The sequence below is a fragment of the Gavia stellata genome, chromosome 3, assembly GCF_030936135.1.
Source record: "Gavia stellata isolate bGavSte3 chromosome 3, bGavSte3.hap2, whole genome shotgun sequence".
Taxonomy (NCBI): Eukaryota; Metazoa; Chordata; class Aves; order Gaviiformes; family Gaviidae; genus Gavia; species Gavia stellata.
This window is the reverse complement of record NC_082596.1, coordinates 34,452,391-34,524,479: the sequence shown is the minus strand read 5'-3', so window position 1 is coordinate 34,524,479 and position 72,089 is coordinate 34,452,391.

The window sequence follows — 72,089 nt, the reverse complement described above, 5'->3', positions numbered from 1 at the left end:
TTGTAGAATAGACTTTCTGAAGATGCTACTCTATCAAAAATAGAAGGCAAAGTGTATCTCTTGACATCGCTACTTGTTTAAGCAATGTAAAGAGATATATTGGGAAAGAAGAAAACAGGAGAAGCAGAACAACTTCATCTATTAGGCTTTTTTCTTTAACAGAAAGGCAAATTTCCAAGAAAGAGTATCATAAAGTCACTGCTCATTTTGCAGAGAGATTGTTTAAGGCGAGGAGGGGGGGAGGAACATGCATGTGGTTATGTATGGGTAGATGGATGGTGAGATGAACAAATGGGAGAAGTATAGATATCACATATAAAAGAGAAATAATGAATGTAACACCAGGAAGAAAAGGCAAAAAGAAGAGGAGGGAAAGGAGTACTCAATATATCAAAGGAATGTTTGTGTGGTAGGAGATATGTGGAAGAAAAACAAGATAAAGCTGAGAAGAGAGTGAATATAAAACAACTGCTGCTATCCAATGAGTTTCATTGTTAATGGATTTAAGTTAATATTGTTAGAGAAGTGCTGCTATTAAATATATTGCACAATAGGACAACAGATGGTTATGATTGTTTCTTTCTTCTTTTTTGGGCGTGTGTTTGAGTCTTTTTGGGTCCAGTGGCATTGACCATAGTACAAAGGAATATTACGGTGCTGACTTTTCACAGAGATTACTATGTGTAGTCCCTGGACTAGCTGGTGTCTGGTAAATCAAAACAATAACTATCAGTCGCTTTACACAGGCCAAGACCTTCCTTGGGGATATGCAAATTATTAGGAATTATTTGGCCTTCTCCATTTTCACCAATAGGTGGCAATATTAATTTTTCCATTGGCCTCCGTAACGATCTGTTATTCTAAATTTTAAATAATCATCTCTGAGTTCATTATAACATTTTTTTTTTGTTTGTCCTACTGCAAGTGTATTAAATGATAGGAAGTGAAAACATATTCATAAGTTTCCAGATCATTTAATCTTGTTTTAAAGAAGTTAAAATAAAAGGGCAAGGAACATGAGAACTTCTACTAGATCACCAGAAGCCTATCCACTATTCTTTTGTAGCCCAGCACCTCCTTTTTGATTTCCAGTCCAATTTATATTTGTTGTCTTTATGGTAGTGTTTACTTTAATATTGTGTCTGCTCTTCCTTTTTGTGTTTTCCACTTAATTTTCCTTTTCAGCTGCTTAATTAGAAATTGGACATCGTATGTGTAACATGAAAGATCTAAATTCCTGCTTTACAGTTTTTCAATGCTGTTCTTGTTTATATGTGCTCTGTATTCTTAATCATATTATTTGTTGTTCACTATGAGTTTTTCTTAGCATGTTACTATCTTAAGGATCAGAGTTTTCCTGAGGCCATTGTCAATACTTGGTCGTGTTTTTCCTTGAGTTTTAGTCAATTGCCAACACTCGACTTTCTAGAGCAATGTTGATATGGATATAAGACATGACAGAGGTACTGTAGGTGCATCTTCATTTTCAAACTGAATTTATTTCTGTCCTATGTTTTATGAAGGTCTCTCTCCACACCCGTTAAATTTCTTCCACTCACTCAGAAGTTAGAAATCAATATTTTTACATGCAGAGGGCCAACAATCTTGTCATCCTTTTTAGCCAAAACTAACACAGAGTTAATTGGAAGTTCTATCTGGGTAAAGACTAAAGGGTTTGGCTCATGACAAAGATGGTGCATGAAAATGTATTTTCTTAAAAAGACGACTCCATCTGAAACAATACAATAGCATTTTTCAGTAAAATGAACTACTTGAAAGTGATATATTGTAGTGGTTTTCATAGCATTGTCATATCCTTGGACTGATGTATGGTAGCAGTTAAAATGATTGTCAAAACAGGAAATGTACAGTACCAAAAAGTATCTAGACAAAATATGCACAGAGTTTTTATGATTGTTTGGCTTGGCTTTGTTTATGAGCTCTTTTTCATTAGGCAGTTTTCTTTGTGTCTCTTGAAATTCTCTACGGCAGTTCTCATGGATTTGTAGCAGCTCACATTGAAAAGTGTTATGCAAACCTCAGTAATATCAGCACTTTCTTTCACTTCCAGCCTGAAAGTCATGTCAGGTTCATCAAACCTCATCTCACTTGGAATCCATGGTGAATCTAGTGTATGCGGTGGATGATCCACAGAAAAGGTAGTGGGTAGCACTCTATTTATGCTGAAACTGGTCAAGCTCAGAGAGCTCACCCCATCAAAAAAAAAAAAAAGAAAAAAAACCCAAAACATGAGAACTTCTACCAGCAGAAATGACAGCTTTTATAAGTAGAGATGGCACACAGATTCAACTGCTGCTTAGTTCAGATACTTCACTGTCTGTGAGATGTTTCTACTTCTCAGGCTAGCTGGAAGTTTGGAGCTCTTTCTCCCCTGTCTCTAAGAATCAGCCTTGAAAGTCATTTCTTCACTACAGTATCACTTATATCTGGTATGAACAGAGCTGATGTGAAGCACTCCCAGTACAGTTTCTCTGAGATACAAGGTACTGCTGTGCATTAGCCATAACTGAATAGTAGCTTTTTAATGGCCACCATTGCAGCTGAATCAACAAGCAATAAGCTAGCAAAATTAAAGGTATTTAATCTCAGATCCTATGAGTAGTTTTGTTTTTGCCACCCATGATGATGCCAGTAAAGTACAGACACGTGAAACTGAATGTCAAAGCCTCTAGCTGTGACTGTTTAATTAGTACTTCAGTTACTGTTTAATTAGTATTTGACCACAATGTATACAGTGTTTCTGAGGTTAGCTGAAGGGCTCTCACTGGTCTTTTAACTTCAATTTTTAAGCCAGAGCTTCTCTCAGAAGGCAGTGGGGTGCCTTAAATTCAAGCTGATGCCTTATTATATGTTGTGGCTCAGTCCAAATCAGTACTAAAGGCTGGATAGAAAGAGGACTGTAAAGTAACTGCCTCGTAGTGAAAAGGAACTGTACCTCATTTGGGGCAGATTAAAGACAAAAGTGTTCCAAACCCACCACATCTCTGTGTAGTAAAGTCACAACTCAAAACAGGATCAAGAATGACCTATGAAGAACACCTTATGGATGTTCTAAATAATTGAAATATAAAGAGGTTCTGGCATCACACTGAAGAAATGTCTAGGCCATTCTTCTGTCTCCAACGGAGCCGTAGGTGTTTAGGAATACGAGACACAGAGTGTCTCCCTTCCTTGGAAATTCTTCCTAAATAGCAGTGCTTCCCTGACCAAAAAAACACCCATTAAGTTCATTAGCCCCAACAGGTCAAAACGTCCACAGTTGCTCAACTACCCTATATATACACGTGAAATATTGCTTGATGCTCTCAAATAGAAACTTTTTTACCATCAACAGCTGGATGCTGAGCTGAGGATTTGGTGTTCAAGAACTTGCTTTTCCTTCACTTGTTAATACATGGGCATAAGTATTAACTTCCCAGAATCAGAATGAGAATGTGACTTTCCTGCAACTGAAATGCAGACTAAGACTTTGCTAAACCCAAGAGAATCTGAACTCAGGGTCTTGGACTTCCCATAGTTCCACTGGGGACATACACACAGGGCTGGTTTCCCTCTTCCTGGGATACTCGGAGGAAGGGCTGACACACACTCGCATCTCATTCCAGGTCTCCCGGTTTAAAAACTTTCTGGGCAGCTATGCAGATGGTCTAACTGAATTGTCTCCAAAATGACAATGTCTGTCTTTAACTCCCTGCTACCCCCACCAGCCTGGGAGTATTCCAGGACAGCCCAGGACACCAGTTCAGAAGTGGGGCTGGTGGCCACCTCCTCCACTCTAATTTTACATCTGTGACAAGCTGAAATCTCCCCGATTCCCCTTGGTGCCATTAAATTGGGGCCCAGCTTTGTCCAAGCCCAAAGACACCTCTTGAACTCCATTAAAAGAAAATTAAATAAAGGGAATAATGAAAAACTTTTAAAATAATTTCTAATACCTTAAGGTGTGTGTCAGCTACATTCCTAGACTTTTTGAAAGAAATGTATGCCAGTCTTCTATGAATTCAGTGGTCTCTTAATTTGGCCTTTAGTATTTTAGACAATAAACTTTTCCTAAAAATGACGAATCGCCAGCATATGTTTTCTATTACCATAGCGTAGCTTTGTTATAATTCACTAGAATTGGTTTGATTTTTGCCATTTTCAACAACTTTTTAGTGTGTTTATAAAGCTAATAAAAATATTTATCAGGGAGAAAATGTTACTATGCCACATCTCTATTGAAAAATTATTCAGAAGAGTAGGGCACATAGCCTTCTTGAAAAATTATGACAAATATCATTTTTATATAAATAAAGCAGTTTCAAACCCACAGCTTCTTGAAATAACAACTTCTAGCATAATTAAATGTTAAAACAGAATGGAAATCTGGCATTGAAAGAAAGAGGGTAATGTTTCATCTGCAAAGAATGCTGCTTTGAAACTTTGGATTCAGCTGCACATTTAAGCTTGATGCAGTTGCAGAAGTTGTAAAAGATAAAATATACGAGATGGGACATTGGGTTAACTCCTCAGCTTCACTAATATTTAAACTTTTCAGCTTCTACACACAGAAATGGTGACACTAAGCCACTTTTTTTTTCCTCATGGTGGACTGACTGGAAGCTGAAATGATCTGTGCAAGTTAGAGCAATCTTAGCACGAAAGAAAAGAGTCTTAAACTGACCAGAGGACAAGCACTTTCCAGGCTGCTGTTCCAAAGGCATTCAATGCCATTGTTAGGAAGGTTTTCTAAATTGTCAGTATACATTTTCCAGATATTAATAGCATCTCATTACTTATATTTAAACTACAGAACCACTGTCATTATACTAATGGTGTTCTACTCCTTCCTCATTGGTGTTTACTCCCTTCAAATATTTGTAGACTGTTATTTTTCCCTTTTAGTCATCATGACAGCTGGGCAAATACCTCAGAAAATTTTTGCAGATATTTGTGGAGTTCTGAAACGGAGCTCCGTATCCTACTTTTTTAAGCCATGGTGAACTTTGTCTTCTTCATTTAGGAGAAAAGAACTGCTTTTTCAATAACTCTCTCTTCCATTTATGTTAAAGTTATCTGTATTTTCTCCAGTCCTGGGTGTAACATTAACACGTTACTGTGCTTGCTTTTTTCCTTAGAGACTTAACTTTCTCTGTAATCTTTATTTCCTCCCTTTTCTGAGGCTTTTTTAACTTCAGACTTCTGAGAATCTTTTAATGTATACAAATGCCCTCCCTTGAATCAATTGGCAAGGCCGTTGAGTCCCATTTACAGACGGTTTTAGCCCTTCAAATAACTAGTCAATGCATACCTAAAAGCAACATACAGGGTTGCAGCATTTCTGCTCGGAGCTGTGCATTTCTGTGTGCAGGCACGTTTCTTTCCTGCAAAAGAAATCATGAAGTCATGGCACACTGAGTGTGATTACCCAAAACCTGCTAAGCGGTTTTTATTTCTGCACCTATCAGTGATATGATATGATATGATTAACTTGACTGTAAAGTAGTACCTGATTATGAATTTCTACAGTTCAGAATGGGATGCTAAATTATATAAACTGGCTCCAGGCTGCTGGGTTTTTTGCTTTTTTTTTATAATATTTGGTTTGCATGCCTACATGGGGTGAATACTAAGCCCCAGGTGAGATGACTTAATGCAATTCACAAACTAGTGACAAGGCTCTGCATGCCAAGAAATGCTCTGTATTTTATATTAAACAAAATTAAATAAATAAAGTGTGTTTATATGTGTGTGTGTACATAAAGTGGGGGTAGTGCAACATGCCTCCAGCTCTATTGTATTATGTTTAGTTTATTTGCTTTGTGAGGACTCAACATCCCCATAATTTTTTGTACTTTCTTGATTCTAGAACACTACCTATTTCCACCCTAAAGCAAAATCTAGCTACAGTCCAATAGTTTCAGCTCTGAAATGTATTGTGTCATGCTCAACAGTGAGGATCACATCAAGTGCCACTCTCCACAGTGAAGAGAGCAGTAAAACACAGAGCTCCTGGGGCTTATCTTTTTCTCCCAAAAATATTGAATTTCTATCTGTGGCCCACAGCCCTTGTTTTCAAATCCTACTGATGCCTCTGGCAGGAAAATCTGGTAGGAGGAATATAGGCTAAGCAGAGGCTTAGCACAAAACCTGTTCCTCTTTGGCAGGCCGCCATCATTTCTAGGGGGTGAGGAGAATTAAAGGTTCCTAAACTGTTCTTAAAAGTTGAAGGATTGTCTGGCTCAGTCAAATTGACACCAGAACACTGGGAGATTTTCTGTTCTTTTTTTTTTCCCACCGTAAGTAGATCAATGTCCTGGAAAATATTTGCAGTCTTTATACTCCTAATGACGCTGTATTGCTGTTAGGGCATTGTATCAGCATTGTTTTGCCATAAACGATGGAATGATGGTCGCAAGGTATAGATTTCTAGCTATCACAACTTGGCACTTGATATTATGTTAATTGTTTTAGATGAAGTATTTATGTGTAATGTTTAGATTACATCTTTGTGGAATATTTTTGAAAAAGTAAAATACGCTTGTTTTTCTAACTGTTTGGACACACACTCTCATTTTATCATTTTAACCCACTCTCTGCTCCCTCAGGAATACTCCACAACCCAAGTCATTGATGAAACTTTTTACCCAGACACTAGTGGTATGTGCAATGACTTTAAGATACTTGCCCAAGCTACCTCAGCTTCTGCTGGCAACCAGAAGTGGTGCACATGCTCAGCTGATTTCTAGTAGCTCGAAAAGCTATTTGAACCTGTTCAGCTTTAGTCATTACTTAGAACAACTATATGAGCACTCTGTACAGAACCAGTAGTGCGACTATGCCACTGATTCCAGAAATTCAGAAACATAAATATGCTTCTCAGTCCATTTTATTATGTTTTTACCAGGAATGCTGCTGTTGGGCCAGGAAATCTGGGCCTATTCACCTCACCTGGTAGAAATGTCAAATTCCACTCCACTACATCGGTATACACGTGGCATCAGTATTTTCAATGTCTTCTAAAATAGTTTGTTGGATCATATCTCAATTTTTATTAATGCAGTTATTATTTAAAATAAATAAGGAAGGGCATAATAAAATTATTTTATTACCAGAAGTGAAGTTGCTGGTTTAGACAAATGATACATTATGACACTTTAATTTCAAATGTTGTGTGTTACCCAATGCTTCATATTTTTTCATTTGACATTAAATTTGGGATTTAATTTAGACAGCACATCTCTGATGAAGTGCTCTGAATGCAAAAAGAGTCTAAAGCTGATACTTTCACACCAAAAGGCTTTTTTTCCTGGCCTGGGGACAATCCTGGCAAAAGACAATCAACTTCAAAGCAAAGACACACAGGACAGAAAGTTCCCTGAGAATATAATGTCTACATGACTACATATTATCCAAAAGTCTCCTTCATTGATGTGTCACAAAACAGTGGCATGGCTGATAGTAGTGGGTCTTCTGAAATTGTATCTAAATAATTTTGTAATTTTATTTTGAAAGACTCTGTCTGTGTACATGTTCTTTCAGCTTTTTCCAATTCAAAGTAGGACATCTATAAAGCCCAAACCCCTGCCTCTTGATGGAGTGGGTTAATTAACAAAGATCTGTAACAATTAGGTAATCTCACTGCCCAAAAAGGTTTGCTGCTCCTGAGTTTCCTACCAGAAGTCTGCTTAGTTTTTACCTTAGCTTGCCTCTCACAATCTCTCATTTTTACCTTCTCCAAACCGGGTGAGGAGGTATGTATGCATGTGTGTGGGAGGAGAAGACAGCCTTCACGAATAACCAACGCCTGCTTAGCCCTTCAGCAGGTGTGTTGCAAACTGCAGACCCTGCCAGGTACTTCAGGCAAATACCATGCCTTTAAATGCTGGGGTAAGGGGTGGGTGCTCAGAGTGGTGGAGAAAGAGCATCCTTCTGGGACTGTGTGTACTTTCTTTCTGGTTTGGGGTTTGATTATGTGGGTTTTTTTTCCAGAAGAGGAGGATTTGGTGGTGGGATGTTTTCAATCACACAAACCATGTGGCTTTGAATACTGACATCGAAAATCTGTCACCTTTTCTCATGTTAAGCAATGTCTCACTTTGCAAACAGCGCCACAGAAATTATTGTAGAGCAAGTTTCTAATCAAAGGGAGCAAGGATTTCAGAAATCAACTGGGAATGATAGACAATGAAATCATCTGATCAAATATATGAGCGTATATGATAAGTCATCATTCTCCCTCTCCGGATCTGAGATCTGATCTAAGTATCATAACGCAGGAATCTGTTTCTGTTTTGTTTTATTCTGAACATATTTTATGTACTCTGTCTTCCATCTACGTGAACTGAATTTTTTCCCATAGCTCTTCTTTCTGTTATATTGTATTTTTACAACAGAAGATTCTTCTCTGCAGTCAGTTGTTTCCATATAGATTGCTATAATTTTAGGTTATTTTTATTCATGTTAATGATCACATTGTTCCACAGAGTTTGTAGTTCTGTGTTCTTAAGCTTGATGAAGAAAGCCTCAAAAAAAAAAAAAAAAAAAAATCTGTGTAGTATTGATGCTATTTCTGGTTTTGTTTAAAAGTTAAAGGGATTTACATGGAAAAGGGAAGGAAGGGTATGTCATAACTTCTGTGCTAAGTGAAAGGTTTTGTTTGTATAAATCACATACTGTATTCATCATGCTCAAGACAAATGATAAACATTACATTTCACCATTCCCATAAAAATTAGGAATCTGCATCAATAACACTAATTCTACAGTAGGCTGGTTCCTTTTATTTTTCCTTCTTCCTTCCCTGGCATTGTTATGTTGCAGGACTCATGGCTTTATTAGCTGCCATTGCTGCTTTCCCACCCCAGCATTGCTGTCTATCTGGAGTAGCTTGTTCTGGAAAAGCTTGGCCTGTCATTCCTGAGGTCCATTGCTTTTATTCCTTTTCTGCTTTTTCTGTTTTCATTTCCTGATGATGTTGTCATTGTCAGTGGAGTTATGATGAACAAGTTTGGTACTATTTATAGATTCTGGGCTTGTAGCCAGCTATTTTCATGCCTTCAGTGCTATTTAAATCTATTGTTCATTTTTGATTGCAGAGTAGCTTCCTCTCATTTTGCACCTAGATCTGTGAGGTTTCTGAATCTAGCAACAACAAAATGTTGGGTTTAGTCTCTGTTTAACAAGCCCATAAAACGGAAAGAGTAGAGGTTTTTCTTCCTTTGTTTTTGCTGCGGTCTACATGCTATCACTTAATATTAGTTATTAAAGTGGAGCTTGTGCTTCCATTGAAGATATGATATGGCATTTTAAAAGTTTGATTCTTCATTTAGAAGATCGTTCCTCTTTTATTTGATAAACTGCTATGAACATTTTTAATAACAACATACTGTTTAAAAACTCTTGACAAATAGGGATAAATATTCAGCATGCTACATGGACAAGTGCTCCTGAGAATCCTGTATTGTTAATACAAAGCGAATACCTATTTTTTTGTGCACTATACTGAAATACATCCTATTAGATTAAGGGTATGGCTCCTGCTCTTGTTCCCATAGGATCTTAGAGTTCTCCTTTTGTGTCTCCTCACTATTTATCTGATTATGGCTCTCTAAAAAAGAAAAAAGATAGAACGTTTCACAGTATCTTCTCCTTAAATTAAGTCCTTCAGAATACAATGAGGATATCTTGCAAGGCTCTTGCTGATATAATAAAGCTATTTAGTTACCTTGAACTGGTGCACCAACACTCTAAATCTAATAAGTAAGATACAAAAAAAGTTTAATGTTATGTTTGTGACTTAAACTGATACTAAAAAAGAGATTTGGAATTTAGAATGATGCACTGCCTTTAATTTAGTCTGTTGTGTATGCACAGTACGTTCTTAGGCACAGAAGCATGAATAGAGACAAAAGCATATCATATTGCTGGCAAGTTCCTTCCACAGCCTTCTGAAGCTTAGCCTTTTTTATGCAGGTGTAATCTGTGGTTCTGGCTTTGCAACTGCAAGTGAAAGATAATCTCAGGCCTTGCATCACAAACTCCCTGATTTGCAAGTATGCTTAGGTAGCTGCAGAGGTAAATACACTAATGCTTAAGACAAGCTGAAGTTTTGCCAGCCGCTAGTGACATTACTGTTTACTTACCAGAACAAGGTGAGATTGTAATTTTAGAATGTGATTTCTTTGTCACAAACTTAATGCCTTTCCAAAGTGCTAAATGGAATTCCTTATTACTCTAGGAGAGAATGTTTAATCAAAAATTATGCAGCTTGTTGGTTTTGTAGTTAAGTGTTAATATAATAACTTGCATAAACTACCGCAGTATATACATGTTTAATTATTTGTCTAATTTCTAAAGGATGTGCAAAGTTACTCTGGTCTTAATAAAAAGGAATTACGTCTTTCTGCAACTGTTGTCCCCTTTACATTTGAACTGAAGCACAGTCCACACTGTGAGAAAAGCTAAGGTTTCCTTTTACTTTAGAAAATAATTGGAATGGAGGCTACTCCCAGTGTAAAATCTTTTACAAGTTAGGAAGCAGCATGAAAATATTGCCCAGCCATGTCTAAGGAAACTGTCCTGGAATGGAGAGTAGACATTTGCGAATGTTATAAAAAGAGAGGAGGATTATACGGAAAGCGGGACAAGAAAAAAAAAACCAGAGAACTCTACAAAGATTTGTGCTGGTGGCTGAAGGAGGATTAAGCGCTAGGTGTTGAGACTAACTTGACCTTGGTACATGAGTTCTAGGTTTTACTCCCCTAGAAACTCCCTGTCTGAAAGTTTTGAGTAGAGGTCTTAAGCACATAGATTAGTGTTAAGGTGAAATATAAGTATTGATACAATGAAAGGAAGGAAGAATATGTGGGGTACACTCCACCAGCAAGGAAATAGATCTGAATTTTGTAGGAATTAGGAGCTGTGGTCTCCAGAGAGTCAAGATATTCTTTATGTTTCTGATAAATCCACAGTGCTCAGCTTCTGCAGCACTAAAAGACAGGTTGCCTCTCACAATTGGAACCTCATTCACTGACTGCTGTTATCTTGTCTCACTGAAAGGCAGAAGGCAAACAAGGCACAGACACATGAGAGACAAGTTTCAGAAACTGTCATAAACCACCTGGAGACTTGGCTTTTTAGCTAATATAATTATCCTGGGCATGCAGGTTCATTGTATACCTTCAGAAAACTGCAGCCTTCTCAATACTTAAGTTTATTTGGGATTTACAGATGAGGTGTCTGGGGGACTATGTCCCCTTATGACTCAGGTTTATTAGGCGTGGTCTAATGTTTCACCCAGACTTCAACATGAAACAAAAGAATCACAGCTGTTGTCATTCAAAAGCATTTGATGGAGTGCAAGACCTCACCTTCTAAGTAACTAATAATCAGGTTTCAGGTACAAGAAGTGAGTGACATAGGTTCTAGGTCCTCTTCAGCATGGGAAGGCATAAACCATCATCTCTTACCTTCTAAAAGTGACACCATAATAACAAAATAACCTTGAATAGGACCATTTTTCTGTCATTCATTTGAAAAGGAGTCACTTGTGAATAAAAGAAGAAAATGAGTGTGGGACTCAGGGGCCCTGGAAGGGCAAACTCCAGAGGAAGTGCTGTTGCTCCTGTAATTAATAGGACACTGTTTTTGGGAGACCCCGTACTTCCTAGGACTGTTTATGCGTTTTCCATTAAACAGCTGTCAGAAACTATATATTGTTGTTACCTTCACATTTCCCTCCACCTGTGTTTCAAGAGAAAAAGCCTATCATCCATTCACGAAGGGAAAATGTGGATGGTGATGCCTGGTAGAAGGCTTAGGGTTAGGCATCTAGCCAAAGGGCTAAATCCATGCGTGAATTGGGGTTTCAGATTCAGCTCTCCTCAATGTTTTCTATCATTTAGCATGGGCCTGCTCTGGTTGTTTTGAATCCCAGTCCTAATTCAGTGCATAATTTTCTCCAGAGACCATACAGAGATTTTCAGGTGGCTAGAACTGGCGGCCAGACACCTAAAAATTTGTACAATTATAAAGCCAGCAGTACTTGCATACAGGGTATCTGCACAAATCAAAGGGTGAAACCAATATTATTGCCGTGAGTGCACAGCTTATAGCTTAGTGTTTCAGTCAGGTGATACTCAATATACAATTATTTTGAGTTCCATAAAACCTACCGAAAGATAGTTCTGTATTTCAGCTGACAGTCAAAGATGGAGAATGGCAAAAGGCAGATCTGAAGTCTGGGACTGAACTGACAAATCTGAACTGATAAATGTGTGTACAAAGGGAAGGACTACCTTTTTATATTGAGAGTGGGGATTTGGGGAGACTAGTGGATTCTGTTTCAGACTCGAACACAAACTCACCGTGACTTTCCTTAGGTCACTTTGGGTTTGTGTGCTGTGGAAAAGAAAATCTTAAAAGAGCCCTAGCCCTAGATAGATTTTATACAGAGATCCACTTTTTATTCCTTAACTCTTGTGCTTGGGAAAAAAATGTCTATAAGACTCTGGAGTACTTTTACACTATAGTCCCCACTGGTTCTAGCAGCAGTTCATCAAAACCAGTGAAACTCCCAGCAAAGAGGGTTTCTTTGAAATTTCCTTAAACAGACCTAGAATTGTCTGGCTTTTTCTCTGTGTACACAAATATAAAAATAGGTATAAGCTGCCTGCCTCATTAGTACAGTGCATCTTTTGAACCATAATTAATTAATCTTGGAAAGGATGTTTGCAATGCTCAGATGGAAAAAGAAATGTGTTATTATTATGAATAATTAATTTTCAATGGTTGTGTGGGATTTCATGCCATGAGAGTATCATTGATTTTAATGGAAGTCACATGTCTAAGCTCACCCACTGTTGTAAGTCTGCAGTGTTTTGGGATTATAAAAAGAGATCAAAGAATCTCCATGCCAGCTGTAGTAAATTACATGTCCTATTATGAATAAGTGGGGGCAAAAGTGAAATGCCCATTTGAAACAACCAGGTCATGTTTGTCTGACAAGCTGTTGGTACAATCTGCGTTACCCTAGTAAAAAGCTGGACCAATCAGAGGATTACAACAAAACTTTGATGGAAGGGGCTATTTTAATAGACATGCTAACAAAATAATTTTCTGGCAAGTTGTAGTAAAGAAATACCTGAAATTGGATTGGTTTATATTGTCAGTAGCATATTGAGGTCTTAGCAGGTTCTGAAGTACCATGGCAATGATTTTGTAAATGGCTCCTTACTTTAGAGAAGGCTGATAAGGGAGAGATTGCCTCTCTTCCAAGAGGGGAGTGGAAAATATGATGGACTCAACTGGATAGGGAGTACAAGTCAGAAGTTTTGATGCAACGAAAAACATTGTCACTGTAGGAGATGAAATCTTGAGGAACTATCATCCAGCTGCCAGGCAAAGGTATGTTCTGAATGGGCAGAAGTGGAACAGGACATAGGACATGCTCACAGCATGTCCAGCACTTGTGGAGGGCACTGGAAATAACATTTGAGATGCCCTGTAACTTTCCTTACCCACTCTAGTACAGTTGCTGATTTACCCTTTTGCTCTGGTCCAGCCATTTCTACTCACCATAATGAGAGGCACAAGCTACATTGCTCTCACCAGCCTCCAGATGCTGATTGCCTATCCAGCACTTGACTGTTTCAGCCAGTACCATGCGGTACTTTTTACCCAGCAGCAACCATCTTCTGGTAACACTGACTTCCTCAGAACTCATCTGACACTAGTACACTAATCACAAAAGCCTGTAATACTGCCGTAACTTTCCTCAAGCTGCTCAGCCTCCATCAGTGGCTTTATCTATCAATGATTACTTCCCTACCAGTCCTTCCTCTGCAGCACCTTGTCCCTATATGACCCTTAACTTTCCTTTTGGATTAATGTGCCAGTGTTGTAAATGTTATGGAAATGGTACAAATAAACCTCTACCGCATTAAAAATCTTCTCTTTAAAGAACAATTATTTATTTACTTTTGCACAAACTCTAAGGTAATTTTGGAAACAAAGTGCAGATCCTCTCTCAGCAGAACACGGGTGGAACTATAAGTAGCAATGTTGCTTTAAATTGTTTCAGATTGGGTCACAACAGGGAAAAGCATGCTTTTCACTTTTGTCCTAGGTTCTGAAATCCCAGCTCCACTCCTGCCATGTTACTGGAAAAAAACATGCTGTTACTCCATGTGCATCATATGGAGTGATGGGGGCAAAAAATAAAAAAACATCCTTCATCTCCAGCTTCTGTCCATCTTCAAAATGGAAGTAAGCCATTATTTTTGCCCTCACTGCTGTTGCTGGTTTTCATCTTCTCGAAGCTGGATGGGGCCAGAGCTACAAACACAAATACGTTGGGAAGGAGGTTCCATTTGAGATATATCTCATATGGCTAAACAGAATAATCTGTAGGAAATCCATGGGGAGCGGTAGTTGTCTGATGAATCACAGTAAAAGTGCAGGTTAAAGATTCTGAACAAGATTTGGTTTAATTCGGCTTAAAGGGTGCAAGAAACAGAAACCAAACGCTGAAACTCTGACAACTGCCTTTTGCCAATGTGATCGCAGAGGATGGAGGGGAAACGCTCAATGTTAGTCCGCCGGTTGCAACGCAAGACAGGGAACGGCATGCAGTGGAGTCATTCCTACTTCTGCCCGCTCAGCCCTGTTCAACGCTGACTGTGAGAAAAATGAAGATCAAGTTTGAGTAAAGATTGCAGCTTTCAATTCATGTTTGCCTAAACCGATGGCACCTGCAATGGCCTGAAGCACAGTAAATGTAAATTACCTTCATAACAGAGGTTAGCTTAATGAACCTTTTTGAAGTATTGCATATTTTTATATTATAAAACTGCCACTCTGTATGTGATCAGACATAGAATTGGAGACAGTAAAGCAAACCACTTCCATGAATAAATGCTCTGAAATTGGCTGTCTTGCACAGGTGGATTAAACATTTGATATAGCTGGATACACCTGCTGGAAAAATCAGGCTTTCCTGCTGAGTGTTATAGCAACAAGGGGATTGACTAGGTGAACCAGAGCACTTTCTACGTTCTTAAATTTCTATGTGCTTGTAGCGTACATCTAGGCAAAATACCACTTAAAATATTAATCAAATAGACATTCAATAGATCTAGTCCAATGCTGAAGGGATAATACAGCAAAGAATGTCATTGAAAATACCAGTGGATTTTTTCTTCTTATTTTATAGTACGTATCTATTACATAATGCATTTCTTGCACTGCACCTGTTTATTAAAATTTCCAGAAAAGGATACTTTTTTAATATAAATTAGGAACTTTTTAACCAAAATTAATATTTATGTCCCTTCCTTGTGATGTTTTTTAAGTGGCTTATAATTTACAGGTATTGGGACTATTTTATATGTTAATCTCTTTTGGAGAATTGGCAGAAAATCTAACTTTGTTTATTGAAATAAAGCAAAGAATGGTAATGAAACCTTTTAAACACAAACTGTTTCTAATGGATTTCAAACTTACCCTAGCCTTTGTTCTCTGCTTTGTGTCTTTATGCTAAAATATCCTTTTTTTCCTTTTCTATAAAAAACTATCTTTTAAATTAGTTGTACTAGTGACTTCGATGTGAAACTTTGGAACTAAGTGCCATGTGTTTGACAACCTTTATATCAATCTACTTGAATTTTCTGTTTAACTTCCTAAACTTCACGTGATGCCGCTGTCCTTATTTCCTCATTCTTGAATATATTTTAGCTTCACGCAAAGTTGTTTTATAAGGAAAGCAGACTGCTATAATACCAGAAAGATAGTATTTTCTTCCCTCTCCAGTCTTGATATTATTTTTTATATTGACTATCTTGAAAAAACATAGCAAAAAATTACCATCTGAATTCCACCCTTTGGAGTACATAAAGAAAATAAAATGCTTGTTTCACAAGTATTTTGTATCATATAAATTAAAAAGTGATTCAAATACATGAACTCATAAGTCATTGTATTTTATGACCTCTGAGTCATCCTAAATACAATTTGATTGCCTTAGGGTACATTGAGCTGTTGTAAAATACAGGTTGCTTTCACAAAGAGAAAGAAATCATAGAAATGTGTGAAAATTTAATTTTAATGCAATCTAAAATGTAACCTTGCCAATTGCAATATATATGTTTGTCATTTCTTCTTTTGACTTCTACTAAACAGCACTTTGATTATTACACAGGTAAAATATTCAGTGTTATGTTATGGCTACTGCAAGCATTGATTAAACTCTCCAGCGTTCATGAAGGCTGACAGGGATTCAAAGGAGGAAATGTAAAACTTGAAGGTACAGCAGTATAGTGACATTTCACTCTATAAAGCTGCCAATATTTTAATCCTGCACGTAAATCATTTTCATCAGTTCAATTCCATATCTTAATTTGTGTAGCAAACAAAGTATTGGATTGCATTATGTTTAATAATTAAGAATGTGATATCAATTTCCATATATTTTAAGTTCCTGAACAAGAAATAGAGTTAACATTTTTAGCTTCAATTTGTTTGCTTTACAAAATAGGAATGATTAAGGATTAGGTCTAATTTTCATGCTGTGATCAACCAAAGTTTCATTATTTGCTTTTATAGAACCTCTAGTTTCTCTGCTTAAGTGATGTCTTCGTCAATGATCATGTATTCATTTAGAGTGATGATTGATATGGTAATAGATACAGTGTGATTGAAAGCAACCTTTGTCAATAGGAAGGCCAAATACTCAAACAGTGTATTGGTCTGAGTTTGCTCATTATTGGAGACCTTTCATAGTCATATTGACTTGCTGTCCAAATGTTGTTACTTACCTGATGCTTTCATTGTTTAAATGGTATAGACATTGGTATTGAACACGAGTTTTCCCAATATTTGCCCTAAAATACACACATGGCTCAATTATCCACTGAAAATGCTTAAGGTCTATTTTCAAGTTATTAAAATGGTATTTGGGGAATATAAACTAAAATATTGTGGCGGAGAAAAACAGGGTCCTATACTGGTGATGTTAATGCAATGTGTTCTGTACTGTGACATTGTATTTCTTGATTTTAGAAAATGATAGGAAGTTCATTTTTCTGAAATGCTTTCTTCACAGCTGCAGAAGTCCAGAGAATCACCCCTGTTGTGAAAAGAGCATTCCAGGGTCACAGGAAATATTACTGTTCCCTTACATGTGGATTTTGCCATTCAAGAGCTTTTCTATTGTCCCTGGAGAAACGCTTCTGGACTCATTCTGGCCCTAATCATGTATTAGACATGCCTACAAAGTGTGGCCTTGATTTGGATGTTAAGGCATTTTAGGAATATCAGGAAAATGCAGTCCTCTTCCTTCTTCAGACTCATTGTACTTCGAAATTTGCCGAGACCAGGCACCACGAAACTCTAGCAAAAGCTTAGGGGTACAATATAAACCAAGAGACAATTTGTTACACAAATGCAGAAAGCCTTCATGGGTCTTTCGATTTGGATTATGCCTTATAGCTTTCAGCGCACCCCAAAGAGCAGCAGAGAACTAACATCCCTCTGGGAGGACACAGAGTTAAATCACGAGTTAGGAACAAGGTGTTTTAGATGTGATGGATGGCTCTCCCCGTTAACAAGATGGTGTAATTACTACACCAAAAAAATATTATGACTCTATGCTTCCTGTCTTGTCCGTATCTTTCACAAGATATCTTCCATATCTTCCCAAAACTTAAAACTTTCCTTGCTAAATCCTTTGCATGGCTGAAAAGGTCCTCAATAACCTCCTTTTTCCCCCCTCTAATTTGCTCTCAAAAGTGGCTAGTTCTATGGCAGATGAGGTACCTGCTGGGTTTTGAAAACCCACTCAAAAATGAGATGACAACATAAAAGAATTAACCTTTGATACACGAAAGATAGAAAAATGGAGAAAATGCAGAAAAGTTTTTCTCTTTTATCCCATGATTACATTTTCCCTAAATAAAGACACTTGACTGGAAATTTCATTCATAAATTAAAATTTATGAACTACCACAAATGATTGTGAGTAGCAGTGAATCAATCTTTGCTTACATAGTTTTCAATTAAATGTATAGTAAACATTTGCCATTTTCTGAAGTCTCCTGTGATAGTTCCTTAGGAAAAGGTAACGAAAGACTAGTTTGCAAGATTTGCAAGCTAAGGATACTGACACAGCAGATACACATTTAAAAATTACTCTTAAAGATTAAGATTTAGACAGATTTCCTTCCAAGGCCTGAGGAGGTATCTATTGTAGCCATGAAAGTGTCTATATTTGTTTATTGGGATTCGATCAGCACTGTTTTCCTTCTAAATCACCTATTACTCAAAGTACCATCAAGCTATGACTTTTTTGAAGTTTGCCAGTATCAACTGTCATCCTTGCTCTGTCATATCTCTGCCTGTACATAATTCCTGAACTTGTGGCACTAGCCTTCATCATACCACAGCTACCTTAGAAGACTGCCAATAATATGCATGCAGCTATCCCTTGAGCAATTATACCTTTCTGTATTAAGATGTGAGAATGGATGGTGGAGAATAGTTTGAAAAAGGATCTTTCTCTCATGTAAGTGCCATAATGCTTTCCCAAGATCCCTGGAAGTGCATGCAGGTCTGGTGAATGCCCTAGGTAAAGTTTCTTTCATTCGTTTCTGAACTGAGCAACCTCTTCAAATTGAATGTAGACTCTAGAAGGAAATATATATGTCCTTGTTAGGCTGGATGCAAAGATAAATCATTTAATTCAGAGCTCAGAGATGTATTGAGCAATGTCACTCCTAAATTCTTTTTTTTTTTTTTTTTTATGTAAATAATGTAAAATGCTATGTTTGCTTCTTTGGATTTTTACTTCACTTTTGGTATTGTTCCCTTAATTAAAAATAAATAAGAAAATTCAGACCCACAGATATTTATTAAAAATCTCAGGAGAGAAGCCCTCCAGCTTCCTACAGCATTTAATTTATAGGAATTGAATGCTGTGCTGTACTCAGCATATTTATTAAAGAAATATATACTCCCTTCCAGAAAAGAGCAGTAAGTATAAGTTTAGGTATTTGAAGAGGTTTTGCCCTCCCTTCCTTATAATACTAATGAGAAGGCATTTCTGTTTAAACAGGAAAACAAAGTAAACGAATCATCAGCGTCACTGTATTCCTGTCTACAGGTCTCTTGCCTTGCCAGTTTATATTGCACGGAACAGGACCCTTTGTGTTGCCCCCATTCTGATGTCAGTTATGCAAACTTAAATTTTCCCACACGTAAAATCTGAAACTGTCTGAGATTTTAAATGTCCACTGCCAGTGATAAAATAGCATAATCGGTGTTTTGACTCCATGGCGTTATACACACGAACTGAAATTGCCCACTGAGCAACCCAGTAATGCTGGCACAAATTGCAGTGTTTACTGCTAAACTCTTAATATTTATTAAAAGCTGTCATTGAATAGCACCTGAACACCAAGGCATGTCCCGTCTTAAACAAATGAGAAAAGCATGGCATCACACTCTCTGGTCTGTGAGGGGAAGCTAGAAAGAGGGAAAACTTACAGATGCTGGAATATAAAGAAGGAAGATAATATGAACAGCAGACGTTGTGAAAGACACTTCAGCGATGTGGAAAGAAGCCTGGAGAGTGCAATTAGAAACAAAGGAGATGAAAATGTCCTTGATGATAGGCAGGCAATAGACTGAAAATGTTCACTTTTCTTTCTAGAATGATAACAATGTTGCTTTTCTCTGCCCTTTGGGAACATCTACACAGTATTGGTGGGCAGATATGATTCCAGCCGCCTTCTCTTCTGAGCTGTCAGGCACAAAGGTTTCTAAACTGGAAACTATTCAAATTTTTGGGATTTTTCCCCAAAGTTTGAAAACGAGTAGGAAAACAGGAAAATTCAGGTCATAACATCTTTATTCTCCAGTAGCACAAGCCAGCAATTGCTTTTTTTTACTTGATAATAGTTACTTTCTATTTTGTAAGTCAGTCTGGAATTCAGAAGGCTTTGAAGTGCCTAGGACTTATGAGTAACCTCTTTTGGTGTTGAGGGAGGAAAAAAAACAGCTCTTGTGGGATTCCCACTGGTGAGAGGCCTTCTGGAAGAAACAGTGTTCCCCTGGCAGGAGTTGCACTGTGGGGGAAGTTGATGGGAATCTACTAGGCTTAACCAAAACAAATTTGCACATCTGTTTTTTAACTTTACGGCTTACCATAACAACAACAACAACAAGAGCAAAGTTATTTAATGAGAGTGAGTAAAATAGTCATGCTGGTAAAATGTGGACAGTCATAAATCAAGGGCAAGAAGTCACTCTAGCTGTGCAACTGTTTGCAATGGGCACTAAAGGCACTATGAGCAAGAAGGTTTCAGAAAGCTGTTCAGATTGTGAAGAAGTTGTTTGTTTTTGCAAGGAAAAGTAAAGATTTTTTCCAAGAAGTTTCCTGTTGGTGGTGAAGCCCTGAAGTACTATGTGCTAAGTTCCTTTTCTAAAGAGATGAAACATTGCAGGGACTGCTGAGAAAAGATGGAGGGAACTAGTTGAAGCATCTGTTTTAAAAACTGAAAAGGCAATCAAATAGTGAAATATTTCTCTATTTAGTTGTGAGCTTATTCCAGAGGACAGTGGTGGGGAACGATAACGTGGATGTGACGAAATCTGGTAGATCTGATATGATCTGCAAAAAACTGAGATGTTGCATTTATATTCTTCTTCCTGAGTGCATGGGCAGCACTGGGCATGATGTAACTTTGATCTACGCTACGGTACTTGCACATAATAATAATATTTGCCATCAATATGTATAAAGATTATCAGAGGAATAAGATAGTTGGTCATTAGCAAGCATTTCACGTGAGTGGAGACAACTAATGGGAGAATGTAAATGATGTGATAAAAAATAGGATACTCGTAGAACAATCTAACCTATGCTGAAGAACAAACAAAAAAACGGGGCAGGGAGTGAAGGATTTAAGGTAATAGGCAAGGGAGTCTGAAAGGGAGTCTTCTCCGAAGAAAGAATTCAGAACTATGTTTGGCATTGTGATCGACAGGTACTGGAGGAAACATTTGATTAAAATTTGGAATCTAAGGAGACTAGAGAGAAAATGTGTACACACAGTAGACAATCTGATAATGGGAGAAATTGAGAGCCAGTAAGAAATATAAGGAAAATTTTGGATTTGGAGATTTGGGATTTAAAAGTAATGATGGAGCTGCAAAGGAGAAAGGCCAGGGATAGAATAAAAATAAAATCTGAAGAACTGAAGGAATTAAAAACTTGTAAAGCCAAACACAGTTAAATCAATAGAAAGAAGGTTTAAAGGAAAATTAGAGGTTGTGAAAGATGTAGGAATTAGGAGCAAAAGTTTTATATGTCTTCTCTTAAGAAAAGTGGGGAAAAAAAGGATAAAAGGACAGAGAGGGAAGACTGGGACATTCCCTAGGTTCCCTTCAGTAGATAGAGACAGAAACACAGATGATGAATGCTTGGGTTAGTTTAAGGTACAGAGGAGCAGGCTGAATAATATGAAAGAGGGGCAAAGAAGTGAAGGATATAGCTGAAATTAGAGACCATAGTGATAACAGAGGAGAGTGAGGTTAGGGAGGGAAGGATGAATCTGTGAGCATCACAAAATCAGAGAGGATGATAGCTTGGAGATCATAAATACAAATGAGTGACAGGAGGTGGAAGAGTGAGGGGTAGTGAAGGAGAACAAGAGGTGATCTGATAGAAAGAGCATGAGAACTTGAAGATAAATAGAATGAGCTGGTTCTGATTTTTTTCTTTACTTTCCCTTTTAAACAAATAAATGTTTTACTTTATGATACAGTTTTCTTCATACTTAAACCTCTTAATTGAACTTCAAATAGTTTTATTTTGCACTTTCAAATATCTCTCTAAAGGTTGCCTCTGCGTACTATTAGGAAAAAGGAACTTACTCCAAAGAAACTCTCAGGAATACCAGTAATCAGAGTTTTTCCCAGCAGAGAGAAGAATAACTTGATGTTTGCAGCCTAATTAACCAGAGTTTAGCTTTATGTATTTAATGTAAGTGCATAAAAATTAAACATTTTATTGGTGTTTGCCTGTCTCTGATGCATCCAGCTCCACCTGTATGCTAATACTGTTTGCTAATATCTTTTCTTGATGGCATGTGACCATAATTTCCTGACTGTATCAGACCTGTTTAGCCCTGTCCAAAGTATAATGGCATGAAGATATAAATACTAGTGGAGAAAGTGCACCAAGGGGAACACCCATCATAACATGAAACTAATTGCTTTATGTACATGAGCGCTAAGCAAAGAAACTTGGCTTTTTTCTTGAGGTTTGATTTTTTCCAGAATACTCATACTCTAGATATTTTTTTCACCTTATAGCTTGTTGTATGACACATACAACATATAAAATGAAGGCCAAATTGCTACTTGCTATAAATTAAGCAAAGAAGATCTGCATCGGACCATCCTAAAGCTGTGAATTGAGCTTTCATGGATGAATGATTTTATTTCAAGTCACTTCTTTTCATTACAGTTGCCCCAACTATGGACTTCATTTCAGAAGGGCTTAAGATGTGAGTGCAGGCAGTTTTGACATGTTATATGAATAAGTGTCATGGTGGGAGAGTTACCTCAGATGTGAGATTAGTGTTTGTGCAAATGGTAACTCCACCACACAAATAAATACCTGAGCGACATGAATATCCTAAAGAGATTACGGAAGAATAGGAGAGAAAATGTACAGAAGCCGACGAAGAAAAAAACAATTCTTGAGAAACACTAAGTTCCCACATGAAACACAACTTTTAAAGTGTGATATTGCACTTCAATGCATATGTCTTTAATACATGTAACTTGGAGATTATACACTGTTATTAGAGACTTATCATGCCTGATGTGCAAGGCAGAGGCATTTGCTTTGATGAATTGGAATTTGCTGTCATGAATCCAATGGCAGCAATGAGACACATCACTACCACTAGTATTCAGAGGCTTATAGCTATAATTACCCTATATTAATACATAGACATATACAGGACAGGAGCAAATCTTTATCTATTTGTGTCCTCCACCACAAAATTCTTATTTCCTTCAATGTTTTATACTGCCTGTGTGTTTCAAACTTAATCCTGCATATCAAAATAACACTTAGTCTTTATAGCTACACTAAGTGTTCATATCACTAAACACGTATATTATTCTAGACTTATTTCTGTGAGATTTATGCATACTGTATGAAGAAGCAGACGAAGAGAGAGAGAAGTGAGAATTTAAATCCTTAAAAAGGATTTTAGCTATTCAAAATATCTGAGAATAGTAGAAAGAGAAACAAAAAGGAAAACAGTAAATTGTAGGGGCTGAATTCTTTGTTATAAGATGCATATTCATTGAAGAAAAAGAAAGCTGGAAACATTTTAAAATTGCACATATACAAGTTACAGCTGCTCTGGCTATTCTGCATGTCATTCAGTTTTAAACCAGACAGCTTGGCTCTGTTTATGTAATTTTAGAACTGTCAGACTCTTCCTTAGAAATAATGTAAATGCAACTTGTGAAAGGGGTCCAGATATGGGAAGCCACAAGGAGTTGTGCAGATTTCTAAAGTTTTTAAAGTTCTGTTTAAAATTCTAGGGAAAGGGAAAAAAACCTCTTTGTTCATAATTCTAGAAGATTTGAAAAAGTAAATATTACTAAACATGTCTCTCTTTTTACACAGATGTGCAAATTACTGGGCAAATTAGCAATATGTGATTGACTTACTCTTTTTTTGTAGCTTTTTATGAAGATCAGAAGCAGGACAGGATCTGACCAAGTTTGGCAATTCATGAGGATGTTATCCACATTTGGGCAACCTGTATATGTCAAGATCAGGCTTGTCTGTGGTATAGCTTGCAAACTTGCAAGTACTGTCTTTGGTAGAGTAGTTTAGATGTTTGCCACGTGTCTGGGCATGCCCAGATAGGCAGCACACAAACTGTGAGACTTTCATGAACATAGGAGGAAAATAAAAGGTGTGAGCAGACCACTGCCAAATGCTGTAGAGGCCAAACTTTCTGAACAGTTCTAGAAACATTCAGTATCTGCTGCCTTTTTTTTTATTTTTTTTTTTTTATTTGGAAGGAGTCACTAATAAAGTAATGGATAGATTTAGTGAGATTCTGAAGCAGGTTAGTTAGATTCACTGCAGGTGAATCTAGCTTAAAATCTATGCTTAAAAGTGCCAAAACCTAGAAAACCTCCTATCTAAACTGCCTTACAGTATTTTTTTGTACAAAACACTTCTGAGAACTATTGCATTTATCAATTCATAAAGTATCTTACCATTTGATGTTTTAGTAGTTTGATTTTTAAAAGTTATCTTCCTGTTTTAATATAAACAGAAAAAAAACCCTAACTGTGGCTTTATGTTTTGGTCTGGTTTTTGGTTTGGTTTTTTTCAATGTTGTTCTGCTTAATATTAAATGTATGTTACACTACCTGTGTATCTTGCTTGTGACATGCTATACCTGGTTCACTTTTTAATTTGTCTGAGCTTGTCTTATCATCAGAGATGTAGTCTGTTATTGATTAAATAATTCATTTAGCTGTCCCCAAGATGACAGATCTGTTTATTGTCACAAGAAAGTTGATATACTATACTTTGTTTACAAAGGTTGTACAACAGTCAGAAAGTAATGTATAACTACAACATTTTTATAGATTTTACATATTATGTGAATTTCATTAACCATTACATCCAGCAAGAAATGTATATTTGTTTGACAAAAATTGAAACTGGCACTAAAATAACTCACGTTTATTGGTTGTGCTCAAAGTAAAGAGAAACAGGAAAAACTCAGGTGGTGAATTAGCTTATGTACCTTTTAAAAAGCTCATCAGGTTTGCTAAGCTCTCACATTTAACTCGTTCAACACTGCTTTGGGAATGCACAGAAATTTCCTTCAGCCTTCTAAAGTTTCACTGTGAGCATTGTGTATAGCCATAGAGACATATGAATTTTGCTTCTCTGGATGAACTTCTCACACGTATTCAATGTGTTAAGAAGAGTTTATCTCATTAATCCTGTGCTTTAAAATATAATCCTGTCCCTGCTTTGACACTACATTGAAGTAGACATATTTTAAAGTGACAGTTCTAAGAAAGACTATTGTTTTTTCACCCTCCCCTTCTCCACTCAGAATCCTACCCAGAACCTGGATTAACATATTGATTTAAAAAATTATCATCCTCATCATCATCTTTTGCAGCTACAGATCTCCAGCTAAGCCCCACTTTTAGTCTCTGTGCATGGAACCCACGCTCTTTTCAGGGGCTGTTTCAGAAACAGGGTCTGCAGGGGATTTGAGGATTTGGATATGAGGGGCAACAAGAAGGTGGAACACCAGACTGGTAGGTGTGCTCAGTACCCCACTGCCATCCTGCTGAAAATGCCATATACAGCAGAGACATTTGTAAGTAATTATTGTAAAAGAATAGTAGGAATGGTGAACTTTTCATATTTGAAAATTGTTCTTTCCCACATTTGGGCCTCATGCACTTGACTTCATCTTGTCAGCTAAACCAAAGTATGAAAGTCTTGATTTCAATTTAATAAATTCATAGAAACAAAAAAGGAGTATGGTAGGGATTATTCAAAGCCTCCGAAATTTTCCTAATTCTCAAGGCATATCCTTTTTTATGTAAATATATTTTACAGATGTTGAGTACTTTCTTTTTAGCAAAAAACACTGAAGAAATTAGCAAATATGCTAACTAGCAAAACCGTGTGAGTTAATCTCCAAGTGCAATGTGATATGTAGGTACAAGAGCTTATAGAAATACTAAATGATCAGCAAAAAATGTGCTTAGACTGCAACAGTAAAATACAAATACTGAAAGTTAAGAAGTTTGGAAATACACTATTTTACTTTCTAGGTAAAAATGTTCATTGTATTTTATTTATATATTACTTTGGATGAACCAAAAATTTGCCCTGCAATGTTCAGTGCTCTATTACAACTCACAAAACCATGTTAATCTCTGCTTTCTAAAGAAGTTAGATCAGGAGATTTTTATTGTTTTTATAACTCAAATAAAAAAAGCATACAGTGGATTTATAAAGATGTATATTTATGGATGTCTGTGTCTACTTACATACTGCATATAGAGTGTACCTAATATGTATATTGACAAAACATGTAAATGAGTATTTTCAAGCAATAATAACCACCCAAGTTTTTGCATAATATGTCAGTATTTTCTCACAAGTTTTTAGTGTTATTTTCCTCACAAAATTTGAACGTTATTGATGCATATCATTCTGTAGAACCCTCCAGTGGATTCAAATTATATGTACAGATTTTCAATTTATATATTTGTCATTTTTATAAGACTTCATACACTTTGTTTCAGTAGAAGCAATGATTCATATATGAAGAAAAAAATTAAAAATACATTTTCATAAAAAGGGCACAAATTATTGATAAACACATCTATGTTTGCAGATTGGTTATTTCTCAGAGGTTATTTGGGGTCATAATTGTAAATCTCATTACCTTGCTTGAAGGAGAAGGTCTCTTTCATTATTACGGTGCTGAGGTCCATATCCCTGAAGCTAATTGCAAGGTATTGCTTCAGAGTTCTAATTGTTTGCCATCAAAATAGCTGTGTAAGCTTGATTAACAGTGTTCAGCAACATTCATAATAGTCCAGGCCTGGTCCTGCATAAAATAGAAACTGGGAAAAAATCAATAAGATTTAATAAGATCAGGAACAATCACTTACAATAGTACATCAATCACGCAAAGTAATAGGTGCAGGATTTGATAGGGTCCTGAACTGCCTGAGAGATTCATAACCAGTACTCGTTAATGATTTGTTCATTTGCATTTTATCAATCCAGCTACAGCTGACAAGCAGAAGGAGCAGTAAGGAAATATGTTGACTTAAACTCATCAGAGTTTGCAATTAAAAAAATAACATAACTTAATAGGAAAATCAGACGTAGCTTTAGGTGTGGAGTATGAATGTATATACATGTGTAGATGTACTCTTTTTTGCTGTGAGATTATAATAAATTACAACACCATAGTGGCTATTAGTATTCCCATAATCCCTCAGAAAGTCTGCTTATGTCTGAGAAAAAGTACAGCAAAATATAAATTTTTAAATTCTCCTCGGTGCTTCACAATCTTTCTCTCTCATTGCATTTCACATAGTGTAATGCCATCACAATATTTAATATGAAACATGCATATTGCCTTGTTTTCGTACCCTTTTAAATAAATAAAGCCCTGGGCTTTGCCTTGGGCCAAACCCATATCAAACACAAAACCAATAATAATGAGATGGCTTTCTGGTGATTATTATTTAGCATTATATCCTATATCAGCAGATTTTATGTCTTTCTAAAGTAATTAAGTTTTGTTTACTAGCTGAACATTTTTTAAAATTGTCATGAATAAACATCAGATCTCATTTATCCAGACTCTTGCCTATTTGTAATGCATCAATCTTTTGTTTAAAATAAGAAACCCAAAGCCAAACCAAACTAAAATGCTACAAAAAAACATGATCTGCCTTGTGTGTGGATGAGTTATTTAGACAGAGATCTTGTGAGACTATCTGCAGAGCATGTTTGTTTGCCTGTGTTTGTTGGGTCCATTTTGATGAGTGCCTCGTTATAAACCAGATTACATACCTCCCTTTTCTGAGGAGCAGTTTGCTCTGTTAGATGTAGTAATTCTAATTTATATCCCAAGTAACACGTGTCTCTAGTATCTTACCTTTCCATGTCCTTCCACCAAAATATTTTGTCCCCAAAATAACCTTTAAAATACTACTTTGGGTCTCTTAAGAGTATATCTTGACCCAAAATATGTGCTGTTTATTTGTAGGATCCCCTCTGTTGCTCATTTTAGTCAGCTTCTACATTTTAAAAGGAGAGTAGCAAATTCTAAATCAATATATGCTCCTGTCACATCATCTTATACTATGACAGCATCTAATACCACTCTAAAGACAAGGCTTCCTCAAAGCATTGGCAGTTTAAAATAGAGATTGCCACACGGCAGTATGATATGGCAAGAACTGAATTTGGATTTTCTGTGCTACATCAGGCCCTTTGGCCTCAAAGACTGTAATAGAGGAGCTTCCCAGGTTAGGTGACACTATGATTTTTGAGGTAAAAGGATGACCGAGCTTACAGGCTGACTGATGCTGTGATTTTAAGGTTGCACCACCACCTTCTCAGTCATATACATTTCGTGAAGAAAGAATTAGCAGGTTGGTGGCTTTGTCAGAAAATTGGCTCAATCTAACCAGATTTCAGAAATTATATTCTCTAAACTGCTATTCTGGGACATGTAAAAACTGTCATCTAGTGTATTAATCATGGATTAGTCGCAATAACTATTAATTTTATAGTACTTTCAATTTTTTATAACTTTACAAATATATCCTGAACTGGATAATTAAATCCATGAGTTATATTAAAATCAGAGTAGTAATAAAAGGAAAGTAATGATTTGCAACAATAATTCTTGTGAAAAGAATATTCTTTTTTCTCTTCCTGAGCTGGCCATGAATAATCTATGATTTTTATGAAGATGTTTGTTTCAGTAAATTGATGTTTCATGGAGAAAAACTACAGCCTCTAAATTTGTTAAATATGCTTGGATAAAAATATTAATTTTGGCTATTAGATGTGTGTGATTCAACAGCTGTGCTATCCATTTCTCTGAGTAGGTTTGATAAAATAGTTTCCTTGTCAGCTGCTGCTCCAGCCTCCTCCGTATGTTGTTGCCCATGAGTCAGAGATGCCTGTAGCACCTTCTAAACTGCTGAAGTCACCAACTAGAAGCCAGAGCTGATTTCCATTCAGGCTCAGTTTAGGTTGCAGAGTCCAGCAACAGCTAAAATGTGTCCCCTTCAACCATTACCGCAATGAGGACAGTAACCTCAGAAGAGGGAAACACAGATAACTAAACAGTTGCCTTTTCAATTTACTGGCAGATGTGAGTTAACACCTTCAGTATCAAGCTGTGTTTTCTGTTCCTTCATTAGGCATCTAATGTTATTTCAGGAACAACCTTAATCCTTGACTGCTGTGCCTCCAATGCAGTCTGCAAACCCCTTTAAAGAAAAACAAGTTTAGAAGAAAATTTCTTTCAACACCCTGCCTCAGATTCCCCAAATCCATGAGAACAAGACCAAGTAATTTTAATTTCTAATTGGCTGCTTGTTTTCAGATGTACAGGAGCACGGTACCCAATGTAAGCTTTCTGCAATGTGTAAGACCTTTCTGAGAGACGAATGCTGGACTCATGAAATGGGGATGGACTCTTGACTGCAGCTGCAGCTGGGGGCTGTGCCTTTTAGCAGGACTTGTATTTGTGGGAAACCCTGAGCCATGGAGTCTACTGCAGTACAGTCTGGCAGCATCTCTCTGGCTCTGCGGCGCAGGTCAGATAGATCCTAGACTGTCCCAAGCAGCAAGGCTGGACTCATAGGATCAGAGGAAGGAAGAAGCCTCTGTAATGGCCTGGGATGTGAGGAGCGTGACAAGGAACCAAGACATATGTCAGGTGTAGGGGACTGGAGAGATATGTGTGACACAGACTCATCTACCATGTGCAGGTATGTATGTACAGTGATTGATAACATCAAAATGTTAACATTTCTTTCTAATGAGTGTATCACTGGATCCACAAGAAGAAGTAATTGTTTTGCTCTCTACAACCCAATTCAGGGGCGCGATCCTCTAGAGAAACTTCTCAACCAACCCACTATATAGAAAGCTTAAAAGCAGAATGAATAACAGATACCAAGAATTTCAAGAAACTGGGGGGAAAAAAGGAAATTTCACAGAACTTATTATGGAGAAGAACTATCAGAAAACTATGTAAATTCTATTAAAAGTGAGCATAAAAACAAGTTGCTAATTATCTGAGGTGTCTAATAAAAAGTGGTAGTTTGTGTTTCCTCTGAATTTTCTTCTTCCATTCCACAAGAGCTACATTATTTACCCCATGTTTATGATGACTCATAGAATCTAAAAATACTATGTTGCAAAGCTTATGTTTTTGCTCAGAAAAATACACCAGAGCACAGACTTTAGAAGCAGTTTGCCTTGTCTCTTTCCAAAGTGTTATATTAAAAAGTGCTTTAATATTGCTGCTGCTGAACTTTTAGATGTGACATGATCACATTATTCTAGACTTTGTGAGTGTCTAAGTGTCTAACGGCACTATACTTCTGTTTCTTTGTAGAAAGAAGTGACTACGGAAAGCTCTCTCAATATTCTGGGTGAATAAGAAGCAAAATACACTGAAATAGGCATTCTTCCACAGGAAGAAAAAACATGAAGGTGAGATCCAATTCTAGCAATCAACTGCTGGTCTGTAAAGACTTGTCACACTAGAATGATTTCCACCCTTAAAGAAGAGACAGAGAAGAAAGGATTTCATCAGTATGGCACTGATTTCTGTACAATAAAGATGCTCAAAAAAGTATTATGACCTGTGGCTGACAACTGGTCCGTACGCCAGTTGTGATACCCACAGGCTTGGCAAATGAGGATCAGGGTTTACAATGGTTGCAAAGCAGGTTTGCAGACAAAGCTCAAAAAATAAACTAATGCTTGCGAAATTCTAAATGTTACACATGTGCTGGCATGCATCTTCAAGGCCTAGTTTTGAAATGGACATATTAAAAGTAATGCAAATTCTGAAGAGGGCATTTCAGATAACACTGATACTGACCAGAGCCTGAAATAATTGTCTTCCAGTGAATTCCAGTTTGGAAGGCTTTATGTTTGACTTCTATTATTTCAAGCCTTTGCCCTAGAATATTTAAAATACAAGCTTAATTTTCTTCTCCTTCTCCTTCTTCTTCTTCTTCCTCTTCTTCTTCTTCTTCTTCTTCAACTTGTCACCATGTTGTCATTTTTTGTCATGTATATTATTCCAGAAGGATTTGATGTCTGGAGTGATTGCATAAATTGACTCAACTATGTCACTACTTATAAGTTTGCAATGTGTTAACTCTCTTCATAATTTACATAATGTTTAAATAATATACCTTCTTTTTCCCTTATCCCTACATTAACGTGATTAGAATCAGTGGAAGCGCTGTAATTTTCTTGTAAGGTGTGCTTTCCACCTACGCTTGCTTATTGCAAGAAGTATCATTTCTAAAACTAGCAGCCTCTGATCAGTTTAGCTGTCAAAAATTATTTTTTTCCAAGAACAAAAATACTTCATAAAATATATTATTGTTTCTACTTAGTCTTCCTGTTAAGGTAAACAAACAATAGAAAATTGTTGCTTTGTCTTATTTATTTCCATGCCTGCACCTAACTGTAGTGGAATACATCTTCTGATATATTATGCAATTAAATTGATGGATGGTTAATTGAGTCAGTATGGCATACCATATGTGTACTCCTGACCTGAATGTCACTGGTCAGATTAAGGCTTCACACATTTGGCCAAAGAACATATGCTGTTATTGAGAATGTGGCTCTAGATGGGACAAGGATTTTAGTCCATGGACAAAATCATCACAACTGGCTTTGCGCTTTGGTTGTTGGAGCCCTGGCTCCTTAGGAGTCCAGCTGTAAAGGACTTTAAAAATAATGAAAGTTATTAATTAAAAGCTTACTGACATCATGGCCATTAACTTTGGCAGGCTCTTTCATTAATTTATTTGATCTCTCTTATTACATGACATGTCCTCATCATAGTATTTGTGCCTTTGCACATCAAGCTTTAGCTCTTATTGGATTTTAATATGTGTTTAGGCTTTTTTTTTTTTTAATTCCCAACACCTTCTTTTTTAAAGAAATAAAATATTTTCCTTATTGGTGGGCATGATATATAGGTAAGCAATAAAGCAGCAGAAGGAGGTGAGCTCATATATCTTTAATGACAGTGACATGTAGACATCAAAACACATACAGACTCTCACACAAGAAACATGCATGTATATATAGTTACATCACAATTGCAAATAACAGGTATTTTTAGAAGTGCCTTGCTAAAACATTGTTTTCACAATGATTAGTCCTAGTTTTTGGCAGATTTAATATTTCTGTTTTATCTTATTTATCTAAATAATATTTAATGAAATTCTATTTTTTGTCAGCTATTTTGCATATTTTTCTTCTAAACCATCTATTATGGGAGCTATTTTAGCTTCACAAATGTTTTAAAGTAAATTATGTTATTTTACAAGATTATTGCAGTAAAACATACATCTGAGCAATAATGTTTTATCTTTGACATTGCTTTGATGACTCATCCATTTTGACAGGTAACTGTCTGCTTTAAAGCTATTTAGTTTGCATCAACACTGAGATAAAACGAGACCTGAACGATATGTACTAAAGAAGCAAAAAATATACTGTCATTACATGGTTAGAAAAACAAAGATTTGTAATGGGAAAAAACAGCTAATAGAGAAATATCTTTGGTTCAGTCATTGTTTATTTTAGCAAACTTGTGTATCCTTTGTCCACTGACTTAACCTAGAAAAAGACTGGTACTGTCTCTGCTGCATAATTTGTTACTGCCACATTGAGGAAGATTATGATAATGTACATATAACAAAATTGACAACAATGGAGGAGTCCTGTAATTGTGAACTAAATTCAAGGAGGCTGCTCTGAGCATGAGAACTAACAGTGTCTTCATTATGATTAGCTTACCTTTTCAAGTGTTCTGCTAGGAACCTCTATCACGTAAATTGAGGCAGGAACTTTATTATCATCACTATAGCAACTGCAGGGAATTTTATTTCAAAACAGTTGGCTACCTGAAAATTTTCTCATGATGGAAAGAACAGCAGATGATATATACATTTTAATTCATTTTCATTTATTCCTGTTTCGAAGTGTTCCATAAATGAGTGTAAGGTTTTGTTTTGGTTTTGTTTTTTTTAAGACAAGGTGGCCAGTTCTATCATAAATTATTTTTCTAATCCAATTTTTCTACTAGGAGAAAAAAGTGCTGATGGATTTTGGTTGTATCATTACATGTAAAATTTTAACTATACTAAGATATGGAATATTTCAAATTGGCCCATTTAATGCACAATTCTCTTCTTTATTTAATTTTTGAGCTTAGCTGTTACCTGGCTTTTCTTTCAACTTTGGTCTTAAATCACATAACCTCTCAGCAAGAATAGTGAAGTGTGTATCTTTTTCTATTATTTTTCCTTGGTGTTATTATATTCTGTGCCTAAAGAAAAGGAATAACTACACAGATGAGTTTGTAGAGAATGTGAGCGAGCTGTAGATGCACATAGAAACTGAATGCAAATACAAGGAAGTGTCTCTTTTTTGTCCATAAAAGGACAGATCACATGTTCACAGCTGGAAATTTTATGCAGAACCTTATTCTCCTAAAATTTCACAACCCCCCTATTGTTGCATTTCTGTAATTACAAAGCTAGCATCATACTGCAAACAATAGTAATGCTTCAGAAACTGGCATGAGTCTTTTATTGCAACTATACAAAGTAATTTCTTTTTTATTCCTTTTTGCTCAGTGATATTCTGATTTTCTTTAAAATGAAGAGAGCAAAAAGACAGTGATTTGAAATATGTGTTTGTTTAAATGAGCAGGGAGAAATGGAAAAATATTTCAGCTGCCTTGAAACCCTTTTCCTCCACAAAACATAGCAAGAAGTGTAAAGATTCTTATTATTTATGCATTGGGGTTGGTGTTCCATTATGAAAGTTCTGTGTATCTCAAAGGTACCCCATATAACACATTTCAGTCACTGCTTTAACCAGTGCCCATTTTTTATTGAAAAATGCAGTATAAAGTTTCCTGCAATCTGCATTAATGAGGAGATCACATGATGGGGACTTCCTTAGCTCTCTTTGACATTTACATCTTCCTTGTAGCCAAATTTCTCTAAAGTCTTCCTAATAAAGAAGAATACTTTGTGCATTGGATTTCAGTGCGTTCTTCCTTCTGCTGTGAAATGGAAATATGTTCATTTACTTTCACAGACAGGAAAGGCATTTAAAGAGTTGCCAAAGATGAGAATGTAAGATTGAATGCAAAACAGTCAATGCAGTTGAATGTTTTGGATATTTCGCATGGGGCTCAGTTTCATCTGATACAGTTTTAGGAATCTCACCAAGACACCTACACTAAGAGTCAAGTTGTCCCAAGGTCCTTACATAATTCATGGGGAAAGGTTGCCCCTCCGGAACACAATCAGAATTGCTCTCTGGAAGTGCCTTTCTTCTTCCATTGACTATCTAGGAACGTGGGTTCATTGCGCTTTTCCCTTACTAGCCTCGCTTCAGTAAAATTCCATCAGGTTAAAATCTTTTCACTCACAAACTTCTCACAGTGGAAAGATATATTTTTCAACTGCAATATGTTTGGGTTTTTTTGTTGAGTGGGGTTTGTGGGTTGGGTTTTTTTTCATTTTGTTTTTTTTGGGGGGGTGGGATTTTTTTGTACCTACAAAAGCTTGAAGAATATGCAAAATCCCAGGCGGCAGATCTTGAATGCATTGTTGTTAACGGGATTTTTGCCAGTGACTCCTCCTGGGTCAGTATTTCACCCTTGTACACAAATTAAGAGTCAATTAACGAATGTCTATATTTTGGAAATGCGAGTGTGACAAATCTGGGTAACTATATGAATGATCAGAGATTAATTTCTTTTTCGGTGCTACTTAAATAATTGATACAAGAACATTAGGTATTATAACCCATAAAAATACAAGTAACTGCTTTGTGGAAGAAAGTGCTAGTGCTTTGAAAATCTATCTCTAGACATTGAATTAGACATTGCAAAATGTTGTTCAACCATTTTGCACTTAAAATATTTTTGAAATTGAGATCTCAATTTATTAAGTCAAACGATCTGTACACTAATCCATTTGGGCCATCTCTGGTATTTTACTGAAGTCCCATCAGCGCCAGCCTTGCTCTACATGGATTCAGCATTCTGCTAGCACATATCCACTTGCAGCGTTAGCACTTCTTCAATGTACAGAAAGCTATGTACCTGTCAAGGCCCTGAGCACACCCACCAGCTGTGCCACCTCTTCACCCTCTCCAAGGGCTTTGGCTGCCTTTTCTCAGGGCCATCTCTGATACAGCGCAGTTGTGGGACCTTGGTCAGAGCTGCAGAAAGAAGAGCCTCGCCAGGGGCTCCCACCTCCCTTTACCTGGGGGCTGACTATGTACTCAGGCCCTCGTCTGGGTCCTCACTGCAGCCTGTCTTCATACCTCACTGATCCTGACCCTGACCCGCTGACCTGACATGCTGGCTTGACTCTGGACCTGGCTCATCACTAGGGACTTATCTGTGATCCCTGGGCTGAGGCTGAGTCTGGTCCCCATCACCACTCCTGCCATGAACTTCTCATTGGGCACAGTGGGATGGCACCCCATCAGTGTGGCACTGACCTGCCAGCCCGACCGTCACCCATGGACCCTGGCTCAGGTCCCCGGTAGTAAAACTGCCAAGGGCCAGCCAGTAGGAGATAGGAAAGCAACGCTCCAACAGGAGTTGTTCAAGGACTTCGTTGGTTCATTTGCTTTGATAAACTTGCATCTGGAAAGATTTTCCTACCTAGAATGTCAGGTTTTGGTATGACGTAAGAGACAGTATGTGTATCCCCGCTTAGCCCATAACATGTTGATTGTCAAGAACATAGAAGAGCTGACTGAAATCCCTTTTTTGTTGGATACAAGGCGGTGACTTGAACATAAGCTGCTACACAGCCCCTTTATGTCCTCAGTTCTCATATACTCCTTTATGAGAAAATGTTCTACTTGGCAAAGTAGGCATCGTGCCAGAAAATGGATGATTAACTCCACAAGCAAAGGATTAAGGTGCTTGTTTGTGATTTTGATTTAGCAATTCCAGCTTTGAATTCTGCTGTAATGAATGTTTGTGCAAAACGGAATACCTCCAAAAGAAGGACTCAGGGCAAATGCAGCCAAACTCAAGGACTGTGGCATTGACCTAGGATGCTGGGACCTGGAAAGTAACTGCTTGAACCTCATTTCTTAAATGCAGATAAAGGAAAGAAACAGCACACAACCAGCTATCTGAAGAAAGCTGAATGGTTTGTCCTCAATGGTTTGTCCTCAGACTCTCTTCATGAGGAAGAGAGAAGTGTTGTGGTGAATGGAAAATTTTTAATTTTTTGGTTGGAAATTCCAGCTCTTTCCTGTCTGACCAAAGGGGTATCTTCTTCATATTCTGATGCACTAATAGCACCACCTCAAACTTAAAAAAAAATCACAGTCTGAGTTTCATGTCCGATCTCTCTTCTTGAGCGTCAAATGTAAACTTTGTCACAAGAAGTTGTTTTTTAATATTTCTGGTTCTCTGTCATTTTCAGACTCTTGAAATGTTGGAAATGATAACTCATGCATAATACATTAGGTGAAACTTCTAGAAATGTTTTTGCTTTTAATTCATTTAGGAATCAAATTAATCTCATTTTTCTCATTGAGTATATTTTTATTCCTTGTAAAAGAATCATTAAAACATTTGAAATAATAGAAGTGGAATAAGAAAGCATATCAAATATGTAGCTTTAATAATAGATTACATTGTTAAGTCAGAAAGAATTAAGTAATTGTAGACAGTAAATATTTTAATGCATGTTGTCCTCGTGGCTTGTTAATTCAGTTACTTACATCAGAATAGTTGCATAAGAAAACCAACATTTTTTGCTAAATCACTTATTATAGAAAGCAGTTTTTTTTAAAGTTTATGCATTTAGGATACATATGAATGAACAATATTGTGTTTATATCTAATTTAAGAAACATGTTTTTAAGGAGTTAAGAATGTGTCCAGGACAGAAGGGAAGGGGAGATATCTCACTTTGCTAGAAGAAAAAAGGGGCAAGGTTCTTCTAAGGTCATCTATTCAGGGTATGAGGTTTGGGCAGAGGAACATCCCTGAATCAGGAGCTTGACCAGGGATCACCCATGGGGTTGAGTGAAAACTCGTCAATCTGTTCAGTTGAAAACAGGGAGGAAGAAGGGAATGGAAATTTATAGACAGGTCTTTTTAGTCAAGAACTTTTCTGATGGTAAAGTACAGACAAAAAGATTTCTATTTGAAGTATTAAACATATAAATAGTCTAACATATATAGGGTACCTTTTTCAAAACCTTTGTAACTCCCTATGAGCCTAAGTCCCATTAACTCTGGAAGTGATTTAGATGCTTTTGAAAACCTAAGTTACATATCTAAAAAGTATTTTTAAAATAGGTACAAATACTCTGCCCTCAGTGCCTAAAAAACTTGTAATGGAAAATAAAAAAAAAAAGCCTATGGCTAGGCATGAACACTGTCCAGAGCAAAAGGCATCACTTTTAATTGAACACACAAGTCAGAAAGCATAGAATTAACTTGTTTTTTAAATATATATATAACACTTCACACTTTGAATAACTCACCCGGTTTTCTTCATGGAAGTCCCTGCAGAGTGATGCCGTTATACTTCTTGAGGCACAAAAGGAGAAATTTCCCAAAGAAATAAAGGCCTCAGTATGTTGCTTGAAGCCATTGCCACTTCATCATTCAGCTGGAGCTCTCAGTGCTACCTCTCCTGACCTTGTTGAAAACACCAGCGTAGCACAAACACCACCACCAGAAAAAAAAACCCCTCCTACCTTCTAGGGACTTCATGAATGTAAGAGGAAGTAGAGAGAGTTGAGAGATCATTACTGACGCAGTGCCTCTACAGAACACCCCTCTCTCTCCCCTCAGCTGAAGGCAATTGCCAGCTCCTGGTGTGGAGAGTCATCTCCTTTCCCTAAGAGCTGCAAAGAGCCAGCATTCTCTGTACCCTCGTTGTACCCACTAAATATTATACGTATGCAGTGTTTTGGCCAGCTGGAAGGGGATAGAGGACAGCTATGTGTCACTTTCAAGATCTTTTTCTGCTTCATTTGCAGTAAAATGGGGAAATACACACTTAGAAGAGTCCATTTTTTCCCTCCTTCCTAATGAGAGAGTATAGATCAATGGCAAGTAATAGAAACCAATGCTTTTACAGGATTCAACCTCAGGAACAGTTTTCTGCTCTTTACTGTACTTTGGTTTGGCTGATCTTTATGCATTAGTACAGAAGAGACTTTTCAATATTCAAATGGATGCCAAGCACAGTAGTATAGTGCATTAACCTTTCCCGTTGAGATCTTTTAGTTCAATTGGTGGCAGAGAAAACCACAAACTGTGGCACAACTGTCAGTCTCGTAAATGATTTGTGACTGTGTAAATGCAGATGCCACAGCTGTCATGTAATCTGCACACAGGCTATACTGGGAATGTAACTCAGACCCTTCTGCTCCAAGAACATGGGCCTGTTCCATTTGTACTGTTCCATTAGCTGTTGAAATGGCTTAAAACTAGAACAATTTATCCTTTCCCTTTTGAACTTCAGCAAAATAGGACAGAGCTCTGAACCAGCTTTCATTTACAAACCAAAATTCTCCCAATGTGATTTTCTAAAGCAAACATTTAAATCCAGTGATATCTAAATAGCTGTCAACAGTATTACAGAGAGCTGTACAAGATTTTAAAAATAAAGCTCAGAAACAGATACGTTTTCCTGGTTTCAAGTGTCATTGCAAACCGCAGATTCATGAACCTGGATTGAGTATAACATCTAATTTATGGGTTTGGGTGGAAACCGCCTAAAAGCTGCAAATGCCTTGGAGCTTTTATTGTAAAAGACCCAAAATTGCATTTCTGGCTAAGATTTGCTTTTTGAGGGAGTTCATTTGAACCAAAAAATCACAAAGCAATACTAGGGAGAAATGAAACCGTGTAAACTGAAGTCAGCAAGGCATGCACCAACATTTTGGAATCAAAACAAGGCATAGATCTCTCATGCACTTCCTTTGCAGGCCCAAGATAGAGGACAGTCACAAAGCCCACTGAGTAGATGATACCTTTGTCTAATAGAAGACAAGTTGGCTACTTACTCTCCTCTCTGTTTAAGAGAGATCCAAAGATCAAAAGGAATTTTACAAGCCACAGGAGTCAGAAACATAAACAAGTATGAAAGAAATTTGCAAATCCCTTATTATTTCCTGATAAGAGGTAGCAATGCTGACTCCACTTACTTCTGAGTAACAAGACTATTTATTCCTGTGTAGAAGAAAAGTAACATTTTCCTGAAACTTAATATGGATCTATTCTAAAAGTATTACAGGAAACAAAATTTTCTCAGCTACTGCATTTAAACATAACAGCTGTGCTGAATATAATTTTGTACTTTCTTTATTTGTTTCTATTCAGGGACAGTTTGCAATTCTTTCCACCACCAATTCACTGAACCTATAGGGCTTCAGGCAATCGTATAGCAAAGACTAGAACAGAGATGTAGTGTTTAGTTGTTGCTTCCAAAATCTAGACTGCCAGTGACTTAATGAACCCTCCAGAGATATGCTCCCATGTGGAGCAGGTTGTGTCTGTGCTTGAGAAGGTTTAAATTAGTTATTTCTTAGAATACCCTGTGATGATCTTAGAATACCCAGATGCACTGCTACCAACTGCTTTTCTTGTCACTAGCTCGTCAGGGCAATAAACCAATTAGTTGTTGCTATACTAAGGGTAATTTCTTACTATTTTAAAATCTTGGTAGGGATACACAGCACTTCACATATTTGCGGAGTCAACATTTTCAGTTCATTTTGATTGCAAATGAATGTGGTTCTTCACAAAGGTAGTTTTGTTATCAAAAAGGACTTGGTAAGTTGCTGTTTTGTGAAGTGATAGCATAATATGGGGGTGTGGGTTGGGAGGGAAGAGTGCAGGAGGTAGTATGCTTCTTGAGATATTTCAACCACTCATTTTTTATGAATGCTTTTGAAAAATATTTGGTCCTCGATTAGAAGTAGCCACATGCTGCTCCTAAATCACTGCCAAGAAATGCCAGTATGTGTCAGAACTACAGCTCGCGTCCTTCTGGAGGTTTAAGATTTCTCCTTTGAAAATTCTATCCATAGACAAATCGCTTTACCCCTGATAATTAAATATGCTTGAGAACTTAGATTGTGTCTTTTGGTTTGTATGAATGTCCATGTACTTATGGCTTTGGGAGGAGGCATCAGAACCTTGTTTTGCCAAATTCAGTCTTACAATGTGCCATGTCCCTTGGGAAAAGCCGAACACCCTCACCTTCTAATATGTTCTCAACAGAAATTTGGAAGGCTTGGCTCCAGGAATGATCTCATATAGAGTAAGTAATTAACTCACACCTTAATTGCCATGGAACCATGTCACAGCACCTACCACTGGGCTAATGAGCCTGACAGGTACAGTTGCCAAAGTTGGGCACGTGACTGGTGGTGTGGTGTTGTGGTTTAACCCTGGTGGGCAGCTCAGCCCCATGCAGCAGCTCACTCACGCCTCTCCTGTGGGATGGGGAGAGAATCTGAAGGGTGAAAGTGAGAAAAATCATGGGTTGAGATAAAGACAGTTTAATAGCTAAAGCAAAAGCTGCATGTGCAAGCAAAGCAAAATAAGAAATTAAGTTACCACTTCCCAGATCACAGAATCACAGAATGATACAGGTTGGAAGGGACCTCTGGAGATCATCTAGTCCAACACCCCCCCCCCCCCCCCCCTCATCAGAGCAGGTTCACCTAGAGCAGATTGCACAGGAATGCATCCAGGTGAGTTTTGAATACCTCCAGAGAAGCAGACTCCACAGCCTCTCTGGACAGCCTGTGCCAGCGCTCTGCCACCCTCAAAGTAAAGAGGTTCCTCCTCATGTTTAGATGGAACTTCCTATGACCAAGTTTGTGCCCGTTACCTCTTGTCCTGTCGCTGGGCACCACTGAAAAAAGACTGGCCCCATCCTCCTGGCACCCACCCCTTAAGTATTTATAAGCATTAATAAGATCCCCCCTCAGTCTTCTCTTCTCCAGACTAAAAAGATCCAAGTCACTCAGCCTTTCCTCATAAGAAAGGTGTTCCAGTCCCCTAATCATCTTTGTAGCCCTTTAGATGTTTAGCCATTATAGATGGTTAGCCATTTCCAGAAACGAAGGGCTCCATCATGTGTAATGGTTACTTAGAAAGACAGATGCTATCACTCCAAACATCCCTCCCTTCCTCCTTCTTCGCCACAGCTTCTATTGCTGAGGATCATGTCATACATTATGGGATATCCCTTTGGTCAGCTGGGATCAGCTGTCCCGGCTGTGTCCCTGCCCAACGTGCTGTGCACTCCCAGCCTTCTCACTGAGAAGCAGAAAAGGCCTTGACACTGTATAAGCACTGTCCACCAATAACTAACACATTCCTATGCTATCCATACTGTTTTAGTCACAAATCCAAAAACATAGCACGAATCCAAAACATAGCACCATACAAGCCAAAATTAACTCTATCACAGCCAAAACCAGGAAATATATTCAGGCTTTGAGAAGTGCCATCACCAGCAAAATAGTTGGACATTGCATTTATCTGTTGGGTGTTAGGCATTTGTCATGTGACCCAGGTAAGAGATAATAATTATTACTGATGATAATAATTACACTAAAATTAAGCCCAGGTCAATTCTTAGATGATTTGAGTAGCTGACAAGTATGGCAGTTGTGAAGAGCTTTCTTTATTGTAGAGAACTTGTCCTGGGTGACATTTGGGACCTAGGAAAAGAATTTTCATGAGGACAAGCATAAAAGTAAGTTCCTGCTCTGGTGAGGGTTGCCCTTCAGAACCATAATTTCCTTAGGCATGCTTGGAGTCCTGAAGAGATAATAAACAGAGTCGACAAGATGGGCATGAAAATTAGTCTTTTTCTTCCTTTTGTGCCTCTCTCACAAAGTAATTCACAAACAATGCCAACACTAAAAGCATACTTCAATTCCACTACCTAGGGAGAATACCCTGAATATTGGAACCTAAAAAGTTTTCATGCAATGCTTTTTCTTGATACACAGCCTTGTAAAGTGCAGCAGCAGGATCCAAATGGAAGAGCACCTTGCCTCTTCCTTGTAAATGAATTGAAAAGACAAGGGAAAAATCCTGATTTTTCCTATCCTTCTGTTGTAGTTCGTCTTTCTTTCATTTTATATGTTTGAATGTTTAGTTCCACTGAAGATCCCAGTTCTTTAGTTCAGTAAGAAATTTGATGTTAGGTCCTGTTGCAACTCCTGAATTTCCACAAACTTTGGAGCCCAGTATTTCTGTTTTTAAAGGCATAACAAAGATACCATTACTGAAGGAACTAGAAAACCCACCAAATTAAGCTGCCAGCCACAAAATTACAAAAGGGAATAAAGAAAAGAAAACGACATTTTTTTTGTAATATTTCTGATCACCTTAGTCAGAAAAGATCTCTAATAGGGAATTGCTTTGTAGGAAGCATAGAACACAAGTTAGGGAGAAAGTGGTGTAGTGGTTCTTCCACCACTGCCAGAATTGAAGGTTTTGACTGCTGCCTTGTGTCTGAATCAAAACCATTTTGGTGCATTACTGGTCTCTCCTTCCTAGAACAGATTTCTGTGGCTCTAGAGAGCTGCTTTTGAGGACAGTTCCACTTCCCTCATGAGGCTAAGGAAGTTCGAGAGGTCAGGCTTACAGTGTACAAAGTTCTTTTTCCCACTAGGATCAGAGGTAGACACTGAAGTCTTCAGACTGGGGGAGTGTCATGGTGCAGAAGCAAAGGATATAGCAAACTGGTAGGTTTGAACAACAGAATCATTATCTAGTTCAAGGACAGCAAATCTCAGCTCCTTGCATCTCTGGAGCCATGGTGGAAAGGATCACTCCAAACTTTTGTAATAGCGTTTATTTCCAAAAGTAGGAAACACCATTTGCTTTTGCCTGTGCAATTGAAGAAGGGAGACTGAAAAACTCTCTGCAACTATGAGACTGAGGCCTGAGGCAACTGGTGGTCTGAGGAAAGGCTGTTATATTTACTCTGATGACTCTTTTGCACTGACTCTGGGGAGATACATCAAGCCAGCTGCACAGAGTCCCACCAGGGTATAAAAGGGGATAGACAGAAAGCAGGAAGGAAATGTGTTGCTATGCAAAGAGTACCATGTCTTTTGAAGTAGAGAATTAATCCTGAATACATCCAGGACACAAGACCTGAAAGGCAGGCTTAGTGGGAGGTAATCTGCTCAATGCCCTTTCCTTTTGCATGGCTAGAAATAGCTACGGGATCTGCCTCAGTTTATCTGCCCTTCCTTTATTTTTTTCGTATCTACTTTTTAATAATATCTTGCATTTTATAGTGCCTTTCATCCCAATGATTCCTAAAATGTTGTACAAATTTAACAAACTGATATGTAAACTACGTACTGGGATTATTCATCCAATACTGCAATGCAATCAGCACAGCAGTTCTTTAAGAATGAAAATATCGCTGTACATTGGTCATGACTGGCAGCTGTTCTTGCCTTTATGTAAGTGGTAACATCTTCACAGCTGCTTCTGAAAATGTTCCTTTGCAAGGTACAATACACTGAGTTGTATGTCCCTGGGAAATTGTGAATTTGAAGCAAACACTGTGTGAAAAACATACGTCCACGTGTAAAGAGAAGGGCTAAGGAATTGTCAGCTGCAGCTATGAAGTGTTTTGGTTCTGCAGAAGTACATAGACTGGTAATCTTGACCATGTTCAAGTTTAGAGAGCTTTCATAGAATCCCAGAGGAATTCTCATGGAAAAAGCAGCATTTCATTGAATGAGTGACTTCATCCTACTTTTTGTGGTGTTGTGTATGATAGGAGCATCTCCTACCAGTCCTCTGGAGAGGCAGGCTCAAAAATACTGAGGAAACTGAATGGCTTGCCTGCCCGTTGAATGGAAATACATAGACATATCAGCCACAGAAAGCAACTGATCGTCACGGGAAAAAAAAAGACCCTCTTCCATGGACAACTAGGAGTGGGGAAGCACGTTAAAAAGCAGCTTCTCATTCTCATATTTCTGTGAAGCTCTAAGCCTCTGCAACCTTGCTGTCAGTGTTTCCTTTTAAGGTCCCTTCATGGGTGTTTTTATACAGCAAGGTACAAAAATCTCTCTGATCTCTGCATGAAGGAGGGGAGGCTTCAGAAGTGACAGAGGGCAAGAAGCTCAATATACAAACCTTCTGTGTTGCTTTGAAAGGACAGTGCTGAAGCCGGAAAAGATTTACCCTACCTCAGGATCACAGGGTCATCATAATTTTCCCGCTGCAACTTCACGTGCCTGCTTTTGAAAATTTTGGCCCACAGAAGGCATTTAGCTGAATTCATCTACCTTTGGTCACATCATCTCCTGTTTGGGTAACTGATTACAAATGTGGAAGAGTTGTGGAAGTGGTAACACCATTTGGAGGGTGGAAGAATCTTGGCAGATCAGCAGCCTCAATTTCCAATTGAGGCTGCTGGCAGCCTGTCTAACATACCTATAATTCAAAATTTTGAAGCTCCTATGGTATGGATTTGAATGGAGATTGCAGCCCTATGAATTTTTTGCTTTGCTGTTGTCATATGGGTGGATGATGACACCAAATATTTGGTCTGGAACGGAGTATGTTGCATATTTATGCATTCAGAAACCTAAGCCAGACTAGAATGCTCAAATCATTTATGAATTTTTAGTAGTCTTCCTACTGTAAATGTTTAAAGCTGTAGCTTAGTAATAAGATATTTGATAGTAGAGCTCAAAAAGACACCACTTGAGAGTTATTAAAAAACATCTACAGAGCTTAAATGTTTTTAAGGAAAATAAAGTGATGTCGCCATCTTTCTTCCCCCTCTAAATAAACACAACAGTGGCAGCTAAACAGAGATGTAAACCAAATAGTTGAAAAGTCAGTTTGCAATTTGCATAAAACCAAACGGGATAAAATAGGTTCCAATCGTGTTTCAGGACCAAGTAAAGTATATTTTGCATTAGGAGATTTTATGCATGTGTGTGTGCATATATATATATATGTATATATATGTGTGTGTATTTACATGCACACACATATACATAAACACATAGACATATCATTAAAAAAAGCAACAGAAAAGGCTTGTTGGAGTTTTCTTATATTATGCCAACTGTTTTACCCATAGTCATAATCTGCATCATCCTACCAGACAATGTTTTAATAAAAAAAAATGTGATGAAGCCACTAAAAGAACTAATTTATTATTTGTATAAAGTATTTATAATAATTGATTGTGTGCCACGGATTTGTGTAAACTTGTAATATGAAGGAAACCATCAAGAACACAATATTTATTTTCCTTGTCTAATGTGCCATAGTGTTTCCAAGATTGCAGGGCTGCAAATAAGAGTAATGTCTGATGGGGCACATTGAACAGTTCCCCAGAGATCCTGAAAGGACAGCATATGATAACTTTCAGGGCTCCATTTACAACAGCAAGATTTCCTTTAATGTTTGCATGTTTCTAATATGAACTATGTAAAAATGACAAGAAACTATAGAGAGAAGTATTTTTTCTTATTGTATTAATTTTAATTGGCTTTTGTTTTTCTTCACTGTTACAGTACTTGCTTTCCTCCGGAAAGATGCATAAATGCTTAACCTAGCATAATTATGCGTATACATTCTTATTCCATTAGTAATGTCATGCTTTAATTATATTTATCATTTGGTCCACTGTATATTTGTGTGACTCAGAGTAATTTAAAAGTGTTTCATTTTCACAGGTTTCTACTATTTTTCTGTAGATAAATTAGGAAAGCTTGGGAAATTGCATACTGAAAATTGAAATGAGGACTATACAATCCATTTTGAGGCTTGCCTTTTGGTGTTTACCTCAAAGCATGCTTCTGTGTGTGTGCTTGATTTACATTTAGCAATATCTAAGTGCAAATAGTAATCATACACCAAAGTAAACTGGACTATATGCAATTGCTTCCTCTGTTTCTTCAATTGCAGTTGCAATCCCATAGATTCCAATCTTGACAGGTAGCATAATTAGAAAATTCCCTTTGTCTTATTAAATGTGACTCTTCTCAATAGAATTCACTTCATTGCAGGCAAAGAACAGAAAATATACTTCAAATCTAAAATGGGAAATCAAGGGGGACTGTTTTATTTTTATCTGTCTTTGTGCAAGCGACATTATTATCAAAGGATATTGTAATGCTGAAAATGTACTTTTGGGATTTAAATCACGTATTAGCCTGGAAAGCAAAAAGTGCTGTAGGGCCCATGCAATATATTTTCTCATTAATCTGATTGAAAGATTATCCTTCCTATAGCTATGAAAAGTCTAATACCCATATATCCATCTTTCTTGCTAGTAAAATTCAGCTTTGTGCGTAGTCATTGTCTCTGGTGTCTGAGGTCCTACACTCTTCTTCATTTCTCTGTATAAGCCTATCTGTATTAAAATAAATTCAGAACAGGCCGCCATTTCATGCACACATTTTGATTATTTCATAAGCTGCTGAGGAAAATGGAAGTATCAGCAAGTCATGCAGTTTTCTGGTAATGTAATGCTGTCATTACCTCAGTGGTCATGTGAAAAAGTTTAGCTATAATATCTTTGACAAATGTTCAGTGAGTCAAAACAGTGCATTTAAATGAAATGCAGATATGAATGAGCCATTATTACAATCACAACTCCAGCTTAGAAATTATTAAATATGAATATATACACTTTCACAGTAACCTGACATTTGTAATACATAACTAGCTGTGCATTTCTCAGCCCCCTCCTCCCGTTTTCCTCCCCATCATCCCCCAGATTGAGAATAGAGGAAGTCATTTTGACCAGAGGCTGCACACAGTAATTGAAGACACTCCTGATGATTTCGTGCAATCAGAGTGGCACATTATTTGTGATGAAAATTAAGTAAAGAAGGAAAGCAGATTTATAGGTTGTCTTGCTTATGGTCAACTGCCTTTACAAAAGATTAGCGATTCTATTCTAACCACCCCAACTGCATATATACTTTTCCACATCGTAGATTTACTGAAATTTTCATATAACCTTAGTCATAACTTGCAGTACCTCGTGATTTTAAGCTTTTAATGAAACTACGGAAGATGTCTTAAACTGAATGATTTCTATTCTGAGCTCTTTGAGTGCTGAGAGCATGAACAGTATAGATGGCTCTAGCCATAGCTGTCACACAGATAATATTCTTTTATGCCTCAAGACACTAAGATGGTGCTGTAGATAACCAAAAGGAATAAGCTGCCACCATCACTAATCTGCAGCTTTGAAACACTATAGCTTTTGCATGGTTAAGAGAAGGTAAAATCACCTAGAATTGTAATATAGGAGACATTTTAAGTGAACACAGAAGGGAGAACTAAAGGTTTTCATATTTTGCAATCTATATCCGCCCTGGATCAAATCATCTATATCCCCCTTTTTTTGTGTTTATGGATAACAATTGAAAATGCAAAAGAAGCTGAAGCCTTTGAATCCTCCTAGGATACTTAACACTAATATAGTGAAATTGAAATATGGAGAACAGTTAGCCTTATTGTTCCCTTCAGAGTTTAACTTTCAAGATATTTCATATAGGCTTTTGGTTGGTTTTGTAATACATGTAACAGATTTTGTCCACAATAATATCTGCTTTGTGCCAGAGGAGTATAATTTCTGTTGATTATTTTTCAATATGTAAAACAAATGCTGCTGAAACTTTAATAAGAGACTGAACTTTATTTACATTTGTCATAGTTAAGCTCACCAAATTAAAAATAGAACTGTATAGGAATACGAAGTAATGCAAAATGTAAAACTTTTACAAAGTCTGTTCCACTTTAAGGTGAAATTACCTACAAATAGCCTTGTTTATTCCTATTATTTAAAAATATTTATGAACAAATGATGTTTTTAGCATTTGTGTTTCATATAATTATTCTCATTATTTGTCCTCTATAACACCTCATGTGTGCTACTATTGAGAATTTATTTATAATAAATAAATAAAAAAAACCCAAGGAACCGGTATCATTTTCGCCACCTAGGTTTTTTCCACACACAGTTTAGAAATCCCTAATCAAAAATTCTATTGTTGTGAGAATACAGCCTGACATGAAAGTGTCAGGGAAGCAGCGAAGGAAAAATGATGAACTAAACATCAGCAGAGTTGGACCCACTATAAAAAACATTTTCTGTGTGGTTTTTTTCAGATACTGCAGTATGCTTTCCAGAGAAAAGAGAAATTCCACTTGAAAGTCTCAAGCAATATGCACATTTTTTTAATTGAACATGAATAATAATCTGTTAATTTGTGCTCCAAAATACAGTCATTGTTGGGACAAAAATACAAAGCGTTCAGGAAGCTGTTAAATGCACAGCAGTATTTGAAATCGAACCATGGTGACTTGTTGTTATGGCATGCTGACATTAATGGTTCTTGTTACGTAATGATCTCTGAAGCCAGATTTTAAAAGTGGTCTGTAAAGCAGTTAAGGGACATCAAAATCTGGCTTCACCATCCACTTTCTAAGCTCCTTGCTAAGCGGTACTTAGAATTCTTCTGTGCAAACTGCATGCAGTTGAAACCAAAACAAGATATGATTACATTTCTTCCCACTGCAAGAGGTATGCAGTGTAATAAAGAATTTCAGACTACTTCTAACTAAAAATGGGATTTTAGTCTCTCCTCTTGCCTGAATTCAAATAATGCAGGTGCCCCCCACCCTCAATTCAACTTGACTTCGGGTGTAGCTCTACAGACTGTCATTTCTGCTTTTATGGCAAAACCAGGTCTTCAGTCAGTAGGTGATCTGGAAACCATGTATATTTTGATTGAGAAAAATCCCAAGTACTGAGGAGAAATACTGAGTCAGAAACAGGAATTCATCTCATTCTGTGACTCCACCCATTACCCTGTTACAAATTGTCTTAATATTAATTCCAGAATTATTTTTAAGGAGCTGCCCAGCAACAAGGCGTATTACTCATGTGCATAGCAGTGCCATTTACATATAAGAAATGTCATATAAAGAAGTCATAGTGGGTGAAGGAAAAGGATTTTTACTTACTAGTGTGCTGCTGCTGTTCACATAGCCCATCTGAGTCTCACTGTCAGAAGAGCTCACAAATGGTCTAAAAGAAAGAACTGTCTGTAGGTTTATCCCTAACTAGCTATATCTATTTACAAATCCTAGAAGAGGTATTATTTAAAATAGTTTGTCTGGAAAGTTAATATGGGGTCATCTCACAAATTAATTACCTTTTGTTTTCATTTGTATTCATCACAAAACACCTGGTTTTGATTACTGTGCATATTCAGTCCTTAAATTAAGGTAGTCCAATGTTAATGAAAGAACATAATATGAGTATCTAGATGCTTATTATACACCAGCACAAAAATGCACCAAAACACAGAAAGTGATCCTTGTGTTTGTCATCAATGTGGCTCTATGCAGAGCTTTGTACTGTACCTTCTCTCCCCTTTCCGGGCAAAAGGTTATTTATTCCTTCTTTGAGTGCAAATACTGTACCATAGATGGATAGTCTATGCTTGCAAGCTTTCCATGCTGATGTTGCTGAATAAGAAGCATATAGTTCTCTGAGTTCTGGTTTTGTCCTGGAAGGTGTAAAAGATGCACCTCCTCCATTTTCCAAAGGGTTTGAACCAAGCCAGCCACTTTAATTATTTTTCCTGGCTATTTCTCAATTGGCCTTGTGTCTGTGCTGCAGCCAGACACATTCTGTACCTGGATATGCAACACTCTGTGTTTATAGAGCAAGGCAAAATTGCGTTATGAAACAGAAGTGCCACAGCAAACTCTATTAGTGCACTTTCTCTGAAAGCATCTGCTGACGCAGTTGTCCTAAGTAAATCTGATTCATCTGCTTCACACATTGCCATTCAGGTTATTGCAAATAAAGGCAATAGAAGTGATTAACAGAGAATTTGGATTCATGTGGACTAAAACAATATCAAGAAGTGTTAGTACAAGAAATGCATTGATAAGTTGGTCTGAGTGCAGTGGTGGCCTACCAAAGCAATCAGCAGTCATCTTAAAAGATCCTGTGGTGGTATTATTTCGAAGTTTAGGTCAGTTAAGTTAGCTATTCAACTTCAGATTTAGACAAGTGCCCCACAAAACTGACATTTTCTGCATAGTTCAGAGAAGAAAAAGAAGATGATACACCCAAGCCGCATTGATCCTACAGAACAGAGGCCAGGGGCTCCTTAGAGTGTATAAAATAAAAATTAAAAAAACCCCTAGTACTCAGACACAAAATTCAAACTTGAAATGTGTGGTTAAGTACCAGAGCTAACTGCTTAAGATATTATATTCATAATTTCACTTTCATGAAGATTCTTGAAGTAGATGATACTTCCCAACCCATTATTACTGGGCTAGAAGGAATGTCGTGTAACGTTGAAAATATCTTTGAAACATTGAGTGCTGTTTGAAATTTCCAAATTACCTTCATCATATAATTTTAGCAGCGTACTGAAATTAGTACAGTACTAGTAATATATGTATTGGAGAAGCAAGTACTGCATAGATGAGTTTAAATCAGTACTTGTATTTGATCAAGCGTTATAGTCTGTTATTCTATGTGGTAGTAACGCAATGATAAATAAGTCATGTGGTAAATACAATGTTATGAAAAATATGACTGCACAGCTCATCAGTTATATGCCATTTTGCTTTTTCTAAAACTTACAGTGCTTATACAATATACAATATATACTTTACAGCTGAATTTTTTAAAAGGGCAGATTAATTTATGACCAATAACAACATATCTAGTTGTATTGCAAAAATAAGGTTTATCAGATCTTATGCCTCTGGACACAAACTGATCATTGAAAAGGTCAGGATATAATTTTTATGCATACACACACCTTTTTTCTTTAGATAATGTTTTTGTTGTTGCTGCTCTTTGCTTTATGTTTTGTGGAAGCTAAAGAAATTTATCAGTAAAAGTAGCAGACCACTGGATCTGATAAGACTGCAAAGAGTCTAGAACTTCCTTAATGATTATAGAACATAGTTTCTTTAAACAAAAGGAATACATGACCATATCATGTTACTAGTCACTGTAACTGTCTAGTAATTTTTTTCTTTATGTGGAAGCTGGAAATGCTTCTAAATGAAAAATAATGCTATTTTCCCCTCATGCTTTGGGGAAATGAAATATTAGTAAGGGTACTATAAATCAAATGTTCCAATATTGCAGAAGTATCACATTGAAATAAGTTACCAGTTAGAAACCAAGGACTTCTGTTGTTACTATTGTTTTGATTTCCATTCCAGAGCTTCATCAGACATATCTGGACAGACCTTATGATGCAATAGTGTGTAAAACATATTAATAAATCTTGCCTTGTATAGATGTAAAACTCTGTCTTATTTACTGCAAGAATTGAGAAAAATAGTCAAACTGGAAAAGAAAAAATGGTCTCAGTGTTATGCCATTCTGTAGAATTTGATTCACTACAAAATAATTAAGTTGTTCTGAGTAGTTCCTTAAAGCAAAACCTTTTACAGTTGGTTGTTAATTGAGTTTATTCAATCCGAGAAACTTGTGCTCTTATCTTCAGAAGAACTGAAAGCTTTTAGCTGCAACTAATTTTACTAGGAACCGTATTCTGAGCACATGATATTTTAGAAAAATGCTATTAATGCTAAAAAATATCTACCAGGTACAGCACCCAAACTTAGTGGATTATCTTGATGTTCCTCTCTCTATGCATTTGATATGTGTTGCAAAATGAGGACAGCAGAGTTTCCAGTGCATTTCATACATGTTGTGAACACAAGCCCACATATGTACAGCATTTCAGTTCTGAGGTGATGAATGCCATTATAAAATTGATAATTTTATATTCAGTGTTGGGTTTGGCTTGTGTCTTGAGTAGCCAATGGTAGGGGTAAAAAGAGACATTAAACAGGCTCTGATTCCTTGAGCCTGTCTGTCTTATACAATGAATCAGGCTCGGGTCAGATGGGAAAAATAAAATTTGATCATAATATTTTTATGGCCATTTGAACTTGCTCTGGCTCTTAGTTCCATGTGAAATATCTGAGAGCAGAGTCATGGTAGGGTCTACTCAATTCTCTGTGGAGAGTCTTTGAAAGTCAGAGTAGTTCTAGTGCAACAAACTAGTCAAACTAATCAGCACTGCAGGAGAAGCCTAAGCTGGATTTCATCTACAGAAAACATCTCTGGAGAATCTAGCGAAATTTCAATTAGGGAAGTGGACAGTGTAACTTTTTCCCGTGCTTGTTGTTCTGATTATGGTGTGCAAAGAAATCATATCAAGGTTCAGAACCTGAGAAAATAACATAAAGAAGAATTATGCCTGTCCTTTTGGTTTTATTCATATTTTTATATGTGTTCACTGATCAATTGGTTACACAACAGGAAAATTAATGTCCAATATAAGTTCAAATATATTTAGAGGGCTCAGTCTTCAGACATGCTGAATAGCCTCAACTCCTTTTACATTCCATAGCAACTGAAGGTTCTCAGCATTCTGCAGTATTGGGAAATTAATGAGCAATTTAGTTAATTTTATACTTTGTGAGAATCTGTGGAATTTGAAAAAGACAATGTAATATTTGTAGATATTATGGAGTCATAAGAGTGTGTCATAGAAAAAAAGGTATTTTGCAAACTCTAGTTGAATGAACAGCAACTTGAATTATAATCCCAAGGACTAGTTCAATCACAGTTCGTGATTATAATGGCAAATCAGTTAAAGTGCAGCTGGATGTGCATAGACGCCATTAGCAACTTAAATAGTACAACACGGCTTGTGATGTCAGAGGTATGATCCATGGCAAAAGGAGAAAGTTTCATTTGCCTTCAAACCAACAGCAAAGTTTTTAGTCTCTTAATAAGACAATTTTTGGTAGTAAAATGGTTAATATTTTTAGTCAGATGGTGTAAAAATTCAAAATGTTTAAAAGTGTCACCTTATTGCCTACAAAATGTACTTCAATTTGGTGGATAAATAATACTTTTGCAATGTTGATATTGATATTAGTCTCCTAACTACAGAATGATCTGTATGCCCTTTCCTGCATTTTCTTTCTTTCTTCCGCCACTGTCCTTTCCCTTATTGACTGATGCCTTGTAGTTGACTTCATAAGCCTAATTTCTTTTTTGGGTAATGTGCAAGAATTAATGGTATAGTTGTCTATAAAATACCACAGTATTAAAATAGCATAAACGTTTGTGTATTTGAGATAGATGCTTTTACAAATATCTATAAATAGATGGGAATTTGGGGGGTGGTGGTGGTGTTTGTTTGGGTTTTTTACTGGAAAAGCCCCCTACCTGTCATTTAAGGTATTCTTATATGCAACATTTTCAAAGCCAGTCAAAACTTTCTTTGGACAGACAGCTCAATTTGTTAATATAATAAGACATAATTTTCTTTCATCAACAAAGCCACGATGAAAGGGACGGTCTTGATGGTCCCTTCTTTTCAGTAAAATGTGGTTCTTTCCCCATTTATGTAATTTGTCAGGACACCAGTCATCAGAGAGGGAAGGTACCATGTGCACCCACAGAGACCTGCCAGCTCATCAGCACCTGTGCTGGGGGCTTACCTCCATGAGTGAAAGGACCGTTCGGTTCTCACTGCTGTTCTGTGTTTGGGTGCTCTGTTGCGACTCCCAGCACTGGTGCTAACTGAGATCTGGACTGAAACCCTGGGCCACCGGTGGTGGTATCTAGGCTAGGCTGGAAGCAACAAATCAAAAGGAAAGAAGGCAATATGCATACTACCTATTTCCAGAGCACAACACTTCAGTTGTAAGAAATGCTTACAGGGAAATCAAACAGTGTTCATGCACTTTCTACTCAAATGAACAGAAATGGATGTATAAGAGCATTAGCTGTTCTGTTCCTTCAAGTTCTTCTCTCCAGCGAGAAAGAACACTTTCATGAAGATTTAATTTAACTGTAAAAAAATCTCTGTGGATAAAATCACTAATACGAATCTCAAAAGGGATATTTCTGAGAGGTGAAAACTTTCAGAGGAAGCAGGGTTGATTTGATTATAAGTGTACGAAGCTCAGAATTCCCAGTTGTGTGATAATCCTTAAAATGAAAATGCTTCCTAAACGGAACACTGTATGGGAGCATCTTTCAACACACACTTATCTGAAGTTCTTTACAAACAAAATCCCTATCAACAACAAATTCTTATGGGATAAAGGAGATCTATTGGAATTAGTCATGAGTAAGAGACAAGCTCAACAAGGCTATGGTGTTTTTGAGGATATGATCAATTTTTTTAGAACTAAAATTAAATGTTTACTACTAGAAATATGTGCCTGCCTCTAGCAAAATATCACTCTAATCTAAAAGATCAGTCCAGTATGGAGGAATACCTTATTGGCACATTTTATTAGTAAATACAGAAATTTAAATCTATGAGTAGCAGAGCATAAATCATGTTGGTCCACCAATCAAAACTAGTAAACAATTATAGCAGAATATTTGGAGAAATAGTATGCAAAAAAAACCAGCAAAGAAGGCTTACTTGAAAGGCCTATTTTCCTACATTTATCAACTTGCTATTCAAAAACTGTTTTCCCTTCCCTTTCCTTTTTTTTTCAAAGACAATGATACATTTTTGCTTATTTTTAGGGCTTTTTAACTTAATATTTACTGCTTTCCAGTCCTTTGGGAATGTTGTGATCTCATGTACAAATAGTGGATTTCTCTGTTTTACATAAAGATCACAATTGTGTCTTTCTTTTTTTTTTTTTTCCCCTAGCACTTTTTATTCTCTCTATCTTTTTAAAATATCTAGAATAGCGAGTAAATGGATCACATAGGTTGTCTCATCTTTAGGAAGATATTGTGAGATACCAATCTTTCTAGCACATAAATGTTGGAAGCAAAAGAGTTTCAAATCATCCTCTAGTGATATAAAATATATACAGCTTTGTCAGTGTGAAAGAAGTCACCAAGAAAGAACTTTCTCTTTATTAGACTAGAATAAATGTCACATCAATTAATAATTCAGTAACATTTCTTCAGCTGTCATTTTCACAATAAACTTCCATGTTTGCCCAGTATTTGAACAAAAAAAGATAATGGAATGATGTTTTATCACTGTATTCAGATAACTGGAAGTTATGCTTGTCCTAAAATCTCTGTCTTTTTGTACAGTGCACTGTATTTTGATTGTTGGTTCTACAGTATAATCAGTAACTGAACTCAATAGTATAGTAGATTTTTCAACTTCTTTAATCTCACTGTCTTGAGATTGTGATGAGCGACTCCCATTTACTCTTGAGTTCAGCATTAAGATAATTACATAATAAACCACAATCAATGAGGACCCTTAAAGATTGCCACTTTATTTTCAATTGTTATTGTTTTTAAACACAAATCTTGACAACCAATTTTGGCTAACACACATGAAGTGGTATTCAGAGTGGAAAGGAGATTTGTATATAGGCATGAATACTGATACCTGTTTTACCTCAATTATCAAACATCTTATAAAAAGAATATTCATATTTTCTAGTCCAACAGGAGGTTAATATGCAGTCAGATCTGTAAGTAATTTAATCAAAAAGTAAACAATTCATCATTAGTTTGCATTTCACATTTTAATCTCTCTGTTTTATTGGTTGCTCTATTTTCTCATAGTTTTTTGAGGCTTGTCTGAAAGAAAATACGCTATACATTTGAGCCAAACCACAGTAAAATGATTCTGCCTAACTCTGAGAGACCCAATCATTTCTTTTCATATTTTATAATAACATGTGACATGTCAATTTAAACAAAATACACAATATTTGCTGACTGCAGTAAAAGGTTGATATTAAAATAATGTGTTTCTGTTAAGAGCAGATAATTGAGCATACCAAAGTGTAGGTACAATCCACTATAGCAAATGCAATACAAAAACCTAACATTTTCTTAACAAAGGGTGCTCATATAGACAATATTTGGTATCTAGAATTTTACACTTTCTCAGTGTGATTGCTTAGCAGAAGTCTCTATTTTTTTGTACTTTTATTTTACAATAAATTTTAAAATATGTGTATCAGTCCTAAACAGTTTAGTGGCAGCAAATACTCTAAAATATTAGTAAGATCTTTTTTCTGGGCAATGGCATGTGGATATGTGTGTGTGTCTGTGTCTGTGTATGTATGTGCATGTATTTTAAAAAGAAATATTACTCTCTTGACATGTTCCATAGGATACATGTTCCATACGGACATGTATCCTACTGTGCTTAGTATACCCCAAGTATCTCTATACTTCAGGCTTCTTGCCTCCTTGCTGTTTCCCCAAATACTGGATGGGATGTAATCATCTGTATTTGCTACTTCATGCCATTTTTCTCACCTCCTTCCCTCAAATTGTGCTTACCTTGTCCAGCTTGATACTTGACCCTGAAACTCTAGATCCCAGAAGGAGCTTTTTTCAGGTCTTACTAGAGCTCTGCTAAAACTTCTTGTACCTGGATTTTTTCCAGGTTTCCCCCTTGATTACCAGTCCCGCTCCTGACATATGACCCTAAATCATTCTCTACAGCAATCAGGTTCTTCCCAGCATAGTTCCACACTCTGCTGCCCCTAATAGCAAATGAGGGCTATTCAAGGGGGAGGAAATGTGATGGCAACAACACAGCCACTTTGATCATTGCCCCACTCAGAGCCACTCAGGCCACTTTTGCACAGAGCCAGAGGGCAGGGTGGCTGTGCAAAGGCTTCTGTCATTCTGCCATCTGACCAATGACACACAGCAGAAAACATCCCAGTCTAAGATGGGCGGCTTCTCACCTCCCTTCTCCCCATTCCCACCCATGCAAAATTGTATTTGCTTCTGCACATTGTTAACAGTTTATGAAGAATGGATCTTCTAAGGCCATTGTAGCAGAGTACCATCAGCAAGAAGCAGGTTTTGGATGTTCAGCCAAACAAAACTCCAGGAATTCATATGTTCCCCTTAGCTCGGATTATAGGCTCATTCTTCTAACAGTGTATTTGGTTCTGTCATATTTTTACATATAATGCAAAACCGAAAGGGATATACTACATCCTTTTCAGTGCATTTTTACTGCAGAGAATCTGTGACTTGTCGTTGTCTTATATGTAGAGCTGCAAGAAGTAGAATGTTTTGCTATGCATTCCTACATGTAGTTTTTGTTATATTAATGATACAAGTTGTATGAATCTCAAAGCAGGAGTAGGAAAATAAGTTTTTGTTAATAAGAGAAAGAGTGCTATTTCAGTTTGGGGCACCTGTGAATAAGAATAGACTCAGAAGTATAAATAATTTCCTATTCACGTTGATCAAACTTCTGGAGGAAAACAAAACAAAACAAAACAAAACCAACCAAAAAAAAATCTTGAAGCAGGATGGGTTTGCCTTTTTAAAAACGAAATATGAAAATTCACTTCAAATTATTTCATATTTTATGTGTTTGAACAAAATGTGTATTGGGCTTCTCTCTTCAAAGTAAGGATAAACTTCACAAGAGTTCATCTTGTTTTGACTTTTGTCTAGAGGGCCTCTAATTTTTATTGTTTTGTGTTATAACTCTGGTCTGTCACTGAAATTTACCTTATTTTTTGAGGTCTCTACAGTAATTTGCTGTTGAAAATGTCTGCTCATCTGCTGCCACATTAGCATGTTAACTGTTCATTAAACCTGTGGAATCTTGTATCTATGACCAGTGAGCTATGGCATAGATCACTGTCAACAAGCTTGCCACTGAAAATGGTGGGAGGAAATCTTGTTGCAAATCTGACTGCAGTATCTACTTAACTTTACCACTTCTCTGTTTCTTGTGACTGCTTGTCTGCCACACTGAAATAGGATCCTGAAAAATTTTAAAGGGATTTTGAGGTCCTAAAAACTTCAGAATAAAGTCATGGATATGCCTGCACAATTTTTGCAGTCCATGTATAAAATCTCCAGTCGTATAACTCAAAATAAATTCACACACAGCCAAATTTAAACTGTATCAGTTTAAATTTTTCCCTCCTCTCCAAATAAGGTGCAAAACTGTATACAAGTAAAATTCAATTCCCAGTCAAAAATTTTGCCATTTTTTGTGGGAACTGGAAACTCAAGAGGGTCTGTAACTGAGATACAAGTTTAGTGTAGGGTTTTCCAGAAGGGGGAAAAAAATCTGAGAAGTTTAAAATAGTATTAAATACAGTAAATTGTATTTTATTTACAATTTACACTGCCTTTTCCAGAGAGGGGGAAATTACTTGTGTTGTAGTTCAGTTTTACCTTGGGATAGTGTGCTCAGAGGTACCTTTTCAAGGCAGATGGTTATCAACACAAGTCTTATTTGCGACATTAATTTTTAACATTGTCCATAATTTCTTTAAATAGTTTTTGCTGTCTTACCTAAGTACTGTGGCCAAAATCTTGATTCCTGTAAGTATTAAGAGAGAATAATTTTGCCACAAAATGGAATTGAAGGCTATGTAAGCGAGGATAAATAGAAACTAGAGAGTTCTTCATACTAAAAGTGTCTATCTTGAAAACCTTGTCCTGTTTCTTTCCCCTCCTTCCCCTCCGTCATCAAAGATATGAAAGGCTGAAGCCCACTTATCTCAAGCACTGTCTTTCACAATTTCCCAGTGTGATTGCTATACTCATTTGGGATACTTGGCTGATAGATCCATGGCTTTCATCTTGTGACAATGGAAAGGAGGGCATGCTCAGCAACAGGCCAAAAATATGAAAAAAACTTCCTACAAAGCTGATCCCAAACAAGTGTAGCCTCTTTCACATGACTTTCAAGCTCAGTACAAGGCATATCTGTATTAACTGGCATTCCCCAATAGCTATGTAGTAATAACACTGAACACAGGAGGAATCAACCTCCAGAACATTATGGTAAAGAAACAGCTTCAAAGCAGAGAAAGAAAAGTGGTACCTTCTAGAAGTAATTTTGATGTATCTTTAATCAATTCTATGTGCTCAAATACTCCAGTGATTAGTGCCGTAGAAATACCTATAAATAAATCACAGAATGTTGGAAAACATCTCTGAAACATAAACCAAAGTAGTCATCATATGCAATCCACATGGGAAATATTTAATTAGCTGTGCAAGTGAGCTGACATGCAAATACAGTATGTTAATTTGCAGAATTTGCTTTGAGGGGCACAATCTGTTCCTTAACTGTATAAAAATAAAAGTAGTTTATACAAAATTAAGTTTTGAAATCAATGGCAAAACTTCTTTAACATCTATAAGTAGCACTTGGTAAAGACACTGCAGTTAAGAGATGATCAGTATTTCAATAATAAATTCAAATGTTGAAGTGTGATGTTATTACCGTTATAATGTTATTCCAGTGGAATATGAAATGAAAAAAAAAAAGGAATGGTGGAAATGAAAAAAAAAATAAAAAGGAGGTTAACACATCAAATACATGACAAAAGTGAATAAAATGACAACAGCAAAAAAAATGACAAATAAAAACTAGAGGAAAAAAGTGTTACCATTAAAATAAAGTTGTCAAGAATTGGAAATATTATCTCATGCTCTGTAATAGTGTAATAAAATATTAAGTTCTGTATTGCCAAATGCCATACTGTCATCTAAAATAATGAGGAGGGGAAAGAACTATGATCACTAGGTAAGATTTCAAGAGATCTTCAACTCTTGTAAGTGGAATAGAACAGTTTCGTTCTATGCTGGAGATGAAAATCTACCCTACTTGGAAACAATCAAAGAGATTATTATTAACAAGATGTTTGGAAAGTTAAGAACAGAATATCTTTTCAAGAACTTTACCAAGAAATAGAAGGTTAGAAATAGCACAACAGTTAGCAATGGAATTTGAACCACATAAAAGCTTCCTAAGGGAGGGTGCTAAGAAAGTAGCCACTTTAAAAGCTCCAGGAAATGTGCCACTGAAAAAGCAATCATTAATAACAGCTGTTGTGTGGCGGGAGAATCAGAAGAAGGAAAATCATCAAACATAAGGTAGAGTGAAAGTGCTTATGCTTTTGTATAAGGTTATATTAATTGAATCGTGTAGGCAGAGCAGGGAGCAACTAGACTTGTTAATAGAAGGGTAATTAACAGTTATAAAAAAGGAAGGAAAAAACACTTGGGTTAAGTAGTACATCAGACGTGTATTGTAATCTTTTTTGTAATTGGAAAATTTCCTTTTATTATTCGTTAAATAACAGATTCAAATTGATTTAAAAACAGTGACTATGTGAAGGAAGAAACCGTTTTCAAGGTACTTTCTAAGTGATAGATTTATAGGTCAGAGTATCAACATTAAAAAGGATTTCTCAATTTCAGAAAGGAAAAGAAGCTACATAGTACAGTGGTTTTTTATGTCACTATGATCAAAAAGTTACACTGATATTTAGGAAGCTAGCAGGGAACATAACCTATTGCTTAAGGGGGATGAAAATCATCGTAAGTATAAAACTAAAATCATGTAAATTTTATGGAATGGCAACATATATTTGCAATTAGACATAAAATTTCTTCTGATTTAGAGCCTCAAATGTTGAGGTAAATCAGGAGTTGATGAAAAGCTTTTCTAAAAGTAGGATGTAAATCAAATAAAGTATTCTTTGAATTCTGACAACTTAAAAAGAAATTCATAATCTTCTATATTTCACTCCTATCTCTGATTTTTTTTAGCTGGTACTTGTCCACTGGTAGATATCTGTGAATTCAATTTCATCTTAAAGATATATTAATGATATACTTAGGAGATTAATAGAAATGTATAATTTTACTGCAGATATTGAGAACAAACATAGTCAAGGTTTACCAGAGAGTTATAAGCAAAAATTAAACTGTGTTTAGCTAAAAAGCAGAGCTACAATAACTACTAAAAAGGCACAGAAAATGTCAGGTTATGGCATTTAAGGAGAGGAGAGATAGGTAGAAATGGAGAAACAAAGAATACAGTTTTAAAGTCTAAGAAAATTATTGATATAAATTTTTAAATCCCTAGGAAAAAAAGGTGTTAGTGAAAGAAATGATAAAAGAAGCAAGATGTTTAAAAGAATCCATTTTTGAAGGAGCATTTTTGGTTAGCTAGAAAAGAAAGGGCCAAAATGCTAAGAGTTTCCTCAAGGGTACAAACTGACTTTGAGAATGTACAGGTAACAGGATAGGGAAGATAAAAATGGCTTAGAAATAAAGGGCTAAGCAGGAACTTAGCAACTATGACAAGGAAGACTGCTTCATATTGGGGAATCTACATGAAAAGAAGTAAGGCAGGATGAAGTATAATTTATATAGCAATAACATTGCCAAGAACAATGCTGTATTGTAAGGTGACTTACTGAACATACATGAGTTTTGCACAAATTTTAAAGAAGTTAATTGTTACAAATGGTGTCTATAAGAAAAGGTAAATGTGTGTGAGATAAAAAGAGTAAATGATATAAGAAGAAAAAAAAGGAAAAAAGAAAAAGGTTAGAAAGCCCAAGAAAAACAGGAGAGCAGGAAGCTTTAGAGAAAACAAAAAAAATCCAACAACATGTAATAGATGCATTGTAACTAGAAAGTAATAGGGATGATTAATGGAAGGTGAAATTAAAAGAAGTGATGTAAGAGCAAAGAGTACTACAAGGTCATCTATAGCAATGAGCTATATGAACCCTGACATTTTTACAATGGGTTTTCAACAAAGTGAACTGATCCTAAAGTATAGCAGCTTGAGTGGGACAGAAGAGAAAGAAAGAAAAGGTTATGTTGCAGCATGATGGAAAAAAAGGTTGTCTTAAAAAATTAAGTCTTTTCAACAGCTTAAGCCTCAGAGAGTTCCTTAGTGACCTGATTTGTCAAATGGATTTTTGTCCCTCACTTGGTATTTTCAGTTCACTGCATTCTCTTACCCAAGGTTTCAGTAAATAATATCTAAAAAAATTAAAATGCTGTAATGTTTAATTTAATACCTTGGCTGAATTGGGTTTCCCCATCTACTTAGTGTAAACATCTTAGGATTACTTTAGGAGCATGTGCTTTCTGACTATTGATGGCAAGTCAAGGGTCTCAAAATGCAGGAAAAATACCCAGTTCAAAGTATCACTCCCTACAGCTATGGATTTCAACTTGAGATCGTATCTCAAAATCACTTTTTGTAGTAACCTACTGCTCTACTAAACGCTAGTAACACAAATCAATCTGGCATTCCCAGAAGCCCAGGGAGAATTCTCACACAGCTTTCACAGTAAGTGCATTCAGGTTGCAACGGTTGATCTAGAATCAGGGTATCTCAGAAGAGCATACTGCTAAAAGAAATAGACTCCTTTAAAAAAAAAAAAAAATTAAAAAGGAGATTTACTTACAAAATTGTGAAGTTGTCTGGCCAGAAATGTGTACACCTGCCCTTCTTTCCCAGGCAGAGGATCAATGATAATGCATTGCTTGGAATGCCAATCACATTATAGCGTCTGAGAAAAACCTGAAAATTATCATTATTACTAATACAGAAATTACAGCTGTGTGTTCTACACAAAAATCACGCTGGCTTTTTTGTTTTTTAACTTGCAAATTTTGTCCCTTTTCACCTAGTATATGAAAAATCCCTCCTCCTTCATCTTTCAATATCACTATTCCTTCTTGCCTGTGAAAGCAGATTGCTGTTTGTTTTCCCGGGCACTTTGACTGAAGTGAAAGTGAAATATGTGAAATACATGCATCATGATCTACATAATGGTCTTGTTTTGTTTTGTTTCACAAATGAATAGGGGAAAGGGTGCATTCTTATTACTTCAGCACATTTTTATACAAACTGAATCTCGGGAAGGGGTGAAGTAGTTCAAACAAAGTAAGAACAGGCACAAACTTTAGCTCACCTCTGAAGAATGCTGCAATATTTCAGGTGCATACTACAGAAAAAAAAAGGCAGCTTCAATGGGCTTTGGCTGATACCCTAAGGAGAAATCAGGTGATTCTGCTTGTGTTTGTGCAAAGCTTCTGCCACTCCCCCCGTGATGGTCCTATCATGGGAAAGGGAGGAAAGTATAGGAACAGCTCATCAACACCAGGTACAAAGAAGAGAAGGGAATTGCTGAAAGCTGTTTCCTGTCCTTGTCAAACTGCAGTTTAAAGCTGTTGCTTATTTAAAGCTTCTTAGGGTGAGAGAGAGGGACATTCAGGATCTGAATTCAACTGAAGATGCATCTTTAAAATAAATTAGTGCCACTATATTCAAGCTCTTTTTGGACATTCACATTCAGAATTAAAGCAATTAAAGTACATTAAACCCTAGTCGAGTAAGGAAACTTTACTTTATGTGGTTTACTTAATCCACTTTACAAAACAGTATTGAGTTTCTTGATGGTTCTGAACTGGCAGGTCCTTACGATCTTGTCGCAGCTCTCAGGGACTCCTTTGCCAGCTCTGTTCTCCAGTCTTGTATGCCACACAAGACTCAGGTCCCAATGAGAGTTTGTGTTGTACTGTATTTAATTAGGTCATTACTCATTTTGTTGTTGATACCTGGCATATAATGAAATGGCTTCTAAGAGTGCCAATGGTAACAATAAATTATATCTACCCTGCAGTAATAATTAAAATCTGCCTTTTAAAATGCAGTTCAGAGGTGTGGTCTCAGTTACTAACTGGGACCTATGTGCTTAACCATAGATGTTAACCGTCTTAAACTCTCTGAGAAAGTACATGCTGGGACATACGTAAATTTCAATTTAACTCTATGGTTTGGGGAATATTGTTGCTACCAGTAAAAAGGGCAATGCTCTGTTATTAGACCTCTTGGCAGGTCGGATGTCTTGCATTTTGCTTTTGTAAAATAGATTGGTTTCTGCTGAAGGTAAGGCACTCAAACACTTTGCAAACACCATGAATCTAAGGGCCTTCTTTACATGGTGTAAGTCCATTGAGTAGAAACGTGGAGACACATACCCTATATTTCTAGATAAAGCTCAGTACTGGCAGCTAAGCCACTGATACATTTTGTTTTATGACTAAACACATATTGATGGGTAAAAGGGGCCTTTGTACTTTTTCTATTAAATTTTGCTGGTAGCAGCTGGTAGCTTTCTTACTACACAATTAGTCTTCTTGCTCCTCACAGGAGGGCCCATTTCTTTGCTTCTCCTAGGATTTTTAGTGGTTGATCTCACCCCCTCTTGTAATTTATCTGTTTAGGGAAGAAGGTTATCTCACGGTTTGAATACAGAAGGCAGAGCCCAGGGAAGTGCTGCTTCCAGCACAGTTCCACTGAGCGCTCGGTTCTATCCAGACCACAATTCTCAGCCCAAATACTTGTACTGACCTAGCTGGGGTCCTTCACTTTTGGGAGCCCAGCTGAAGATGTTCAGTTCGGGTAAATTACTCAGGAGACGTCCTTAGAATGTTGAATTCTGTTCCTACTTATGTCCCCCATCAGTAAAATGGGGACAAAAATTTCTGTCAAATCAAATGACCAAATATTAGCTGTCATAGTATACCTTGGAGCCTTTAAGCAAACACAAAGAATTTTAATGCATCTTAATTACAAATTTAAAATGCAAATTTTAGTTGCATTTTTAAACTAATTGTCTGTAGGCAGCTTGTTTATAGGAAGGATAAGAAAGAAAAAGGAAGTTTAAGGGAAGAGATACTGTTCTTTTTCCTAAAAAAACAAGCAAGTTTTCACGATATTCAGGCTTCCCTCAAGTCTTAAAAAGAGCAGCATTCAGCCTGTCTCCTGAGGTTTTTCTAAAGAAAGTTACTGTTGATGCTCCCTCCACAGACCTGGCCAGAGAAACTCATAAAACATTTATAATTCCCAGATTGTTAATATAGAAACATCATTAAAATATGGAAAGTTGTGACTGTAACTGCTGGTGAAGAGGCAGAGGAAAGAGCAATGTTATTAACGTAGAGATTTCTTTCACTAACAAGGGGAGGGGGTGGAGGGAGACTTCCTGTGATGACTTTGGAGCAAGCCCTGGGTTGTAAATGGAGGGATGGGAAAACGAAAACAAAGATCAGGTGTGTGTTCTCCCCCACCGCCTCCATAAGCAACATTTCCCTGCCTCTGCCTGTCCACCTCCCCAGAAATCCTATTCTATCTGTTAAACAAAGAAAGAAAACAAAATCCAGCAGGGAGATCTGTGCCTTCAGCAGGCTTTAGGAAGATTCTGGCAAGACTTAGCCCTCTCTCATCAGAGAAAATAAGCCTGATTTTATCAACAGAATGAAAACATTAAATAGCAGTTTCTACCCATATCCGCATTTTTAGTTCCTCTTCCAGACTGGGGGGTCAGAGGAATAAGCTTTTTCCTGATCCCTGTTACAACACTGTCAGCTGTAAAAAGTCATCTGCTCCATCAGAGAACCTAAATGCCACTAAACAGAACCCACAGGGACGAGCGGAGAATTCAGACATGCATACAAAGGGATCACAAGAACATTAATCTTTTCAAGAACCGACTGACAGTACGTTTCAGAAAGCACATATAACTCAATTAGTGTTTGTGCTCACAAAACCTTTTAATTTATGAACTATAGCTCTTGGGGTTTGCTAAACAATTAAAATCAAATCTAACTTCTCTGCTAAATTTTGCAAAGCATATTTTTTAAGCTTAATTCCTGCAACTTCAGCACAAACAGTTCTTCTACGTGACCCTGATAATAAGGAAGGAAATCTTACTGCTCAGTGATCTGCTGTCATCAATGGACAAAAATTAAATGCTTTTGCTAATCCTTTCACTCTCGCTCTAGCCATTGACCATGAAGCTTTGTTGACCTTGCTGGAAACCCTGGCAAGAATTATTGAGAGGCACTTGAGTGAGCTATTCTTTTCTCTCAGGAAAGAACCAGAGGGTAGTAGCTGATGATTGCTCTTTTGCCTCAATGTGGTCTTACGCAAGATATTCTGTTCCAACTATTTGATATACATGCTACATTGTTAGAGCAACTCAGCAAGATGTTGTAAACACCACTTTTGGATCTGATCTGAACTGTACAGTCACAGCCATGGTGAAACTGGAACTGTAGTTCAAACTAGATAAAACAGAGCTATTGCTGCCAAATTACTTGAAAAACCTTAGGAGGAGATGAATAAGCTATTTCTCTGTTAATGCTGATATTTTTAACTTGCTTTTCACAGCAAGACCAACTGTTTAAATGTCTTTAAATGCCTGGGTACTTTTAAATGGTCAGCAGCAGTTATTCTTTTCTTAAGTGGTTTTCAAATATCACTTTCAGTTGGGGACTACACTGTGGTAATCTCTGGTGTGCCTCTTCAATGCTGGAATTTCAATGTTGCGCCTTTTAGCTGTGGCTACATACAGAGCTCTTTTAGTTTCTCACCTGTTAGCCTGTAGCAATTTGGGCCCATCCAGCTTCAAAAATTATTTCTATTTTAAACAGACCTTGATTAGACAAGCTGAGATGACCCAACCTAATGGCTTGCTGCCACTGGAGGAGACCGTTGTGCTCTCTCCATCCCTTGGGTACCTTCTAGGGCCTCCCTGGTGCGTACTGTAGCATGCCTCTGGTTCTTTGCTGAGTTGATTCAGTTCTCTAAAATGGGTGTAAAATTCACCCAGGAGCGACAAGCATCTTATTCTCTAAGAATGAGCTACTTTGTTGATGCATTTTTAGCTTGTTCAGTTACATCCTAAAAGGTTATGAAGAACTACAAATTAGGGCCTGGCATGCTGCTTGTCAGGACTTCGTAAAAAGTCATTCTTGAGTGTTGTGGAGTTTGATGGCCTCCAGGGGATGCTGCAAGAAACACGGACGTTACCTTTTGCCACGTGGACAACGGGACATAGGCCAGAGGGTAGATTTTACTTCTTTAGTTGCTGTTGGTTTAAGATATTAATTGTTAATTTTCTATAAAGTTGTGATGTGGTTCACATTATCTGTGAACAGAGTATACGATGGGTGAGTTTTAGAAACTATGGGCAAGGTTTATTCAAGAAATGAAGCCATTCCACAGTTCCTTGAAACTTTCATAATTCCTATTTACAAGAGCACCAAAGTCCCATTAAAAAAGGGGGAAAAAAAATCAGTAGGGACCTTTTTTTCAGCGATGAAATAGGTTAATTTCATAGCTGACTTGAAATCTTGTGACAAGTTATGGTATTCTATTATGCCATTATTAGTTAAAGAAATAATCCCTTGCAGCTGTGGTAACTCATGATAACACACAATATATACCCATCAAGATATCTCCTGACAGCAACGAAATTAACTCGTGTCACCCCTGTGTCTAACAGAATGTGCTTGCAGCTTCTTCTTAGTATGCTATTTCAGATACCAATGAATTGATATATGGCGAAAATGCATCTATTAGAAACAATTGCTTGTACCAAAATTTTCACTGCCAGCATTGTACAACTGATGACAGGTGTTTCAAGCAAGGTAAGCAGACATTATAGGTAAGTGGTTGAAAGTAAAAGAATTCATAGTTATTGCTTACTTCTCAAATGTGTGTTTTCTTAAACTTCAACAGGATCTGTATAACTGCCCTGCACAGTTACTGTTACTGCCAATACATCCTTGGTGAGGTTGCAATCTGTTTCTGTGCCCTCTCGCTCAGAATCAGTGTGTGAGCCGAAACCTAAAGCCATTGCAATGTCTGCTGTTGCAAGGAGTGATTTTGAAATTACAGGATGATGAAAAAACTATCTGTTACTTACACCTTCTTTTTACCTCCTAAACTAATACTTCTAGTACAGAATTATCTATGTGTCTATGAAGCTTTGAGAACATGTTCTTTATGGCTAGTTCCAAATTGCTGGGATGAAAATATATTTTACAGTATTTCTAAGCAGAGGAAGAAAGCAAATCAGATGAGAGCAGAAGCATTTCAGCAATACTTTAAGACTGTACTTTTAATGACCTTTTAAAATAAGTGTTTTGAAATAACAATTGAATAAGCAAAGAGATGAAACCTATTATTTACTGCCACACATATTCTCAGTTTCTGACATTTCCATAATCAAACACTTTCCACATCACCAGCGTTATCCAAACACTTTGTAGTCCCAGCACAGCATGGATCAGCCCCAACTTAACTTCATGTACTGCTTCCCTTATGACTAGACCACTTCTGCCTTTCATTGTTTATTTAAAAACAACAACAACCACCGAACTCCAAATTAGAGTCATGGAATACCCTCAATTTAGCTCTTTTAATAAAATGGAAAAGTTGAAAGCAGCTTGGTCACAAGGGGAAGTGTTACTTAAAGCTCGAGTTTGGCCATCAGCATTACAGAAATAAAAGACAGCTTTTAAAATAGAGGCTACTGGCTTTACTGCTGCTTCCCTTGTGGCTAAGCAGCTTTTAGCTTTAAATTTTTATTAAATAAAAAAACAAATTGAATAGCTTTTTTTTTCCTGATTTGGCCAGATCCTATTTTGGGAAACAAAAGCCAATAACTGTATAAAAATAAACAAAATACTTACTGTGCAGAAGGTGTGATTCTCAACATTTGCAAGTTAGAAAAAAATGAATTCTTCCTATAAATAAAGCAGAGATTCACTCTGAGACTCACAGGCATTTGACAGCACAAACAGACACAAGCTGGAATTATAAACAGCAGGGATTTACAGCCTGTATTTCATACAGTGTGACATTATAAATTGTAAATTTACAATAGTAATTAATGAAGATGTAAGAAATATTGGAGCTGTGTCCCAAAGAGCACTGCAATTATATCTTACCGGAAAAAAAGTTGGTTAGTGACACTAAAACTCTACTACTTCGGTTTTCAAAATGGCATGCAACATTTTAATGGCAGTCTACTGAGAGGCTAATACCCTTTGCTGGACTTTGAAAGCGTAAGGATAAACGTTTTAAAGCCAGAGGTTATTAGGGGAAAGGTGTGTCAGTGAGAGTGTACGGTGCTGCAAGAGATTTGATTGCACAGCTTTGGGATTGCTATGTGGATCTTGCCTTCCGAACCTTCAGGCACCTCTACCCCCCTAAGACATTGAACCTCTTAACCGATACATTGATTTAAAGCTGTTTTAGAGAGGCCAGCTGCGATCCATCTGAAAAAGGTTAGATGCCTGGACCTATAAAAACAAACATGAGAGAGTATCTTTGCTACACTAAAGTGGCTGCCTCCCACTTTTATTTTCAGTCTGTTTGCAAGTCTCTAAGCCTGGCCCTCCTCCCAGAAACCACCTGCTACTGTTCCTGCAGATGTTGTACTTTTGCTCTGGAGAAAAGATTGCAAAAATCTGTAAATAGGATGTACACAGGAAGCATTTTCATAATTTCAGATAGTTTTCATAAATTGTGAGTATTGTTCTATGGCTAGCTCTTATCCTTCAGCATTCAGCTGAATATAACCGTGGAGTATTAATATAAATATCACCGTGGAGTATTATTTATTTTCCTCTCCTCAGCTTCTCTCTTTGTACTACCTGGGTTGGAAGTATCTTTCAAGGTAAATCTTGAGTCTTGTGCTGCATTTGTCAAGTAACAATGTACATTTGGGGAACCATGAAACTGACAGAAAAGGTAGCACGTGGAATTGCAAGTATCATCAAAGGAACTGCTGAAAAATCAGAGAAGGTACTCTATTAATTAAACAAAACCACTTTTATGTAGTACTTTTATGTCAGAAGGTTGTGAAGAGTACAAGAGGGGCCCAAACGATAACAAATCTGTAAAAGAAATTGCTGAGGACCAATTTTTGTTCAGGAAAGAATTCATGCTGGAACAGGTACAGAGGAAGGTTACTAGGATGATCAGGGGAAGGAGAACAGGAGATGCTGAAAGAGCTTGGATTGTTCTGCCTAGGAAAATGAAGGCTGAACGTAGGATACTTTTACATAAAAACATCAGAAGTTTTAAACACCAGGCAGACAGATGAGCTGTTATAACTGGGTGTCAACGTTGTTAACTGGCCCTAAACAAATTTTGCCTGGAAATAGTAAGATGGTTTCTAACATTCACAGGTTCTGGATCACACTTCTGATGAGAGGAGTAGTACCTAAGCAGTTAAGACACCAGTAGATGAACGGGATAATACATCATGTCTGTTTGTGATAGCAGGGACTTGATTTGATGAGTCAGATTGTCCCTTCCTGTCTAAAATTGTGAGGTAAATTATTATAATTTTAAAATCTTAGTAAAATATACACATTGATTGGGGTATCAAGCTCAAGGCACGGAGCAGGTGACTCAAATCTGTTAAAATAACTCACTTGGCCCACCCAACAAAAAGGTTGAATTAAGCTTTTTCAATAATGTTAAAACCTAAATAACTTTACTGAAGTCTTCAGTTCTCTGAAAAGTTGTAACTGATCTGACTACACTGTAGTCTTTGGCAAATTATTCTGCTGATTGAAAGTTTCCCTTTTTTTTTGTATGCCTCAATTTTCTTTGGCTTGTGTTTCATAAAGGGACAAAAGAATAATTGAGAAGGCACGGAATGCAGCATTGTTTTTGTCATTCTACCAGTGCAATAGTGCAATACATTTCTTTTGGAAACATAAGGAAGAAAATAAATAGTCAGTATGAAACTCCAATCTCAGATTCAGGCTTTTTGTATGGATTTTTGAAGTAATTTTCTTTTCCCATATGATAATATCTTCTCATTTTCAAGGTACATTTAAAAATATTTTTTTTTTAAATAGAATTTAATGTTGTGAAGCTGGAGAAGCTTCATAGCAGTGGAAGCAGTAGAAGATTCAAAAATGGAGAAGCAGCAGCTAAACTGCTGGAGAAGTAAGAGCTCTGGTATTTGAAAAGACAACCTATCCTTGCAAAATGTGTTTTAAAGTATATTGCTTAATAAGCATGTTCTGTGTCAGCTGCTTACTCCATTTTTTTGTTCTGAAAAAGTAAGGTATGTATGTGAGTAGTTTGGGAAAATATTTTCCAGGGAATGAACAAGGCTGAGAGCTAACTGAACTAATTATAAGTTCATGATGCAAATTAGAGGAATATATTTTTTCCCTGATTACTAAATATGTTTAGTGAAAATCAAATTCATTAGTAAAGAATAAACACACATGCTATAATTAAACTGTATTTACCTTTGACGTATGCCTTTTAGCTGAAAACATCCACAACTGGTGGTTATAAACTTTCTGATGAAAGTGTCTCCTGCCAAAACCCTGGTGTTCTGTTGAAGATTAAAGCAAATAACTTGTGGTTTCTTTATTATAGCTGGCTCTGACAGCATATATAAACTGACGGGAAGTTTCCATTGAATACATGGTGTTTCAGGATTCTGCTAGATGTGCATATGCACATGCAGCCAGGTTCAATGGAATTTCAGCTTTAACAGGAAATGGTGGGATATGAATTGCTGAGGAGACAGGGCTTTGGGGATGTCCTGATTCCCTCCAAATTCTGTAGATGGAAGTGAGAGTACCTGACTATCTACTTCAGGCTTGGAACAAAGGACTATTTTCTTCTTCCCTCCCTCCCACAGAAAAAAAAAGAAAAGTAAACATGTACCTGTCGGAGCAATTCCTAAACAGGCACTAAATGAGCTAACTCTGGACCTGGAAGCAATAAAGCTGCTTCAGACTGAAGTTACGCCTGAGCTAATTGCCCAGGTGCAGTGGCATGCTTCAGAGGCTACGTTGCTCCAAGTAATTGTAAACTTACCTGCTCAGGGATGTCTAACATATTGCTTCACTGCAATATTTAGACATAACCCAAATGAATCATCAAAAAGCCAGAAAATATCAAAACTGAAGCTCTTTGGGTTATTTTATATAATCACCTGTTGTATGTACATTGCAGTAACATGCTTAATTACGCAGCAACAGTATATTATTTCTGTAGGATCACTGCCTCATTCACTGAACACACTTGGTGTCAAGTCTAAGCTGCACAGTGAATTGCTATGATATAGAGTATTGTGTGTTATACCCTGTAATGTCTGAATGATGTCATGTGAAACAGAATGATGTCTACTGCTTTTTGTACTGAAATAGGTATATAGTGTGCAGTGAATGGAATAAGGATCAGCTGCAAGGTAAAGATGGGTTTCATGGTTTCATGGACATCTGGCTTTCATCCCTTTCTTTGCCAGGGACTTTGTGTATGAGTTGCTGGAAGTTCCTAAGGATGTCTCCATTTCAGTTACTCATTAGTAAAATCGGGGGTCATAATACTTATTGATTAAACAGGGATTTTCTTACAGGTAGTGTATAAAGCTTTATGAAGCAAACTACAAGCTAACGGAGCATCAAATGAAAATCTAAGAAAGAGTAAAATCTTTGTTCAGTGCAGGCCTTGT